Here is a 72,089-nt window from a genome sequence, read left to right on the forward strand (position 1 = left end):
ACATGTGTTATGACTGTAGCTTTGCTAAATGAGTTAAATAGAGGAAAATTACAGACAATCTAACAAGTTTACTTTGTGTTTTCCAAGATAATTAATTTTAAAAGCATTCACCTATTGGGAAAAAACACTGCCAAATTGGAAAACACTTAACTCATTTTCAATTGGGAATGGGGACGAATTTCGGCCCCAGAGAAGGTACTGATAAATTCCTGAACTGTTTGAAAGTGTAGGTTGGTTTTTGAAAACAATGAAACCAATCCAACAATGTCCACCATTCTGCACATGTGTTTTTACATATCTGAATGATTTGGTATTATAAAACACGGGTTTGACACGAGCGGCTTGAAAAATTTCGATTTTTTTTTTTTTCAAAATGCAAATTTTTAGAGTCGGCGGATCCGTAAAACTAAAAATCAAATTATGGTCGCCTTATTTCCATTGTCATTTTCACGTGACTGTAATTGCACAAGCAAAGAAGACAGGCATTGGATCGGCAGGAGAGACCACTATCCATTTATCACAGAAGTGACTTCTGAAGATAGCTTTTAAGTGGGAGGGGCGCATCAGCACCCCCTTTCCTAAAAGGTGTAATTGTGCCCTTTCACTTATTACGCCTTTTTTGCGTTATATTAACGCCTTTTCAACTTTGTTAAGGTGAGCTAAAATTCCTTAGCCTAAGAATTTTCATGATAAGGGCATTGATATGACTCTTTTTAACTGGACTTCAAATATTTCTCAAATAGATATGTTTTGTCAAAAATGTGTATATTTAATGTATAGTAAGTCTATATACTCCATGTTTGTGTACACTGGAAAATGTACATTTGTGTTACATTTTCAAAAAAAAAAAAACACGGAGAGAAGACCCACTTATATAGAAAGATTGTGTTATAGAATGAAGAAATGATTTTTATAGTCTAATTTGATGACGTGTGCTTGCTATCTCACATATGAACAATTTCAATAATCATAGCAAATTGTGGAGATTTTACATAAAGTAAAATTATTGTTAATTAATAAAAATATCAAAGAATAACTTTTTAATAATTGAAATTCACTTTCTTAGTTTGTCAAACCATGGGCATATTTCTCGCCTCATTGGCTCATCTTCTTTTTCCCATGTTCTACTTTTTATACCTTGTTGTACAATATTCAACCAACACAAATGCATATATTTGTTCAATTTGATTTGACAAAATTAGACCTGTTGAAAGAATTTTCTTCATCATTTTCATATACATATACTATGTATTCATAACTTAAATTTAAGAGAGACTGTCATCAAAACCTGTGTTTAGCTGGTTTTAGTCTGCTAAACTAACTCAATGTTTTTTGTTTTGTTTGTTGTTTAACGTCCCTCTGAACTGTGAATTTTTCACTCATATGGAGACACCACCACTTGCCGGTGGAGGGCTGCAAATTTTGACCTATGCTCCGAACTCAGGGCCATTGAGCAGTGCCAGCACCTACTGAGACACGGGACCTCGATTTATACGGTCTCATCAGAAGGACCGGTCTCCATGTCCCATAGTGGGATTCGAATCCACGACGTAAGGATCAACTCCTTACACCGCGAGTCTAGAGCAAACGCTCTAACCACTGCGCCATGTGAGCAACCAAACTCAGTGTAGATGCTTGCAAAATATTTTGAGAAAATACATTATCTTTATGTACAATGTTTTCTTGATAAATAATTAATCCTTCTGTATACACAGTTGAACTTCAGTATCTCAAACACTGATATCTCGAATACCATGGATATGTCGAAATGATTTGGAAGTCCCAAACCTTATTCTTTAAGTATTTTACTCTGGATATCTTAAATCCTTACGTATCTCGAAGTTTTTTTCTCGGTCCCTTTAAGTTCAAGATAACGATGTTTGACTGTACATTCATAAAGAACGGTCAATTTTATTCCCTTATTGCACTAAAATCTTAAAATAGGCCTGACACAGATATGTAAATACTTATTTATTATATCATTTTCATGTAAATTGCACATTACACATTCAATGTGTATATCATATCAATAACAATAAATATAGTAAAATTAAGGTACATATAAAATCACAGATTACATGTACATTAAAATGCTAAAACAAAACTCCCCCATAATCCCTGTAAAATGATATCAGAATACATATGCTACCTTTTCTTTTTACTGCTTTTTGGACCTTTTTTCTCATTCTGAAAAACAATTAATATAACAGCCAAGTAGTACTTAAATTCCAGGAAAATCTACCAATTTCAATTTACATGTATCTGCTTATATTATCTTGCACTTTAAACCTTTGAAAGCCTTCTCAAAAGATACAAATTATAAAAGTATGTTTAGTTTATTATACATGTAAATTTACTCCTTTATGATATAATGCATAGCTCTCAAATCAGTAAGTAGGGATAGAACTGAATAAATTATACATTAATTTTTTATGTCAAAAATATTAATTACATGTACATGTAGTGTATATTGAACAGTGGTATTTTGAACACCAAATCTTGTATGCCACAGATTCTCAAAAATAGTCAATGTTCCCATATTTATTATGAAATTCAAATTCACTTTCTTGGATATCTCAAAATTTTCCTTAGTCTCCTTCAGTTCAAGATATCCAGGTTCAACAAAAATAACTACTATACAGACAAACTAACCTTTGACTTGATATAACCATGTTCATCCAAAAGTTGTCTGGCACAATTATTGATGTGTTTAAATCGATCTGGTCCGAGATGTATTCCTCCATACCAGCGAGTCACCACTACTATGACATTGCGGGCGTCCACTATCTACAGGTAAAAAATCACACAAATCATTTAAGTCCCAAATGAAAAGGTAAAATTACACTCCTGATTTCATCCACAATATCTACACTGATTTACTCTGCCCATTTTAATCATTTTTAAAATCCTTTTGATGAATTTTTTTGTTACTGTAAAATACAACAGTTCTCATAACATGGAGACTTAGTAACAATTGCTTCTGTTACTAATGTTTTTCACAGGAACTCTTTTATACATGTACACAGGAACTCTTTTATACATGTACACAGGAACTCTTTTATACATGTACACAGGAAATCTTTTATACATGTACACAGGAACTATTTTATACATGAACACAGGAAATCTTTTATACATGTACACAGGAACTCTTTTATACATGTACACAGGAACTCCTTTATACATGTACACAGGAACTCTTTTATACATGTACACAGGAACTCTTTTATACATGTACACAGGAACTCCTTTATACATGTACACAGGAACTCTTTTATACATGTACACAGGAACTCTTTTATACATGTACACAGGAACTCTTTTATTCATGTACACAGGAACTCTTTTATACACATACAGGTACCTATTATTAGACAAGGTTCTGTGGAAATAATGGTTTCAGAAACAGGAGTGGTGACCTAATTTTCAAAGCATACAGTGAATTGAGTTTGCTACAAATGGTGTCATTAATACACCTTCCTGGAAAACATGGACCTAATGATATAATATTTAGAATATGGTTTGAACCCCTCAGAGGCAAAAAATTCATAGAACTGATATAACACAAACATTAGCAGAGAAGTAGTTTCAAAATGGACAATTGTATAAGAGATTAACTGACATTTTCACATCAGTGCCATTTCTAACAATTAAAATACAAAACAGCCTACTCACCTGACAATTAGAGTACAATACAGCCTACTGCTCCTAACTACAAGGATACAACACAGCCCACTGCTCCTAACTATAAATATACAACTCAGCCTACTGACCTGACGATTAGAATACAACACAGCCCACTGCTCCTAACTATAAGGATACAACACAGCCTACTGCTCCTAAATATAAGGATACAACACAGCCTACTGCTCCTAACTATAAGGATACAACATAGCCTACTGTTCCTAAATATAAGGATACAACACAGCCATAAATATACAACACAGCCTACTGCTCCTAGATATAAGGATACAACACAGCCTACTGCTCCTGACAATTTCTGACAATTAAAATATATCACAACCTACTGCTACTGACCATTTGAATATAAAAATGCCTTCTGTTCCTGATTATAAAAATAAAACACAATCTACCTCCTCTGACAATAAGAATACAACACAGCCTACTGCTCCTGACTATTAGAATACAACACAGCCTACTGCTCCTGACTATTAGAATACAACACAGCCTACTGCTCCTGACTATTAGAATACAACACAGCCTACTGCTCCTGACTATTAGAATACAACATAGCTTAGTGCTTCTGAATATTAGAATACAACACAGCATACTGCTTCTGACTATTACAATACAACACAACCTACTGCTCCTGACTATTACAATACAACACAACATACTGCTCCAGACAATAAAAATACATCACAAACTACTGCTACTGACAACACAGCCTTTTGTTTATAACTATAAATATATAACACAGCCTATTGCTTTTGTCTATAAAAATACAACACAGCCTTTTGTTTATAACTTTAAATATGTATCACAGCCTACTGACCTGACAATTAGAATACAACACAGGCTACTGCTCCTTATTATTAGAATACAACACAACCTACTGCTCCCGACTATTACAACACAACCTACTGCTCCTGACTATTACAACACAACCTACTGCTCCTGACTATTACAATACAACACAACCTACTGCTCCTAACTATTACAATACAACACATCCTACTGCTCCTGACTATTATAATACAACACAGCTTATGGTTCCTCACAAAAAGATATGCAACACATTCTAATATTAGAATAAAACACAGTCTACTGACCTGACCTGACTATTAGAATACAACACAACCTACTGCCCCTAACTATTAGAATATCAGCAGCCTATCACTCTTGACTATTAGAATACAACCTAGCCTACTCTGCTTAACAAATAGAATACAACACATCCTTCTGCTCCTAACTATTAGAATGCAGGCTATTGCTCCTGATATTTAGAATACAACATTACCTGCTCTTTTATATTCAAATACAATACAGTCTACTGCTCCTGACTGTTGGAATACATTTCAGCAATTATTCACAGCAGCATAATGCCCCTAACAGAATATTGTGCACTCTACTGGTCTTGTCTGTAACAATACCTGCATCAGATGTAACATTCTTGACCCTGCTTGAGTTTCCCCATCATCTTCACAGCCTTGGTAGAAGACCTCTGATTGGTCATCTTTACTTATCCGGTATGCATATATATTGTGTGTTGCAGAAGCAATCTTCTTACTTTGGTAAAGAGATTGTAGAACTAATTTAACCTAGGAAGAAAAAAAAATCAGTTATTTATTTTTACTTGTGCAATGAAAATATATACAAGTATTGTAATTTAAATTTACCTAAACACAATAAAAATATTACATGTTTTGCCGAGATCAGCATTGGTTTTCGCAGGATAACAATTTCACATTACCCTAAATAAACATGTAATATTATTTGTATTACTGAATGTATTTAGAATGCATTTAGAAGAAAAAGCCACAGTGAACCATATGCACAGACATTCTGTGGATTTAACAATTTTTATACTGTTACCCGTAGTCATGCATTTTCAACCCTTGATAATGTTACCTGGAGGGCGTGGTTTACGCACGTGGTAGGGTAACAATACTTTTTAACAAATGTTTTTAAACCAAATTTGACTATTTAACATGAAAGTATAACAAATGTATATATTATAATTTCATGTAAATTAGTTGAATCTGATTCGTCGTGAAACATTTGATAAAAAACACTATTACCCGCTGAATAATGAAGCCACACCCTCCAGCGTAGCAACAGTCAACATTGCTTGACGACGGGTGGTATTCCAAACAATAGTGACTGCGCAGAATTTATGTGTATTTGTATAAAACATTCAGTATAATATAATAAATATTGCATGTAGTTGAGTGTAGCATTGAAAATTTTCACCCCAAGAAAACCATTTTCAACCGAGGCGCAGCCGAGGTTGACAATGGTTTTCGAGGGGTGAAAATTTTCAATGTTACACTCAACTACATGCAATATTTATATAATATTAAATTCTGACAAAATCTGTAAACTATTGATAATTACAATAGATTAAATGAATGCATGGTCCTATTAATTAATAGGAACGTTGAATAAACGTTATAAATCAAATAAATAAAGTTAAAAACCATGATTAAAAGCAAACAATACCTGCTTTGTTTGAGATATTGAGGCTATGTGACCTTGAAAAACGCTTTTTCTGTCCATAAAACTCTCCCCATGGTGAATCTCTGGACACTCTACCTCTAAAACACATGTAATATATACATCTATATGTATAAAAAATTCTAACGCAATCTACTAAAGTTTAAACTTATCTTTAAAATTTTTTAGTCCCTTTCAGTAATTTTAAATGTTGTCTAACTTGGCCAATTTGTTGGAACAAGTGGTGTTAGGATTGGACAAGATCTACCGTATATATAATTCTATCGTACGTGGTCTACTTATGTGTAATCTTTCTGTAAATTAGCATGGCATGTATGCACTTGACTTTACTGTTCGAATCCTTCATAAATCAAGAAATCATTATAGCAGTAGTTCTGTAGTGGAGATCTACCCACCCTCTCTACTTTCCTCTTGCTCCTCTGAGGGGCACTTGTCAAGTTCTTCCTGTATTTTTGTAAAACTGTACTCTGAACAATCATCTTCCTCCTTTGAAATTTCATCTGAATCGTCATGTGAACTAGCTGGACTAACTGCCATTTGAATGCCATTTGAAAAATAATCAAATCATACAACTATATGAAGTATGATGGGTGTTCTAATAAATAAAAGATATGTATAGACATCATTTCTGTAAGAAAAATCTACAATGCCAACACAATCATCAATAGTGATATCACAAAACCTTTTTGTAAAGGTTGCTGAAAGACTCAGCGTGCCACAGGACAAGTACTATGTACCATAAATCTGGAAATTTTTACTGTTGATAAATTTTTAGCAATTTTGTGCATGCAATGCATTTGCAAAAATATTGGTCGTAAAAATAAAACAAGAAATAAATCTTCAGTCAATTAAATTCAAACAAATTTTAATTTATGCTTGAATATAAAACTCTTTTTATAATGTTTTGATCAATCATTTTTTAAAAGAAATTTTGATCTAAATTCATAGTTTTTCAACTTAAATGAACTTGAATGTTCTTATGTTTAATCAATAATTTTTATTTGAAGGTTTGTTTATTCAATTTAATCCTTTACGTACCATTATGACCTGACACTAATTAAGAGACAATAAGAGTAATGAGTGAGACTTTAATTGTTAAACAATTGGCCACAGCACCCCTCAAATTTACTAATTATCAATTCTCTGCAGCCCAGTATTGCCTTTGGCAGCTTTTGCCTAAATTGCCTACCTGAACTATGTGTGCACTAAAGCGATGCGAAATTCCTGCATCACACAAGCACTGACTAAAATAACAGAGTTTGTCTGAATACATGTAAACAAAAAGGCATGGGTGACTAAAGAAAAACCAGGACCTATTTTTACATGTTAATAGAAAAAAATATTTTCACCCACTTTGAATTTAGCATACATGTATATTTGATTATATGGGAAAAAAAATACTTAGAATTTTTTAGTTGGTTTTCCTTTATTTTCAGCAATGATGTGAATTTGCAAAATTCAGAAACTTAAAAATTAATATATACCGGGACCACTTTGACCCAAATTCGCCAAAATAAATCAGATGTAAAAATTTCCAGATTTACCATATGTGGATACTGAATAATTATCTAACACATTAACAGGTAAATGCATTGTTAGTTCACTCACTAGTTAGCTACTGCTATGAGAAATGGGATATTTGCTACCAAAGTATGACATGTATGTCTTCTGAGGGGTACAATGTAAAAGATCAGACATGTTCGTGTAAGTTCCATGCTTGACATTAGTATGAATCACAGAACATTATTTTTGTTGTAGAAAATTTAGTCTTAAAACATATTTTCATGTTATTTTTCTGGACAGACTTTGAAAAGTGATGTACAAAATTTCAGTCAAAAGTTTGGATGAAATGTACTCACTGGATTTAATGTAATTACCAAAGTCTATAATTTGTTCCTTCTATTTTATGCACTACGAACAGTATAGTGATGACTATTCTTTATCAGTTTTGTGATCCTAGATCTAAGAATGTCTGTATGTTACCTGGGTTTTCTTGTCTTTTCACACTGCTTTTCTCCTGCAAATATTCACGTATTCTTTCAACCCAAAGGAATATGACACTTTCTCCAATATTTGCACTAAAAATATATATGTAAATTCTTATTTTAGCTCAAAGCTCATCTAGTAAATGACATAAGGTACAGAAAACAAAAAAATATCTAGCTTTGTTCCCTTATGCATAAAATGATCCTGAAAAATTATACAGGTAACTCTCGAAACCTCGAAGTCGGCGGGACCGAGGAAAAATTTTGAGAGATCAAGAGTTCGAGTTTTCAAGAGTCCGGAATTTTCCGGGTTTGTTGACAGGTTTTAAAATTAGTCTTACCGGATGTAATGATTTTCATGCAGTGCTAACCTTTTACATGTGGTTTTTACAAAACAACGATATTTTTTCGTAATTCAGATGAATATTTCATTAAACTGAGTAAAGTAAAAAATGTATATCATCATATCATGTATATTTATTTATTCTTTGTAATACGGACATCATACTACACATTCGTTACATGAAAACGACATTTTACAGCATTGTACATAGCATTGACTATTCCAAACATGATCATTGAACGCAGTTCTGTAAGTATTTGTCCAATAATAGTCGTCATATTGACATTGAGGCTGTTTCTGCTTTTTTCATATTTCGTTTAACTTTGACACAGACTCGAAATAAAAATTAAATTAGTGTTTTGTCTTTTAATAAATTACTACTTTTCAATGACACTGCATCTCTTAATAATCGTAAGACAGTCGATGATAATTATTTTAATAGCATATAGGCAAAATATGATTCATTATAAATCAATTATCACCTTGCAGCATAAGTGTCACCTGAATAAACATCCTGTTCCTCGAGACCCGCGTCTTCTGCCTGGGGCCATTTAAATGTCCAGGTAAAGGTGCTAATTATATAATCTTGTATACACATAGCCACTTCGAGGTATCGAGGGTAAATTCTAATAGAATATGAATAGCGGGACTGCATTTTGACTTCGAGGGATCAAGGGTTTCGAGAGATCAAGAGTTCGAGAAATCAAGAGTAAATTTGCTTAGTTATATAGTGGAAATATTCGGGACCGGAGACTCACTTCGAGCGATCAAGAACTTCGAGAGATCGAAGTTCGAGCCATCAAGAGTTACCTGTATATCTGTGTGTTATTAATTTACCAGTATATATCTGCTAATGCATCTTCTAGACTAATTTTTTCCTCTCTTCTTAACCATGGTGCACTAAAAATAAAAAATAGCTGGGTACTTTGTTAGTATTATACATTTAAATGTCCAACACAATAAAACCTACAGAGAACAGAAAAAGTATTTGCACAATAACTTGTTAGACTTAATTGTTACATGAGTGTTCTTTTGAACATTTACTGGATGTTTATGCCTGCATGCTTATCGAATTCCTAGTTCTATTATAATCTTAATATCATGAAATTGAAAGAGAAAAATTCTCTGACTTTGTAAAGTTTTCCCTGTCACTGAATGCCAGGATTGTAATATTCAATTCTGTTGACTCAATATCAATAGTGTTATTTCTGGTAGATTTTCCCCCTTTTTTAATTTGAGGACATTGTTATTTAACAATATTTTACTCACCCCTAGGGTCATTACTGGGACTTACCTTAACGTATACTGAGGTGGTGATGTCTTAGGATAATAAGGAGGAAACAAAACCTGAAATATATGTCATTCAAAATTAACATGCCACAAAACTTTCATCCCAGTAATTTTAATGGTTAAATAAACTGAAGAATGATTTTTGTATTGAAGTGTTGAAAGCCTCTTCTAATCAAGCAACTATAACTGCATGTATATGCCATAAGTTTAGAAAGAATTTTTTTGGCAGAATACAAACATGATCTGAGAATTTGAAAGACATCATACATAATTCATTAAATTATGCAGAAAAACAGACTTGAATTAGCTTAATATCATGAACAACTTATAATTTAACTGTTTTCTGTAACTGTTGACAATGACTGGATAATCATGATAATATACTAAAGTAAACTAGAGGTGTTTTAAAAATCACAACCAGTTTTTTTTTTTAATAACAAACCTCCATCAAAATAACATTTTCTGAATTTTCATCTTTGATTTTTATGCAGTAATTTCGTGATTCACTGTCGATGGTAACCCAGTCATCCCCATAAATTGCAGATAAGGCTTCAATTTCTTCATCCTAGAAAATGTATAGACCAATGAGCATCAACATTGTCTTAATAACAACTTATTCTGCAAAAGACTGGACCTGTTAAATGGCTCTTTCTTTCTAATGTACATACAAAACTGGGTTTAATAAAATAGAATAAAAGATGATTTGTACAAGTTAACTTAAATGTAATTTTATGGAGGGAACACCAGTGCTGTGGCATACAAATTTCATTGTAGGTTTACCCTGTTGCTCTTAAAATTATTCAATGTATCAAAGAATAAAGATAACAAGTTATAACAAGAGGCCCATGGGCCACAACCCTCACCTGAGTAACTTTGGCCCTGCTGTTCTTCACCAGGTTTTCCTCCTTGTAATACTTATTGTGGCCCAACCCTACCCCAGGGGTTCATGATTCGAAAAATGTAGAATCTACACTACTCCAAGATGCTTCCACATAAGTTTCAGCTTTTCTGGCCCAGTGGTTCTGGAGAAGATTTTTCCTATATATTTCAATGTAAAAATATGATTCCCTATTGTGGCCCCAACCTACCCCCTATGGCCATGATTTGAACAATTTGGAATCTACATTACCTCAGGAAGCATCCACGTAAGTTTCAGCTTTTCTGGCTTAGTGGTTCTTGAGAAAAAAGATTTTTTAATAACCTCACCCTATTTTGTCCTTTCTTGATTATCTCCCCTTGTAAGGGGAATTGGCCCTTCATTTTAATAATTTAAACTCCCCTTCACCCAAGGATGCTTTGTATTAACTTTGGTTAAAATGGGCCCAGTTATTCTAGAGAAGAAGTTGAAAATGTGAAAAGTTTACAAATGGACAGATGACTGACATCAGGTGATCAGAAAACTTCACTTGAGCTTTCAGCTCAGGTGAGCTAACAAGTCATAAGCACCAGTGACAGATAATCTAATGGCGAGAGCAGTGAGCGGCGATGAACGCCGCTTGCACTGTGAGCTCTAGCGACAAAAAGCCTGGGTGAAAAGAAAATGGACTGTGCACATTCATCCAAACAAATTTTTTTCCGCAGTAACCTCTGGACCCACAATACAATTGCCACAAACTGTTCTCGTGGTAACAACAAAAATTCAACAAGAAAAAAACTCACCTTGATTTAAAGAATATTGCAGATTGAATGCTCTTTTTTTAAAATTAGCATTGTTCAGGCTTTGGTTTGGTAATGCAACTTACATACAACGTCATGAGACATCAGAGTCTAGACGTACCAAATGTTACATGCGGATAGAAGAGATGGATCTAAATTAAATCTGAATAGGTATCTGCACTCGCCCAAACGGTCGCACCATCAACATATTACATGCCAACCTCCAAAGACTTGAAAGGGGGTGATTTGTTTGGGAAAAAAGGGGTCTACATGTATTGTGCACTGTGTGATACAGGTATGTCACAATTTGCACCAGAATTGTTTTCTTATCATTTTTTTTTTGGTCTACTTTCTTTTTCGTTTTACTTTCTTAGAAAAGATTAATTTAATTTCTCCTTTTACAATTATCATTATTTAAAAATTTAGCATGTTACCTGGATTGTTTTATTGTCATCAGTAGACATACTCTACACGGTGAAAAAATATTAAAGGATTCGCTCAAAGACAATATAAACTATGAAACGTTTCCATCTTCTGCCTAAAAACACAAATCGGAAATCAAGATCAGCAGGAAAAATTCAAACTTCCAAATTCGTAATAGAAAGTTTCCGCAAAAAAATATTTCACTAAAAATTTCATTCAATTCATTTGTATTGAAAACAACATAACATTTTTCCGTTGTTATATTATATTTATAAATTATATCAAATAAAGGCCGTTTTTTTTTTTTTTTTTTTTTTTTTTTTTTTTTTTTTTTTGGATTTTTGTTTTGCTTGACCATGATGTATCAGGTTTTCATATTATAATTATTGTTTTACTTCCTGTTCAATCACGCGACCAATGTTTGGATTTTGGGATGACTTGAGAAATGAAAATGGTATGTATTGTGATTAAACTTTGTTATAGGCCCAGTGCAAAATTTGCATCATTTTGTGAAACTGAGTTGCTTGCCTGACTTCCAAGTTAGTCCCAAGGCCGGGATAATGTTTTGCAATGGATTGTAAAGTGAAAGTAGATCTAGAGATGTTTTATATTTCTTCTTAAAATGTTCCAGTATAGGATATACAAAACCGAAAGCTTCTCTACCTCATCTTTGGCAAGCCTTTAAATTTGGTTAATACATGGTATTCTCTCCTCTCCATCTCCTCTAGATAGAATAATCTAACTGTGTCTCGGGACAGGCCCTCACCACAGTTAGAATGCCTCCCATAAACCCGTAATGTAGCAGAAAATTGCAGAATGGCTCCGAAACGATTTTGGAGAAAATTAATGAAGTTGCATTGAAAATAACAGTCATATTAATCATAAGAAACCTTTTTGAGACTGTAAATACCTATCATCTAAAAATTTAATCCATATAATGGAAGAATTCAACACTTTTTCACCAAATTTACACACCATGTTGACATTCGGAACTCTCGGGATTTTTCATAGTAAATGCACTGAGTTAGAGTTATCTCTCGTGTTTTCTTTGCTACATAGACAATACACGGAACGCATTCTATCGTTAAACCAGGTCCGTAGGACATTTATCATTTTAACGATAGAACATTCTATCTACATCTCCTCTTTCGCCAGATGTTCGTTGGGCTCCCCCAAAGTTGTTTCCTTTGTGTGTTCTACTGGAGTGCCTGTCCAGTGATTGAACTAATCCTGGCTTTCATAATTTAAGGCCAAGGCGATAATAATGAAAATTGAGGCAGGCTTGCAGAATCATTTTATTTTATATTTTTTATTTCTTCCATTGTACAGATTTTCTTGTTGACCTGATCAAGTGGTGCAGATTTATCTATTATGCCAAAATAAAAGTCATAAGCAGAGGTCCATTTAAATATATGTATCTCCTACTACACATCCTCGCCCATTTTTTATAACCAAAGAGTCAATGGTGGGGAGGGGATGTTACTTTTTTACAAGTTATATTTTACTGTTAATTTAGTATGACAATGTTCATTGAAAGGCCAGTTGCCCTCTTCCCACTTTTTGTCAAAGTATAGTGAAATTCTCCCATGTTAACTAATTTTCCCTCATTTTATGAAAGAGTTGGGACATTAAATCTCAGCCATCAGTCTGTCAAAATAAATTCAACCTTAATCATTACTTTTGAATGAGTAAAGTCAAGGATTTCATACTGTATTTCACATATGCATTATCTATGACAAAACCTTTCCAAATGAACCATGATTTTTGACCCTGTGACCTTTAACTTGAATTTTGACAGATTTATTAAAAATTTTTTTACATTTCTAATAACTTTTAAATGAGAGAAGAAAAGGGTTTCATTTTTCACATGAGCATAACCTGTGACCTTCCCAAATGTCTAATAATTTTTCACACTGTGACCTTGACATTGAGGTTTGACCTATCTTGTAAAAATTTTGAACATTGGTAATAATTTTCCTATTTTTTATAACTTTCATATTTGTCATGTGCATAACCTGTGAGAAGATCTTTCCAAATATACTATAATTTTTTAGCCAAAGACCATGACCTTGATTTTGACCTACTTTTCAAAATTTCTTTTTGTCACAAAGACTTAAACCTTGTTCAAAACTTTTGAATGACTAAGGATAGCCTTTCTTATTTTAAATGTGCATTACCTGTGACAAGTTCTTTCCAATTGTACCATGACTTTGGCCCCAAGACCTTGGCCTTGAAGTTTGTCCTTCTTTTCAAATATTCTAACATTGGTTTTAACTTTTGAATGCAACAAGACCATCCTGGAATGTACATTGACCTTAAAATTTCACTTTTCAAAAAACGTATCATTGTAATACTAATAGTTTTTGATTAAAAGAGGATTGAGCTTTCATATTTCACATGACATCACCTGTGACAACATCTTTCAAGGAGTACAATCATTTTTGACCTAATGCCATTGACCTTGAAGTTTGACCTCCTTTTCAAGACAAATGAAATTTAGTTGTAGCTTTTGCACCTGAAGAGACAGAACTTTTAAATTTTTACATGTGCAAGCATTACCTTGACAAGGCCATTTCCAATATATGATGAATTTTTTACATCATGACCCAGAATGTTGACCTACTTTTCAAAAAATTAGTTATGGCCTGTTATATTCTTTCTCAGGTGCATTACTTGTGTCAGGACATTTACAAAATCCTTAACTTAACCTTGCCAGTTATCATTGATTACTTCTTGTTCTTAAATTACTGCAGATCTTCTTTAGCAAACCAATGGATCAGCCTTTTTAGAAGACTTGAAACAAATTGTATGTGGCCACATTTCTATGGCACTTTTTAATTTTTGTAGAACATGGCACATTTATTATTTCTGCAATTTAATGATTGTTTTCCTGGTCATTTCAGATCACAGTTCTGCTCACTATTGCCCTTGTTGGGTTTGTAAATTGTGAAGATATTAAGCATGTCCACCTAGTATTCATGAATCACTTAGGTATGTATATATATATATATATATATATATATATATATATATATATATATATATATATATATATATATATATATATATATATATATATATATATATATATATATATATATACACACATCAGTGGATATTTCATTGGCCAGTATTTTGAGAGAGACAAATTCTATTTTAACCATAAATATTTTGTACATCTAACATACATTTTTTTTACATTTCTTTAAATGCACTAAATGAAACTTTGAATTTTCAAATGAAAGAAAGCAGTAGTTAATTAAAGCTGATTATTAAATTATTCCTTGTACCTCATGGTATATACAAATTAACCTTACAATGACCACAAATACCATACATTTGACATTGCAGATGTAGGATATGATGGCTTGCTTCCAGAGGAACTTGGATTTATTAACAATGTTTTAAACAAGTACTTTATGGAGTACTTCCCTCGCTCCATCAACACCTCAGCCACACTGAGAGAACTGGGTTTCTATGAGAAACAAATCTATACAACCCACCCATGGCTTGTCAGGCTGTACTTACACTGTCCCCCAAATCTTGTTCTCTCAGGGATTAAACTACAGGTAAGTTCTCTTAGTGTCTGGGAATTCATGTCATTAAATTCCTAGTAGCAGAAATGTTCTAGTAGATATTAATGCTGGGTTGCCAGAAAAGCCACAATCCCAGTCTTAGCATTGTTTATTGGTCACATTTTTAGCTTACCTGAGCCGAATGCTCAAATGAGCTTTTCTAATCAAAATTTGTCTATTGTTTGTCGGCATTTTCGTAAACCTCTCACATTTTTAGCTCCCTCAACAAAGTTGGGGGGAGCTTATTGATACCGTTGGCATCTACATCAGCATCCCAGGTTAAAGTTTTTGGATCAGTTTTCTTTTCAAGTACTTCTATGCCCTACATTAATCAGATATGCATGGAAAATTCTTCTAGTGTGTTTCATTGTACCAGTCAGGGTTTCAGATGCTGCAATTTCAGCGAAAGAATGACCAGTTAATGTTTTTGGAGCAGGTCTAAGTTTTTAGTGTAGATTAAAGTTTTTGGAGCAGGTTCATTCTTAAGTAACTATAAGTCCTATGTTGACCAAACTTGCATGGATGATACATCTAAGGATGCACACTACTAGGCTTGCTTCGGATACTATCTGACCTGCACTTTCAGGATGAGTGACCAGGTTAATGTTTTTGGAGCAGTTTTTTTCTAAAGTGACTATTTGCCATACCTTGACCAAAATTTCGTGGATGATACAACTAATTCTGATGAATAACATATTATAAAATTAATAATTACCATGCAGTGCCCTAATGAGACAGAGAAGGCAGAGTTTATAGCAGCAGCCAGACGAGGAGACATCACATGGCACGCTGGTCCCATGAATATGTATATGGAGACTATGGACCCACTGATGGTGAGATTTGGTGTACAGCTTAGCATAGACTTAGACAAGGAGCTGGGAATCAAGAGAAAACACCGAACACTCAGTCAGAGAGATGTACCAGGTGAGGCTGTTCAGATGTGAAGCTAGTCTCACTACTCAATCATTTACTGAATATCCATTGATTTGAAAGAGATTGTTTTAAACAATGGATTTTAACTTGATTACCCCATTCCTACATTTCCATGTCAGGATGTGTTTGAATAAGGCAGTTAATCATTGTTCTTTATAAGACATGAAATCACTATTTCAGAGTTTAAAAAAAAAAAGATTGGAAAGCCTATTAGATTAAACAGCTTTTAATTACATGCAATTTTGATAAAGTTCTCTTTACTTTTATTTTTGTTTGCAGCTATGACCCAAGCAGTATTGCCAATCTTGACAGATTTAGGTGTAGAAGCCATAAGTGTTGGGGTGAATACTGTAACAGCCCCTCCCGCAGTTCCTCCCATCTTTAACTGGCAGTTTAAAAACAGCTCTGTAATTGGAATCTGGCACCCAGGTAATTCAGCACAGAGCTGTAATAACTGTACATTAATTGTATGATATAATTCAATATTACCACATAGCCTAGTCAGTAGTTAAAGTCTTTCAAAATACTGTAAACCAATTATTATTTGCTTCATCTTTTATTTGTGATTCGTCCGTTTGAAATCAATCCACAACAATTAATTTTTGCAACTGAGGAAACATTTTCTCTAAATACAAAGCAAAATAAATGATTCGCAGCAATTAATATTCGTGAGTTAGAGTAGGTCGTGAAACTTGCGTATATTTCTCGCACGCAAATAATAGTTGGTTTACAGTAATACAGTAAGAAATACAAATACAAAAAGTGCTACTATCTCTCTATTAGTCCAGATTTGCTGAAACATATGAATAACTTTAGATTGCTATTTCAGGGGGTTACCCAGACAACCCAGGCCCTGTGCCGTCAAAGCCTTATGGTCTTTCTAGAAGGGACTGTGCCACATTCCCAGGGTTTGATCATGCTCTCTGCTTTGCATTCAGAACAGATAATTCTGGACCACCAATGGATTACAAAGTTAGCATTTTTCTTGAGAGTCAGATTTAAGTGTTTTTTTTTTTTAATTTTGTTGGAAATTTAAGTGGTTTCATTTTCAGATTATTTGATTATGGGGAAGCATTTTTGATCAGAATAATTGGTGATCAGTTCTAGCAGCCAACAATTACCAGAAAAAAAAGAAGAGTATGTGACATCTGACCTTTCTGATACTGATCTAACACTGCTTATTGTGATATTGTAGGAGGTCCTTGACACTGCTTATTGTGATATTGTAGGAGGTGCTTGACTCTGCTTATTGTGATATTGTAGGAGGTACTTGACACTGCTTATTGTGATATTGTAGGAGGTACTTGACACTGCTTATTGTGATATTGTAGGAGGTGCTTGACACTGCTTATTATGATATTGTAGGAGGTACTTGACTCTGCTTATTGTGATATTGTAGGAGGTACTTGACACTGCTTATTGTGATATTGTAGGAGGTACTTGACACTACTTTTTGTGATATTGTAGGAGGTACTTGACTATTATGAAATTGTCAGATCCCAGTTCCCAGGAGCTGATGTCCAGTCTTCATCTCTGGAGAACTTTGTACAAGCAGTACAGCCATATAAGTCCAAGCTGCCTGTCATCACTAAAGAGTTTGGGGATACATGGATCCAGGGGTCAGCTTCAGATCCTCGTAAAGTTGCCGAGATGAGGGCAGTATTTAGAGCCAGAAGCACATGTCTACAAACTGAATCAGGTTTGCTTCTTGAACTGAATATGCCATGGTGATATAAGATATGATGCAAAAGCTTTTAGGTGTTTCTTTTTCACTTGCGTTTGAAATTTTTACATTTCTCTTCACAGTTTGCTCATTGTCAGATCCCAGATTTTACAATGCCAGTGTTTTCTTCTTAAAACATGGAGAACACACATGGGGATTAAGTAGTGTGTTTGACAGTCATCATTGGACTAATGAGGAATTCTACCCAATCATGAATAATCTATGTAAGTAAAATTGGCTTATTCAGTAGAAATATATGAAGTACTTACCTTAAATACATTCATTAACAACGAACATGCAAAATGTCTTTATTATACTCTTATTAAATTATATGGGATCATCTATGGGAAGATGTATTTACACACCCCCAACTTTATATTAAATAGCCTTCGGATTTATGAATGGCACCTTGTCTTGGCAAGAGCAGAGAAATTTTACAAACCTTGGACTGGATGCTCTTGGAAATCACACATTGTCCTCAAAGATTGTCCAGCAACTAAATCAGATCCAGGCCAAGAGACCAGATATGTCAGGTCAGAAGAAGCACAGTTACAGCATGACATAAAACTCAGATATGTCAGTCTGAAACATACACATTATCAGCATGACATAAAGCTCACTATGTCAAGTCATTAACAGCATGACATAAAACTCACTATGTCAAGTCAGAATCAAACACATTAACATAGTGACTTGAAACTTGGATATGTCAAGTCCTTTCAAACACATCAACAGCACAACATAAAACTCAGATATGTCAGGTCAGAAACACACACATTGACAGCATGACATTTAACAAAAATATGTCAATTCATTGCAAACATGTTAACAACATGACATAAAATTCAGACATGTCAATATTAGAACAAAAATGTTAATGGCATAACATAAAACTCAGGTATGTCAAGTCCGAACAGACATTAAAAGCATGATGTAAAACTTAGAAATGTCATGTTAAAACAAACATGTTAACAGCATGACCTAAAACTTAGATATGTCATGTTAAAACAAACATGTTAACAGCATGACCTAAAACTTAGAAATGTCATTTAAGAGGGCTGGGTGGTTGTGGCCATTTTCAGACTATATTGATCTCCTTTAGAAGAAGAGCTCCATATAAAGATAAACAAAAATGATCAAATTTTAAAACTAAAATTTATGAAATTTTTGTTTGCCAAATGATAGTTGACAGCTTAAGATATCATATCTAAAAAATTAAGTTATATATGATGGTTAATTTGTTGACCCCCCAGCCTCCTTAAAACAAACTCATTAACAGCATGACATTAAACTCATTTGTCAGATCAAAACAAACATCTTAACCAGTTAACAGGACAGCATGAAACTTAAGTATATCAGGTCAGAAAGTGTAGCATAAAAAAAAAAAAAAATATCTGTCCCATTTGGTTATTTTTAAGAACATGATCTGTTGTCAAATTATATAATGATTCTGTACATTTTGAAAAAAAAAATAGTAGACATAAATGCTTGAAATAGAAGCAGCTATATTTCTAAATTCCACAAAATTCACTATATACGGTAGTTTTATAAAGATATATCTAGCAGGAATATAATTGAAAATACATCGCAAAGTTTCCTTAACTTGCAAATATTGTATTTATGCTACAGTTTCAGATATAAAAGAGCAATTTTGTATTTAATTACCAGTACATTGAAGAAATTAGGTATTGTTGTATATTTTTTTTAAGATTTGGTGTTTCCATCAGGTGATGAAATTCACTTATTCCTGTTGAATGATATTTACAGAATACGTCAACATTGGCGCGTCCTTGGAGGTACAGAAATGTTCTAATGGATTTGAATTTGGATTTGATAGTCAGGGTTCTCTCATACATATGAAAGATCCTGCCAGTCAGGTGAGACTTTGTTTTAAACCCATCAAGTGTGTAAGTGATCCCATGATGCAAGTGCAAGTTATAGAAAAATGTTTACCGGGTAAACATTGTTTATGCTTTAAATGTAAGCTTTTAAATTCACATTCCTATTTGCCATTTGATGCTTAGAGGAGAGTACTAGAATGGTTTTTTTTTTTAAGGCTGTATGGGCAGATAGCACCCACCCATTAGGAAAGTTTGTGTACCAGACTTTGAATCAGTCGGACTTTGATTACTTCAATGAAAACTATCCCTACTCTCCTCGATTTCAATTAGGAATTGGAAAACCAAACATATCAGAATCTAATGCCACTAGTGGATACTGGAGTGTAACCATGGAAGATTTGTTTAAGAGTAAAGGTAAAAAAGATATATATATATTAGGGATGTCAATTTTGTTAATAATTCATATTCGAATATTCAATGAAAGTATTCGAATATATTCGATAAAATAAATAAAATTTGTTTTATTTTAAATATGCATCACCCTACTCTCATGAAGGGTTTAGCATAGGTGTACTTATATTGGAAGTAAAATTGTATGAAAACTTTTGTAGGTGTACAATAAGAAATTCCATTTGATATTTGTCAATGCTTGAAATTAATAACTGATTTAAATGTAGAAAAGAGTCATTTTAACAAACAAAACCTGCGTATTTATAGTAGCTTCAACTGAGGAACCAGTCGTCTTACCAAAGGCAAGATAGTCGTTACAGTATACTGTTTAGAATTCAATACTTGTAATAAATTACAATTATCTGCCTAATAAGAGATATCATAATAATCTTTGATACAATGTTTTTTTAAAATATGAACAAATATTTCCATAGACAATTTTCATAGATAATTAACTAATTTCCCGATAATGAATAAAAAATTCAGGATTATGTACAACCTGAGATAATCAAGTAATTTACACATTTATTCTGAAATTGAGCCCCTTACATTAATTACAGACTAATTCTATCAGACATTCATTCAATGATCAATTAAATTCATTTTGATAAGTATACTCTTCACGTCTTTTAGACATTCTAAGAAGGATTTCCTTTTGTTGTTCTCGATTCTAGATCCAATCGTATCTAACTAATAAAACTATGAAAGTAATTTTTGTATTATACATAAAGCATTATTGTATAATTCTTTAACACCTTACTCAAAACAAAATAATTTAGTAAATCTATAAGATTAGAAAGTGGTGAAAGAAATCAGGCGAAATCGAATTGATCGCTAGTAAATTAAACAGGGATAATTCCAGCACTGTTCTAATCAAAATTTATTTAATCACAGTACTTCTTTTTATGAAATCTGAAAAACACCGAATTTTCGAATCTTAAATTCATATTCGAATATCAACTCATCGAATGAATATTCCAATGTTCGAATATTCGTTGCCATCCCTAATATATATATATATTGGTATTTTTTTTTTGAAACTAAAAAGTATTCCATATTGAAAAAAGATCTGAATTTATCTATGTGTACCAATATGGCTGTTTTACAGAGGGTTGCAGTTTTATTGTACATCTTCAAATGACTGATGTTATGAGTATGTCTAAGTATGGTGCTCCGACTGTGATCTATATTAAGTATACAGGGGTTGCTGCATCCAAACAATTATCAAGTAAGTAGATGTACTGAAAACTAGCATAGATATAACAACATGAAGTTATGCATACAATGGCCTCAATTTTTTTTTAATGTATCCATACATCATGGTCTACATGTTTGTCAGATAAAATGAGGACTAAATGCTATATTTAGGGTTGAAAAGTGTTTTAGTATTAGAGCACTGCAATCAAGTATGGGTGTCCTGTAGTAAGGCCTAAGAAAAAAATGTTTGTTTACAGTTACCAGACCAACCCAATTTTTTTGCACAGACCCAATAATTTTTTTTTTTTTGGTAAAATCCAGAAAATGCATATATGTCTATACTTCCTCCTTCAAATGTGATGGTTCAGAGGTCCTAAAGTCATTTTTAAGTAGCAATTTTTATAGCTGTCGAGTACATTGTAAAACAGAAGATATTTTATGGCTAGAAGAAGTTTTAACTGTCTTAAAGGACCCTCTATATACCAGTGCAAATTGTTTTTAGACTTGAGAAAATTCAGTTGTATAAAGGTGTAACTGAGCTTATCTATTGAATTTTCAACATAAGGTACCTGGCATTTATCCCTAGGAAAATGTTCAAAGAACGAAAGTATCAATAATCAGAAATCACTGTTGCTTACTTCAGTGGCAAATACATGTAAATAAGGAGTTAAGAATACTTGAATTGTGTACAAATTGAGCAATACAAGGTAGATTTCAATTTATTTGAATTTAGTTCTAAGGGCAGATCACTCAACTGCAGATAAAAACCCACACAGAATTAGAACTCTGTAGTGTGCAGTGTATAGAGGGTTCTTGAAAATTCTATTTCAAAGCTAATGCTTTTATATTAAAAAAATTAACTAAAAAAATACAAACAAAATATTTTCTACTGGCCCTATTTTAAAATTGGTATGTAAAAGTAAACAAACATATTTTGTTCATAGGCCTTATCACTGAGGCTGTCAACACTTTATATATAAGCAATAATTACAAGCTCCTTGTGTTTTTAAGAGGTGGATAATGCCTTGGAAAGGGGACCCTTATAGATCTTACAATCTCAGTCAAAGGTCAACATCAAATCTAAAGATTATTTTTTGATTAACACCAAAGCTTCAAGACTATTGATATGATTATTGCTGATGCATTCATAAACTTTGTATACTAGTATATGTACATAAGGTATAAACTTTGTATACTAATATATGTACATAAGGTATAAACTTTGTACATAAGGTATAAACTTTGTATACTAGTACATGTATATGTACACTAAGTTGAAAGAGGAAGATGCTGGTATATTTTGTATTCATGAAAATGTCAAGATTAGAATGGTATATTTTCATATGAATTTATTTACACACTTCTTTGTGGTACAAAAGGTTGAGCACTGGACGTCTATTTCAACATGTACTACACATTAAAAGATATCTCTATAGATTCCGAGTCCAACTGCTCAAAGTCAAGGTAAAAAAGGTCAGTGCATTGTTCTAGCTAGGTAATTATAAGATTTTGAAATGTTTTATACATGGTTTAATTATCCTTGTTATGTTCTAGGTATTGATGTTGAGGTCCAGTGGTTCCAGAAGCCTCCGACACGGATGCCTGAGTCCATTTATTTTATGTTCCGACCAATCAGTTATCCAAAACTGTCCTGGAAAATTCATAAAGTAGGACAGTTTATTGATCCACTGAACGTCATTCTGAATGGAAGCCAAATTCTACATGGTGAGTTTTCTAGACAGTCTAGGCTTAGTTAGAGAAATGATGGGTTGAAAATTAAAATTTCATAAATCCCATATCCTAATTAAGATTTTTATGAATGCTGTCTTTAATATGAGATGAAAGATTTAAAGTTTACATATTTAAAATGTAATCCTTAATTACAGAAATACTGTTAAAAAAATATAAATTTCAAAGTTTTTAGTGGTTGAAATTATTATCTCCTTGCAGCTGTAGACAAGGGTGTATATTATACAGACAGCAGGAACTCTGGCTTCTCCATCGAGTCACCAGATGTCGCTGTTGTCAATGTACTGACACCTGGTAGCAAGCCAAGTGTCATACCTGTACCATTAAAACCAATCAAAGCTGTAGATGGAGTGGCTTTCAACTTGTTCAATAATGTCTGGGATGTGAACTTCATCTTCTGGTATCCATTTGAAAAACGAGATAAGGACCAAAAGTTCCGTTTTAAACTCAATATATCCCCGTCTTAATTTCTGTTGCCACGGTATTCTGGAATCTGTGATATTTATGTTTTACATTCCCATTGATTATATATAACTACAGTATAGAAATAATATCAGTGTTAAAGCAAGTTGCCTCAATTAAATTTTAATGATTCTATATTTGTATAATATATATTAATGTGATTTTCATCTTGTTGATTAATTTTCAGATTTCTTTGATTAGTGCATTAATAGCAACAACAAAAAGAAAACTGAAAAGATAGATAGTTAGCATGTACATGTATATCGTTTGCATTAAGACTGTGTTCATTTGACTCATGAATTAGTTATTTTCACTATTGTGGTTAGTTACCGGACCTTAGGAGTATGTTGATTGTTCATTGATGGCTGATCTCTTTATTAAACAACAAGTGATTTGTATATCTTTCTTATGTTTGAATTCTGTTCATAAGTTTTTCATATATTTCATATACAAATATGTGTTATTCATGCATATAGTGTTGATTTAAATCATTGATTGATTATCCTTCATACCTTTGTAATGATTTTGTGTTTATACACTAGCTCCTTTACATATTGAAATTGTCTCTTTGACAAAACCATCATGTACTTACTAGGAAATAGGATAGATATAAAGGTACTTTTTTTTCATCAAATATCACCAGTTACTTTTAACTTTTAACTGTTGTAACTCAATACTTGTAATATTCACATGGAAATTGGAGTGTGTTAATTTTGTTCGTGTTTTTATTGTGCAAATATCCGACACATAGTAAGCATGTGTTCAGAGCTGAAATCCTATTCCTACAAAATTAATAAAAATTTTAAGTTATAAATACATATTTTCATAATAAATGAATCTGTGAATCCACGTTGAATGTGTTGATGTTATTTAATGAGCTAATGTTTACATCACCCCACCCCACCCCCACTTTTTTTTTTTCTAAAGATTAACGAAATCATTTTTATTAAAAAACAACTTAATGAAAATAATTTTGATGAAAAAAAAATCTAAGAAAAGGTACACTTTCAAATAACAATATATCATATATAGAAAATGATTTTTTTTTTTCTGGCATCATTTAATCATGCCATTAGGATGTTCATAATACTAATAGTAAAATTTCTTTGTTTAAATTTAAGTAGTCACCACACTTTTTAGATGTGTGTACTTTTTATGGAAAATTAATGCTAAAAGTTTTCTTTGACTCCAAAGAAAGAATTATCTTGTATAACGTTAGAGTGCCACAGTGTCAGTCTGTTCATTCATCTCTCTAGGTTTTTTTTATTTCCCAGTATCAAGATGCAGGTGTCCAATTGTAATCACAGCGTCAATCCATCCATCCAACCATAGAATGAAAAAAAGTTGACCAAGCACAGATCTGAAGGCCAAAAGGTATTAGGGTTTTGGTTTTTTTTACATATATAAAAATAAATTGTTCAATTTTTTCTTGTTTGGAATTTACTATTTTTATTAAAACTAATAAAAACACAGTTTTTATCAACCATTTAAGAAATCTGAATTTATTTAACTCATTGGTTCAAATTTATACCAAGTTTGTAATTATAATTCAATTAGTTTATTGACCAATTAACCTCATCACACGCACTTGTTTCGGTAATAATTTATATGGGTTAAAAATGTCATGGGGCAAAAAAGAAAGTACATTGTAAATACTTACATGTAATACAGTGTAAATACACATTATAAGAATTATTACATAATTACTATAAAAAAGATGAATTATTATATTATGAATATACATTGTATGAATAAATTATCGTACGACTTGCCTCATCGCCCACAGTCTGCTACTTTCTTTTTTGGATAGATCGAAGTATCATGGCTGGAACTATTACGTATCGACTTTTACGGGGTTCAAGATCAGTGAAAGTAACAACTTCAGATAATTTGTTGTGTTTAGTTTGCTTACATAACAATTATAGACGATTTTCTAGTGAGAATGGCGCATTAAAATTTCTCAAGGTAGCGAAGAAAGACAGAATAACTGAAAGGAGAGAGCGAAGCGTTTCTCTCGTTTCCAGCATCTCAAGTGCTGACAAATCCACTCGATACGGTATTATTTACAAGTTACCCCTGTTCTGAAAATTACAATCTACTTAAGTATTTTTTTAACACTAAATAACATTAGCATTTCAAGAGTGCGAGGCTTGGGATATTTGTGGATACTAGTACAGTATTATACAATTTATAGCACAGACACTTGTTTCTGTAATAAAAGTTTTCACCCTTAATAACTAGAGGCACTGTGAGCACTAAGCTCACAACTTGATACATGTACCCCAGGCCGCTCCCATATGAGTATAATGGCAAAGTCCTTATTTTGCTATGGGAAAGCCCAAATGTCTGTACGATCAAAACAATAAGTAGGAGGTCACAATGGCACCATTTTGTGAGTGTATAGTGCTCGCAGTACCTCTAGTTTGTTATTGACACATCAAACATTTTTATTTTGCATGTAAAGAGAACCTGTAAAGAGAAATGAGTATATATGGTATGTTACTTTCTTTTACAGAATTTCAGAGAGCTTACTGTACAACCAAACCTCCTGATGTATCGGAGATTAGGAATATTAACCCAATGGGAAACATACAGTCAAAAGTGTATTATTTTGACACTTTGGCAGTTGTGCAGAAACTTGTGGCAGAGGGTAAGTTAGGCTCAAAGTAATATTATTTTAGAACGTTCTTTGATTGTGTAATATTACATGAAGTGTACGTATCATTTATAAGAATTATTATGCAGTTTCTGGTCAGTAAAAAGCATGTTTATTACTCCAAGTAGTGTGTTGATTGAAAAGAATAACTCCTAGTTTTAAAGTCCAGTATTCTGATCAAATTCATTTCTGAATGATAGAATTTATTTTTTAAACTCATCTGAGATAATACGAGATTTTCTGATTCATAGGAGTGAGTCTCGCTTCTGTCTGTCTTCCGTCCATTTGTTTGTTCAGATCTAGGAGAAATGAGACTGGGAGACTGTTGCACACAAAGACTTTGTTTAAAGATAGATTTTCATCTGTCTAAAGTGTAAATCTATGTTTGGGAGATTTACATGTACAACTTCATTCAGTTAATAGTCTGGTATCCTTGGTGGCAAAGACTTTTAGTAGGAATGTACATGTAGTAAAACTGTCATAAAATTTAGGTTTTAAATGTACTACATTCACCCTAAAAAGTCTGCCACCAGGGATACCAGCTAGACTCTTCCTTAAGTGGTTTTTAAGCCTGTCAGTTGACTTGAATTAATGAGAAAAATAAAAACAAAACAAAAAAAGCCATCTGAGAGTGGAATTTGAACCCTCTGTGCATGTTAGATGCTCAACCCATTTAGGTAGCAGCCGATTCATCTCAAGTGCAATTGTTTTATGCAATAATGAAGTTCTGTATTCTTTTTTTTTTTTTTTTTGAATGAAAAAGGCTTTACAGAGAGCCAGGCAATAGCAATAAAAGATATTGTACAGGAAGTCCTGCATTCCTCCATAGACCACCAGACAAAGGTTCTAGTTACTAAGGCACAAATGGTACGTAATCGCAACAAAACATTCAGCAGAGGTGAATAATTTGATTATTTCATAAATGCATAGATGGAGTTATTCTCATTGGAACCACAAAGAGTTTTTAAAAAACACAACTTTTTGATGAAAACCAGGTCCAACCACAAACCTTGGAGATCCTACACTTATGCAGCAATGTTATTATTTTTTAGATTTATAAGACCTTTTGTCTGTGCTATGGTTAAAAAAAAATGATTTGTATATTTTAGGAAATAACAACCCAGCAAATGATGACCCATATAAACTCAGTAAAAAAGGACATGGTAATACTAGAGAAGAGCGAGTTTTCAATGCTGAGAAGTGAAACAGAAGTAAGTCTTACAAGTTGATAGTGAAATAGATGCATCATTTAGATCATCATTTTGTTTAATGTTGATAAGAACATATGTTCTAACAAATGTTATCAATTTTCATTATTATCTTGTACAAAGAGTGGCTATAACTATTTTCTGAATGACATTTAATAATTTTTTAGAAGCAGACAATGGAAATACAACAGCTAAAGAAAGCCTTAGAAAATGAACTGGATAAACTTAAGGGACATGTGAGACTGGACATTAATCTGGAGAAAAGTCGAGCAACTGAAGCAGTACGAAAAATGTTTTCTTCAAGCTAAGCCTGTATTTCAAGGAAAAAAACATGTTATTTTTTTTCTTTTCTAGCTTAACTCAGTCATATTCCTCAAAATGAGAATTTGTTACATAGATACAAGAATCCTTGTGTAGTGTAGTTAAATACAATTTCTTCATATTCTTTTGGTGAAATTTTACAGAAGTAGGTCAGACTCCAAGGTCAAGAGGTCAAATTTGTTGGTACCCAGTGAAAGGTTTTGTCACAAGAAATACACATTTGAAATATGAAAGTCCTAGAACCAACCATTCAAAAGTTATGGGCAAGGTTAAAGTTTTTGCAGACGAACAGATTAACAGACAGATGGACAGAGAGACAAGAACTATACCTCGCCCCCCAAATTTTTTTCCATTATGAGTACGAGGGAATAAAAAGAATTTTTAAATTCAATTCAATTCACTTTATTGACAATTACCATGTCGGCATACAGTCATGACATAAAACGAATTAACAAGAATAATACATACATATACAAAGTGACAAATGTGAGTTGAACAAAACAATGTAGAGTATATTCACATATTTCTAAGTATTCATTGCTGACTTTCTTTTCTGGTGTCAAAGCACTTTTTCAAAAAACAACATATCCTTCTAGCAGTTGTAATATTTGTAGGATTGACAATTTTTCTAATGGGATTATCACTAGTATATGTGTTTACATTAAATATATCAGTATAATTGCATCTAAATTGGTCATACTTTGAACAGTATAGAACAAAATGTTTTTCATCTTCAATAAATAATTTACATGAATAGCATAAACGTTTTTCTCTAGGAATAGGGGGTTTACAGTATCTGCCCGTTTCAATATACAATGGATGGGCACTGATCCTTAATTTTGTTAATACAGATCTAAAACTTTTCTTTAAAGGCAGCTTTAAATAACTTTGCAATTTGTATTCATTTTGAATTACAATTTTACTATAAAAAGCTAACTTTCCAGAGTTTGATTTGCTTATATTTTTCAGTTGTTCATGTATCTTGTTTTGGTAATGCTCTTGTAATTTGTTTTTCAAGGTTGTGTGAGAAATATCCAAAGAAGTGATATTTAATTTTTGTAGTAATGAAGACAGTTTTCTTTGCCAAGATATTCTAGATACAAGTTTTTTGTCTTCTTTAAATGCAGAAATCACTAAATAATTATTATAATCATGTTTGTTATAATAATTATTTAGTGATTTCTGCATTTAAAGAAGACAAAAATTTTTTTTTTGCATGTGTAGTTAAACAGGGTCAATAAGGGGAGGGGGGCATTTTTTAGGAATATTAAAATGGAAATGAAAAATGTGGTTCATAAGGCTGAAGGTGTTTTTCTACATAGTGGTAGTTGATTGTTCTCAGAATTTTAAAATTTGTTTGTCTTTTTTCTACATTAATTTGGTGATACAATAAAAACTTAATAATCTCTTACTAGAAAGTTTGTGTTTCATTCAAGCTAAATCCAGGAGGCTTTAATTTTTTTTATAAACCAAAGTAACATTGTGTTTCTCCAAATTAAAATTACTTGAACAGAATATTGAAATTTATTTTTTGAAAATTCCTTTAACATATATATTCAATTTTGAATTTTCGAAGAATATTTTTGTTTAATGGTGATTTTTTTTTCTTAAAGCATGCTCAAAATGAGAAGAACCTTCAGATGCTCCACAACAAAATAGAGACAGATGTGGCAAATGTCAGAACATTATTTGAATCCTATAGAAATGATGTTATCAAGTACTCAATAGGTAAGAATCCTTAGAAAAGGGTATGATAAGCAAACTTTAAAACAAATGAAAAAGATTAAAATTATGTCATTTGGTAAGTTGGTGACAGAAACAGATTAAATTCCTGTATTCTTCTACTCTGAACCTCAGTTTTCATCCTATCCACACTTCTACTCTGTACCTCAGTTTTCATCCTATCCACACCTACTCTGTACCTCAAATATTCTGCCATCCACACTTCTACTCTGTACCTCAAATATCCTGCCATCCACACTTCTCCTCTGTACCTCAGATCTCCTGCCATCCACACTTCTACTCTGTACCTCAGTTTTCATCCTATCCACACCTACTCTGTACCTCAAATATCCTGCCATCCACACTTCTACTCTGTACCTCAAATATCCTGCCATCCACACTTCTCCTCTGTACCTCAGATCTCCTGCCATCCACACTTCTACTCTGTACCTCAGATTTTGTCCTCTCCACACTTCTACTCTGTACCTCAAATATCCTGCCATCCACAGACTTCTACTCTGTACCTCAAATCTCCTGCCATCCACAGACTTCTACTCTGTACATCAAATCTCCTGTCATCTACACATCTATTCACTTTCAGTTATCTCAAATTTCCTGCCATCCATACTTTTATTCTGTTTCCCAAATCTCCCCATATCCACACTGCTATTCTGTACCTTAAATATCCAAACTTCTACTCTGTACCTCAGATCTCCTCCTTTGAACACCAGTATTTTTGTTTATTCAAATTTAATACATTAATGGCAGGTTTGCATAAATTTCCAATCATAATACATGTACAACTTGTTAGCAATTCTTTTGGTATTGTTAACTTTATTCACTTTATTTTATAAGGGAAATGTTTGAATTGTTCACTGCCCTATATTAATATCTCTGTAGCCTCATTATGACATCACCTTAGCGTGAGTTTCTCTGTGTATATTCCTATGTGTAAGTATGTACATGAAAAGGGCATTCAAATCAATTTCACAGTTGACTTGCTTAAAAAAAAACAGCAAATGTAAATATGTGTATGTGTTGTGCAGGAATTGTAAGGAAGTTGTTATCTTTCAGGGACTGCTTTGACAGCTGGAGCCACAGTCTTAGCAGTAATGCGCCTGTTGATTTAATGACCAGATATTGTTAACCTCTCCACCCTAATAATAAGTGACCAATGGAAATGCTGGATAATACCAATGTATCAACTATAAATAAATAAGGAGAATAAATCTATGAAAACTTAAAATGTCTGATTTTATTCACATGTACTTCAGTTTTACAATTATTTTTTTCTAAGAGAAATTCTTGTTGGGCATATGCTCCAAAACAAATTCATGATATTAACCAGTATTCGTATTATTTACAATACAAGCAGAGTGATCCAGTACCTCATTCTTCTAAGTGTCAAGCATGTTATATTTAAAGTTGTTAGTTCTGGAGAGGGATAGCAAGAGGGAATGTTTTTAAGAAAGGGAGCAGAAGACTACACAGTAAATATAAAATAAATACTCCTCATTCACACATCATGTACATTCCTCCTAAACTTCTGTACAAAACACCCACACTAACACAAATGATTTAAATGTACAGTCACCTGATTTTCATTCTTCTGTATAATATTAAAATCTAAATGTTGTCATCATAAAATGTTATTTTCTACTTTTACCATTTATCCTCTCATCTATTACAAAATTAGAGAAATTCTAAGTAACGCATATATGTATGTATGTGATATAAAAAGCATGAATATTGTTCTGAACTTGTGCATGTCTCTGACACGCTGTATGTGGATATTGCACTGGAAAGTCTCTGTGGTCTGTCTAATTAAGACTGTTTACTACGGACATCTTTGTCATATTTCTCCAGGAGGACAGACTTGTATGTTTCTTGGTTTTGCCACAGGGCAGCAGCATCAGCGTTGAGAGGACTGTCATTGTTTGGCTCTGTGAAAGTAAAAATAGGAAATGTAACAAGTTTTGCTCTGTGAAAACATGAAAACTTTCAATGTTACACTCAACTACATGCAATATTTGTATAATAACAATCCAAAGAGTTCCAAAGGTCAATTTGGCATGTAAATACTAAGCAAGTTAAAAATTGAAAAAAGAGGCCAATGGGCCACAATGCTCACCTGAGTAACTTTGGCCTTGCTGTTTTTCACCTGATCCCCCCTTGTAGTACTTATTGCCCCCCCCCCCCCCCCCCCCCCCCCGGTCATGATTTGAACAATTTAGAATCTACACTACCCCATGATGCTTCCACATAAGTTTCAGCTTTTCTGGCCCACTGGTTCTTGAGAAGAAGATTTTTACTACATATTTCAATGTAAAACTTGGATTCCCTATTGTGGCCCCGCCCTACCCCCAGGGGTCATGATTTAAACAATTTAGAATCTACACTACCCCAGGATGCTTCCCTATAAGTTTCAGCTTTTCTGGCCCACTGGTTCTTGAGAAGACGATTTTTAAAGATTTTTACTACATATTTCAATGCAAAACTTGGATTCCCTATTGTGTGGCCCCGCCCTACCCCTGGGGGTCATAATTTGAACAAGTTAGAATCGACACTACCCCTGAATGCTTCCACATAAATTTCAGCTTTTCTAGCCCAGTGGTTCTTGAGACGAAGTTTTTTTTAAAAGATTTTTACTACATATTTCAATGTAAAACTTGGATTCTCTATTATGGCCCCGCCCTACCCCCCGGGTCATGATTTGAACAATTTAGAATCTACACTACCCCAAGATGCTTCCACATAAGTTTCAGCTTTTCTGGTTCTTGAGAAGAAGATTTTTTAATGACCTCAACCTATTTTTGTCTTTTCTTGATTATCTCCCCTTTGAAGTGGACGTGGCTCTTCAATATTTTAACAATTTAAACTCCCCTTCACCCAAGGATGCTTTGTACCAAGTATGGTTAAAATTGGCCCAGTGGTTCTTGAGAAGAAGTTGAACAAGAGGCCCATGGGCCACAGTGCTCACCTGAGTAACTTTGGTCTTGCTGTTTTTCACCTGATTCCCCCCCCCCCCCCCTCCCCGGTAGTACTTATTGTGGCCCCATCCTACCCTCGGGGGTCATGATTTGAACAATTTAGAATCTACACTACCCCAGGATGTTTCCACATAAGTTTCAGCTTTTCTGGCTCAGTGGTTCTTGAGAAGAAGATTTTTAAAGATTTTTACTACATATTTCAATGTAAAACTTGGATTCCCTATTGTGGCCCCGCCCTACCCCTGGGGGTCATGATTTGAATAATTTAGAATCTACACTACCCCTGAATGCTTCCACATAGGTTTCAGCTTCTCTGGCCCACTGGTTCTTGAGAAGATTTTTAAAGATTTTTATTACATATTTCAATGTAAAACTTGGACTCCCTAGTGTGGCCCCGCCCTACCCCCAGGGGTCATGATTTGAACAGTTTAGAATCTACACTACCCCAGGATGCTTCCACATAAGTTTAAGCATTTCTGGTCCAGTGGTTCTTGAGAAGAAAATTTTTAAAGATTTTTACTACATATTTCAATGTAAAATGTGGACTCCCTAGTGTGGCCCCACCCTACCCCTGGGGGTCATGAACAATTTAGAATCTACACTACCCCAAGATGCTTCCACATAAGTTTCAGCTTTTCTGGTTCTTGAGAAGAAGATTTTTTTATGACCCCACCCAATTTTTGTCTTTTCTTGATTATCTCCCCTTTGAAGTGGACGTGGCTCTTCAATATTTTAACAATTTAAACTCCCCTTCACCCAAGGATGCTTTATACCAAGTTTGTTTAAAATTGGCCCAGTGGTTCTTGAGAAGAAGTTGAAAATGTGAAAAGTTTACAGACAGATGGACGGACAGACGACGGACAACGGGTGATCAGAAAAGCTCACTTGAGCTTTCAGCTCAGGTGAGCTAAAAAGTGAAAAGTTTACAGACGGACGGACAGAAGAGGGACAACCGGGTGATCAGAAAAGCTCACTTGAGCTTTCAGCTCAGGTTAGCTAAAAATGAGTTGAATTTTCAATTTATGGATTTTTATTTAGGTTAAAAGGCCTATACAAGCTCAAAAAGGTTTATAATAATTTGGTAATAATTTTATAGTTATTTTCAGTGCAACTCCTTTTGTATTTCTTCAAAATCATTTCCAGGCGGAACCGCTCGGATTTGCTACATTGCAATTATATGGGACGTATTCAAACTGTGGTGAGGGCTCGTCCCCAGACACAGTTGGATTATTCTAACTAACTGGAAGATAACTATTTTTGCTGGTGACTTGAAAGAAATAAGAAAACATGGACCTTTTTTTCCATATTTCTGAAATACAGGTAAACTTCGATATCTTGAACTTGGCGGGACTGAGGAAAAACTTCGAGATACCCGAGTGTTCGAGATATTGAAGTTGATGAATTTGGTACCAATATTGTTATGTTACATGTTCTGTTAACAGGAAATTACCCCCCCCTCCACCACGTGCATAATTTAAGCGGTAAATGTTTCAGTTCGTACTTAGTGATATCTTTTTAAAAATACATTTACATATACAATTATAATGCATATATTATTTTATTCAATACTGCAACACTTATATTTAAATTTTACAAATTTCAATCGCTTTTAATTAATAGCGATAATCATGCTGGTTTCAGGATTTCTGATACCCGGATATGTGTTATGCTTTGTAAATGATAAACCGATCACTGTAGTATGGATTAAGACGGAAATAGGAATTATCGTTCTACAATAATTTATTGAAATTGCCAATATGCATAAACAAAAGCAAACTTTGTTTCGATTGTATGAACTTTAAGTTTTCTTTTTTACACCATGGTCAGATAATCTACCTATCCCCCGGGTTGGCTATCGGGTACTTCATTAGATTGCCTAATCAGACATGATGTGTACTGAAGATTTAGATTTTTGGTTACTCAAAATAATGTCTTTAATTGTTTAATTTCTTGAGTTCAATATCACTTTGATGTGTTCAGTGTTTACTTTGATATGTAATAATGTGTATAAGCGTGTATTTTCGATAAATTTTAATTCCTATTACAGTAATCGTCCCGAAGCTGCTGTTTCATTATCATGTCATCATATCTCTGAGTGTGCATTTTATTAACACCTAGAAATCACCTGGCCTGCGTAATTAAATTTAACTACCAAAAACAACAGCTTGGGGCTAATACGGTGTGATTATCAGCAAAGGTCCCATGAAGCCTGTGCTAGACCTAACAGAAAGGTTCAACAGACCGTAAAATTAGCATAATCGGATTATTGTGTACTAAGGTGTGAATTCAGCGGAGCAAGAAATTTGTTGGACTTCGAGATAACGCATGTGTTTATATAGCACTTGAGACTGTAAATCTACTTCAAGATAAGCGAGGTATTCGAGATTTCCGTGTTCGAGATACTGTTTTTTTTTTAAAATCACAAATATAATAAAAACGGCCGGGACCATCGATTCACTTCGAGATATCCGTGGTATTCGACATATCGGTATTTGAGATACCGAAGTTTACCTGTATATTCCTGAACCAAATGGAAATCTAGAGGAAAAAATCTTTTTCTCTAGAAATTCCAGGCCACATACACAACGAGATCTTCAAAAACACATTTTACACCATCCTGAAACCGAGTCCCTATGCTCCTCACAATACAGCTATATTAAATATTACCTCCTAAAAGGCTCTGAATGGACAGAAGTATTGTTCGGACATCGTACAGGGCTGACCATTTCTCTTTGAGAATGTCTAGACAGATATTGCCACTCTGATCAACATTTGGGTGATAGCAGGGAGTGTCGAACTTCACTGTAGGGGCCTGGTAAGGGTAGCTACTAGGAAACTCCAATGTCAGTTTGTATGTTAGTCCTTCATAAACCTGGAAAAATACAATATTCAGGTTGTGTCATCAAATACAGATTGTGTCATTTCACTATAAAGCTATCAAAGATACTCTCTTTCACATGTTTCCAGTTTTTTTGTTTTTTTTTGGGGGGGGGGGGGGGGGGGGGGAGGGGCAAGTTATGAATTCAATACAAAGACAATCCTTACAAAAACAAATTCAGTACTGGTAGAGTTTGTGATATGTAATATAAATGGGTCACCCAAAACTAAGCTGTATCATAGACATTTGATGGTACTGCTAGTTAAGTAGGGTTTTGTGATATGTATTAAATATAAACTGAGCTATATCGTTTGAAGGTACTGCTGGTGGGGCTTGCTTACCGTTCCAGTGGCTCCTGTCAGAGTTGCAATCCATTTGAACAAATTATCTCCATCTGGAAAAGCTGAAATACCTGGATCCCCTTTAGTCTGTAAAATATAAAAGTTATCTCTTTTATCAAAACCCATAATTACCAACCTGCAGATTCTTTTTAAAACTTAATTAAGTTTTGACTGCATATTGTGTGGGGTTAATAACTGACTTGTTTTAATGATACAGTTTAGAATCTCTATTTGTCCAGTCATTGTACGAGATCTGAGTGACAGTACATCAACCCATTTATTACAACCTATACTCATTCAAAATATTAAGTTACATATGTCCACTTCAATAGTTACTCACCCTGCATGTCTATCCAACTACATCTGTATCACAAATCTTTCCAAATCAATAATAACATAATACTAGAGACTTTGCAAGAGTCAGATAGCATATTGGACTATGATTTAATGCAAGAGTTTGTATTCAGAGGATGCATTGTCTAAGGTGTCTTTCAAAAGATTTTTAAGGGTTTTTAGTTCACTATTGGATATTTAAACTACTTTTTACAGATCTGTCCACCCTTTTTACTTCATACAGAGCTGGTGTAATCTAAATCCTCATTTTGGTGGTATTTTAGAGACATAGGCATTGTTTTTCATATTTACTTATTTTGATATTTCACTTGGATTCTACATTATCTTTACCAGACTCTGTGTTGTATATCAAATATATTTATATCATATTATTTTCAAATCATTTATTGACATGTGCTGTGTGTTACAGTTCTGAAAGCCATCTTATGATAATTAATTTTCTGTATTGCACTCTGAAAGAACTATAGTATAGCCCATAGTTTAAACATACTGTCTCTACATATTAGTAGATCAACTTAACCTCAAAATAACAACATTTTTAACATGTTTAAGAAACATTTTATAAGCGCTAAATTAATATTTATGGCGTACTAGCATAATTTGTTCATAAAAAACAGAAGAAATGTACAAACAGTGGAAGGGTAGGCAAGATCTGTTAATACAGCATGCAAGTATACTGTATGTGTACAAAATTTAGTGAATCATTGGATCTGGAGTTGTTGGAGAAATCATGAATTAGCGCTTTACATATCCCTGCCGTATATTGTATTTATAAATGATTTCTTAGTGGCATTCATGAATTAGCACATCGTTGTCTGCACAAAGCCGCTAAAATATGAAACCCGCTTTTTTTTAAGTACACATACAGTATGTCAAATATGAAGTGCAGTATTTCATACTCATATATTTGTTAACTTACCAAAAGGGTCATCAGCTCTTGTTGAAGTCTGAAATTATACAAAGAATTTTTAATCATGTAATCACACCAGACAAACGAAGATCATAGTACACATCACAATGCTGAACACGAGGGCAGTCTATAAACTTCCTACTGATAATGTATAAATGTCAAGTATGTGTTACTTTTAAATCATGATTAAATATCATTGTTAAATTTAATATATTTGCAGTTAAACCATTTCATACATACTATCAGAGCCATAAATTAAAGGTGCTTAGACACAGATTTGAACTTAATATTTTCTCAAATTTTCTGTATAATATCACGACATATATTGCAATAGCATTTCACACGAAAATATAATTAAAAACTTATTTTATCTGGAAATTATTGGAACTATGAATTCTGGGTCGTGTTTGATTAACACATCTTTGCACTTACACAAATTTTAACTTTATCCTTAATATTTAAGTTTGTTATGTATTAAAGAAAAATATTACATCTATAATCCAGAAAATTCAGAGTAGAAATGTTCAAAATCAAAACCAACTCACCAGTATTGTCAGTCCGTGCTCTGTGATGTGTACAGAGTTTAACAAATTGAACACACCCGTGAAACGTAAACTGTTTTTGTAAACAGGGCACGAGCTCTGTTATTGTTAATGTCTACGATTCACCGGGTGTGTTCAATTGTTAAACTCTGCACACACCACTGAGCACGGACTTGCAATACTGTGAGCGGGTTTTGCTTTCGAACATTTCTACTCTGAATTTTTTGGATTATAGTTTTAATATTTTTCATTAATACACAACAAAATGCCACTTTTCTTAAGTATTAAGAATAAAATTAAAATATGTGAAAGCGCAAGGATGTGTCAATCCAACACGTCTAGAAATTCGAAGTTTTAATAACTTCGAGATGAAATAAGATTTTTATTATATTTTAGTATGAAATGCTATAGCAACATATAAGTCATGAAATTATACAGAGAATTTGAGAAAATATTAACTTCAAATCTGTGTCCAAGTATCTTTAATGTCAGTTCACAGTTAAAAAAAAAACAAAATAAAAAAACATATAAATGGTCATATGGACTAAAGGGACTCGTCTTGAACTATCTGTGTTTTTACATTTTGACCATATATTGTGGGATGGTTAAAATAAAAAGTAAGGACACAAATAAATCTTGACGAACTAAGATCAGCTGAAGACAGACAGCAAGCAAAATTGCACGCATACAAACCGTTTGCTAACTGAGTGGTTGTCTCGTGCTTGTCCTGAGCTGCTAGAAACATCTTTATTTCTTGTTGTTGTTGAGGCAGAAGGGTTTGTATTCTGTGTAGCCATTTCAGTTTTGATAAAATATTCTCAAATTATTTGCAAGATGTCCTGACTTGCTTTCGGTTTAAAATTTGCGTCAAATGTGTACAGCCAATGAGATGTTGCAAGAATACTGCGATGAACCAATCGTATTCAATGTTTTATATCATCGGAAGTTCTCGTGGAACATCATAGGACACCTGTCATATTGTTTCCCGATGGGCGGATCTAAGAATTATTTGAACGATGGTATTCTATGATATCGTTACTGTGGAAAAATTATCGATAAATTGTCAAACCGTTGACATGGTTGAATTAAGTAGGAACAAAGCCAAAATGTTGAAGAATAAAACTAATCAATGTAGAATTACATTTTTTTTTTGATAATTTCAATCCCATTTTTTGACAACACCATCATACATTGGCATATAGTCATGAATACAACAAACAATAACATACATAAAATCAATTATTAAATGTTCAATGTTACATGAATTAAACCCCCTCCCCCCTTTCTGAGTAAAGTATTTGCTCAGAAACATATATATTATATGTCTCTGATCTGCAACAGTAAATTTTCATTTATCGAAGCTGCACCCCCACCCCCCGAAATAGGATTTTCGAGTTTGGACATTTTTTTTTTTAGATCCGTTTTAAAACCGTTGCTTCGTACGTGCCTGTGACATTATCAACCCTCTATATCTCTACTTCTAATTACCAGAAGAGTATGTAACTTTCTAAAGAAGTGCTAAGTGCTATGATATCAGAAAGGAGATCGAAAGACTTCAAAATAACTGATTTGCACACCTGTAAGACTGCACACGTGGCAGTAAGTGCATATTTGTTAATTGGATAACTTGATGTATGTTTATTATTTGTTGTCTTCACGACTATATGCCAAATGCCAATGCCATCCTCAGAACGTCAGGGGCCCTGAGTTAACTTGTTGCCATCCAACGGCAACGAGTTGACTCAGGACCCCTGGCGTCTCGACTGTGCCACGAGTTAACTCAGGACCCCTGACGTTGTGAGGATGTGCCAATGTATGATGGTGTTGTCAATAATTAAATGAATTGAATTGAAATACATAAAAGTTTTTACCAACAATTAACCTAATAAATTATAATTTTTTTTTTTTTGAAAATATCAAGTCTCTTTTTAATCGAGCAAAATTTTTTGTTAATGCAGGGCTCCCGGGAACTTTATTTTTTCTCAAAGATTAATTTGAACAAAAATCGTAAAATGGCACATATTTTTATCCATTCTCTATTTCTGACACCGATTTTATTTTTCATTAAGTATTAATTAAATTTATTGATTTTATTCATAACTTTCTAAAAATTCCAAAAGGCTGAATTCAACATGCAACCCCTCCCTCCATTTTTTTCCCCCTGAACCGAATCTCCTTGAGAAGAAATTATCCTGTATAACCATGTTTTTTTTTTTTTTTTTTTTGTTTTTTGATAAACAATACATTTGCAACAGAAGGGAATAAAGTACATGTAATGTTTAATAAGTGGACGAATGTGTAAAGCCTAAGGTCTGTTTTTTTGTTCCTTCACTTTTAAAATAGGAAATTAAATAGGTAATTTTTATTCCAATTAAAAAATCCGCCCTTGGATTTTAGTCAACCTTTTTTCTATTTTTAATAGGTTTTTCCCTGTCATCGGTCAAATTATGCCTCATGTGTACCCCTCTTCACCATGCTGCCAAATTTTGAGATAAAATTTGATACGCTTATGTACTAGTGCGTGTCATAGAGTTATGGTTCAAGTTTAAGTTTTCATTTTTGCAACCTTTTTGTATGGTAATACATGTAACACAGGCACTTTTTTCTGTAATAAATTTGTTAACCCATAGTATATCATAATACTATGGGTTAAAAAATTTATTACAGAAACAAGTGCCTGTGGGCAATAATCAGTGATAATGACCTCAGGGTTTCAAATAAGCTGGGGTTAGGAGTTTTGTTTCGAACTGAAAAAGTTAGATTTTTACCATTTCTTTTTTTGTTTTCAGTGTATGTTGGCATGACCCCCCCCCCCCCCCCCCACACACACACACACCGGTTCTTACAAGTCTGTTTTGGATGTTTTAAAGATCTCGTATTATGATACAGAGATCTCTTCATCCAAAAATGTTTAAACTAGTAAACTGATAAGGTTTGGTGTTCCTAGGACTCACAGTATGCAACAAATGATCTCCTTTCAAAATGAGGCGTGAACAAAAATTGGTTGGACCCCACCCCCTCCCCTCTTCAATTTTCCCGAATCTCTGTTGGTGTTCATTAATATGGAAATTGTCATTGACAGGCCGGTTGTCACTTTTTATTGCAAGGAACTTGGACCCCCCCCCCATCAAACATTTATGTAACTGCCCCCCCCCCCCCAACCATACAACGAAATAATTGTTTCGAGTTGGGGCATTTTTTTTTTTTTTTGCTTGTCAATTTTTTTTCTGCTATCTTGTCAATTTTGCACCCCCCCCCTCTTTTTTTGTTTTGAAAAAAAAAAGGATGTGTCTGCGCTGCACACCGATGTTATGTGCAAGTTCTGTCAAAATCATTCCGATTTCTTAAAAGAATTAACACCCTCGCCATTCAGTTAACAAATTTCACATACCCTTCCCAAAAGTCACTGGTAAACCAGAGGCACTGTGCAAAATTAGAACAAAGGTAGATTTTGGGTCGGAATCCCTTGGCTAGAATGACATGTACCTGGCATATAGCTCCCCCGGTTTATGGAGGAGACTTGAAACATGACATTTAAGATAATTAACTCTGAAAAAAAAAAAGAAAATTACAAAGGGAAAATATATGATTAGGAAAGCCGCTGGCCCCTGAATGTTGATTAAATCAGAACAAGAGTGGTTTGTGGCAACACAATTAAAAAAAAATTAAGCACTTTGAAAATTTTTTTCAAAGTGCGTTAAAATTGGGACAAAATCAACACACTTTGAAAATTTCTTTCAAAGTACGTTAAGAGTGTACATCAACATTTTTTACAATGGATACACTTAACGCACTTTCAAAAAAAAATCTGTACTTAGATTTTAGTAATAGACAGCATTATTTTGTTATATTTCTTTCAAAAAACTTAGGAATTGATCTACCCTCATCGAGTAACGAGAAGACAAGTAGAAGGTCCCTAGCTCAACCCAACTCTTTATCTTTCCTACCCAAATATATGCATTTACATAACTGGTATGACATTGATATACATGTGGTTATGAACCATTTTTTTTCTTCAATTATTATTCACTCTAAACAGGCAGCATATTAAAAGAAATAAAAACAGTAGAACAATAGTACATGTATTTATTCAGTAATCCAATCCTTTGGTATCCAACTAAGGATTAAATTATAACTCTGATGCTCATGTAAAAATAAAGGTATAAAACTGAAACATAATTTGTGCAAGAGATCAAACAAGTAAAGAACATGAAGATATAAACAAATTATTGACTTTGTTGTGGCCAGATCACAAAGGAAAAATACACCAATCACACATTAAAACATGATCATTGCATCACATGTAGAAAATGTCATCTTCCAGTCATTAGCAATTATTTTATCTTCACAGTGAATTCAGATATGTGAACATATAAGGACAACATTTGTTTAAATTCTGGCAAATCTAATCACTACGACTCTTGAAAAAGTGAGTAGCTTTAAATGACCGTAACCATATGAATATATGTCACAATTATTTCACAAAGTAATTTAAACATTAAAGTGGTTGACGCAAAATCTACTTGCAAATGCACAAGCAATAAAATTGTTCAAGAAAAATTTAAATCACAGTCAAAGAGTTGAAATCTACCACATGATTGTTTTCCTACTACATGTAGACAAATAGACTTAAAGACTCAATTTCAAAATTACTTAAATGTTACACACAAAAAAATGTACAGGTGAAAATGTATAAAATTCTGTAAACAAACTTTCCTGTATGTGCATGTAATATTGGAAAAATTCATGAGGACAGGAACATTTCTTTTCTTTTCTTTTTGTAATATGAAAAAGTCAATCATGTCTACATTTTGAAATCAAAAATACATCTTGGATATTAAGACTTGCAACAGCAAATTGCAACATATATTTTCAAATGTGACCAAATAATGAAACAAAATAGAAATTTAATTAATTTCATTTCAATTTTAAGAAAAGTTAGTTTACAGTATTAAAAGAATGAACTTAATCCTCTTCTAAATGCCTTTCCATGTGTAGAACTATGTCAGAATTAATGCTCATCCCAAGGCCTAAAATAAAATATTCTTTGTTAGCAGATGCCCTCCAACTCACTAAAATGCACCTTGGCACCCCAATTTTATTGTATGGAGATAAATTTTTTAATGTTTCAAGTTTTCCAGATAACAAAACTAAATTTCATTTTCTATTTTGGAGTTTTATTTTTAGGTGTGTCATTAGGAAGAACCTGCTATGTATCTACCACGACTGCTACCACACAACACTAAAATTTGATACAATGGAATTTTACATATTGCACGTTAGACTAAAATTAGGTAATTAAGTGTAGCATGCAGGTACATACACTTTTCAGTATCTTCATGAAAATTCTTAATCGTATACCTATGACCCTTAATCCATGAAATGTGAAAAGAAAAATTGATTTATTTTCATATTTTAAAAAATTATATCGAGGCAATCTTTAAAAAATTGTTTGTTTGTCCTCTGCCGACTGTTTCCTGACTCATAACTTTTTTTGACCTCCAAGAAGCAATTATTTTTTTATTCATTGATAACTATTTTTAACTTCACGTTTGCAGGTGATTTTGAATTTTAAAAAAATTGTCCCTATCTACCCACCCAATTTTTTTTTAATCCTGAGTCAGGAGATAACAAGCAAACATTTTTTTAAAGATGGCCCTACCTACCCACTCTAGAAATTGTGGGACAGCAACTGCAAACAAAGAATTTTTTATGCTTGTCCAAAAGAACAGGACAACCCCTCACATATACAATGGTGTTAAATTTTTTTGCACTATGGTTATCTGGAATTGTAGTTAAGATTTTTCACATAGAATACATGTATAATTAAAATATCTCTATACTATTAAATAAATAATCAATGAAGATTAACAAAAGCACCCTCTGCATCCTCAGTTTTGCTCACCATACCCACCCTCCCCCACCAGAGAAGCAGATTATGAAATAAAGGGTGCAGTTCCATCACAGACTCTAAGGCTTTAAGAATCACAGTGTACAATATACTTGTAGTATCACTTATCCTCTTCTGCTTCAGTATTTGCACTGTTTTCTGGGTTAGTGTTTTCTTGCTCTGGTTCTGGGCTGGGGTCTGGATTAGGTTCTATCACATCTTCTTCTCCTTGCCTTCCATCAGCTCTCCCTTTCATTTCCACATCCTCTTCATGAAATCCATCATCCTCACCATTTGTGATTTGGTCTGCATTGTCTATGACACTATTTTCCTCCTCTAATGGGGGTTTCTCTTGTGTGTCGTCATGTAGTGACAAACGACTAAGGGTTTCTTTCTGGTCTGTGTCTGGTTCCACTGCAGGATTATCAGTCAGTGACCAGCCTGCTAACGGACTCTTCTGTCCACTGCTGTCAAAGTTCTGAAAAAACATTTTTAAAACAACAATTCAACATAAATATATAGTCTTTTATATAAAATCATGTTCACACCACTACTAAATGTACTCTAAAAGTACACTTTTAGTAATAAAATTGCATGTATACTTACTTCTCTAGAATTTTCATGTCCTATAAAAAAAGGAAAATATTCATCACCATAACTGGATTAAGTTTCAAATAATATGAAATTAAAATCATGACTTCATTATTCTTACCATCATTTCCATTTGAATCAATGTTTCCATTTCCTTCTTTCACAGTCAGCGCCTACAGGAGAACAATATTGGAGTGAACAACCATAAAAAAAAGAGACCCATGGGCCACAGTGCTCACCAGAGTCACTGTAACGTTGATCACATATTGTGGCCCCACCCTACCTCCAAAGTCATTATAATTTGAATAAACCTACATCTACACTACTTAAGGATGCTTCCATATAAATATGACTAATCTCGCTTTTCTGTTCTTGAGAAAGATTTTTAAAAGATTTTTCCTACATATTCTTAGTATGTATTTGATCATTCATTGTGGCCCTGCCCTAGCTCCAGGGGTCATGATTTGAACAAATATGAATATACACTATGTAATGAAGCTTTCATCTTTTCACAAATTAAAATGGTTTACTAACTTCATGAAAAATCACTTACAGTGACTATGATACATGTATAAATTTTGTAGAACTGCTTTCAATACCTTTAGATCGTCCTCTAACTGAGAGTGGTGTCCTTGCTTTGACTGCCGGCTGTTGCTAGGAGGTGGCAAGGGAGCCAGAAGTTATGGAAACACAAGGAGTAAGACAGACAGAAGAAAAAAGATAAAGCAGGAAAAAAGAATAGGAGAACACATTAATTTATGTATTTTAATATACACCATTCAATGAAATGTAAATCTGTTATACGCTTAAAACTTTATTATAGTATCTTAAAATTAATAGACATGAATGTACCTATATTGCAATTCACTGATATTCAACATGATATCATTACTAAGATTATATAACAATGTACAGCAAGCAAAACAGACAAAAACTCATGAGGATACCAACCAATAGGCAAACTGAAGCTCAAACATTTGAAATGATTAATAGTAACAAGTATTTATTAAATAGAATAGGCATGAATGTTGAATGAATGTTGAATCCAAATCCAGTCACCATTTTTTTGCAAAGCAATGTACCAACTTTTTAATAAAAGACAAAGACTCTTTATACTACCAGTAAGTTGACTGACTTCAAGTTGCAAGTTGGTAAAACAAGAGGCCCAGGGGCCACATCGCTCACCTGAGCACTCTGGCTAGGAAAAAGCAGAAATCAGTTCAGTCTTGAAAAGTTTTGATATAAAAGTGGTTCGAGGGGGGGGGGGGGGGTTAATTTGAACTTGAATCTATACTTCAAAGGGATGCTTTTGAATTAATATGACAACTAATGCTGTTCTTAGGAAGACAATTCTTATCGATAAATCATTTGTATTCCTTTGTATAACTATGATCCCCTGTTATGGCCCCTCTATTCTCCTGGGGGGTTATGATTTGAACAAAATTTGAATCTACATTACCTGAGGATGCTTCCATATAAATATGACCAATCATGGCTTTGCTGTTCTTGAGAAGAAGATTTTAAAAGGCTTGCTTTTTCCTATGTATTCCTATGTAAAACTTTGATCGCCTATTGTGGCCCCACCCTACCCCTGGGGGGTCATGATTTAAACAAACTTGAATCTACACTACCTGAAGATGCACCCATTAAAAAAAAAACAAACATGGCTTTGCTGTTCTTGAGAAAAAGATTTTTACAAATTTTTCCTATGTATTTTACGTAAAACATTGATCACCCATTGTGGCCCCACCCTACCCCTGGGGGTCATGATTGGAACAAACTTGAATCTTCACTACCTGAGGATGCTTCCATGTAAATATGACCAATCATGGCTTTGTTGTTCTTGTGAAGAAGATTTTTACAGATTTTTCCTATGTATTCTTATTTAAAACTTGGATCGCCCATTGTGGCTCCACCCTACCCTGGGGGTCATGATTGGAACAAACTTGAATCTATACTACCTGAGGATGCTTCCATATAAATATAACCATTCATGGCTTTGCTGTTCTTGAGAATAAGATTTTTAAAGAGTTTTCCTATATATTCCTATTTAAAACTTTGATCATCCATTGTGGCCCCACCCTACCCCTGGGGGTCATGATTTGAAGAAACTTGAATCTTCACTACCTGAGGATGCTTCCATATAAATATGACCAATCATGGCTTTGCTGTTCTTGAGAAGAAGATTTTTAAAGAGTTTTCCTATATATTCCTATATAAAACTTTGATCGCTCATTGTGGCCCCACCCTACCCCCAGGGGTCATGATTTGAACAAACTTGAATCTACACTACCTGAGGATGCTTCCATATAAGTTTCATATTTTCAAGCACAGTGCTTCTTGAGAAGAAGATTTTTAAATGATGGCATTAATTTTTTCATGAATTCATGATTATCTCCCCTTGGAAGAAGGCGTGGCCCTTCATTTGAACAAACTTGAATCCCCTTCATCCAAGGATACTCTGTGCCAAGTTTGGTTGAAATTGGCCCAGTGGTTCTGGAGAAGAAGATGAAATTGTGAAAAGTTTACAACGACAACAACGCCAACGACGACGACAGACAACGGACAAATTTTGATCAGAAAAGCTCACTTGAGCTTTCGGCTCAGGTGAGCTAAACAAGAGGCCCATGGGCCACATCGCTCACCTGAGTAACTTTGGCCATGCTGTTCTTTACCAGATTTCCCCCTTTTAATATACCTATTGTGGCCCCGCCCTACCCCTGGGGGTCATGATTTGAACAATTTAGAATTTACACTACCTCAGGATGCTTCCAAATAAGTTTCAGCTTTTCTGGCAGAGTGGTTCTTGAGAAAAAGATTTTTAAAGATTTTTCTTATGTATTTCAATATAAAACTTGGATTCCCTATTATTGCCCCGCCCTACCCCCGGGGGTCATGATTAGAATCTACACTACGCCAGGAAACTTCCATATAAATTTCAGTATTTCTGGCCCAGTGGTTCTTGAGAAGAAGATTTTTAAAGATTTTTCCTATATATTTCAATGTTAAACTTGGATTCCCTATTGTGGCCCCGCCCTACCCCCGGGTGTCATGATTAGAACAATTTAGAATCTACACTACCCCAGAATGCTTCCATATAAGTTTCAGTATTTCTGGCCCAGTGGTTCTTGAGAAGAAGATTTTTTAAGATTTTTCTTATGTATTTCAACGTAAAACTTGGATTCCCTATTGTGGCCCCGCCCTACCCCCGGGGGTCATGATTTGAACAATATAGATTCTACACTACCCCAGGATGCTTCCATAAAAGTTTCAGCTTTTCTGGCCCAGTGGTTCTTGAGAAGAAGATTTTTTAAGATTTTTCCTATATATTTCAATGTAAAACTTGGATTCCCTATTGTGGCCCTGCCCTACCCCTGAGTGTCATAATTTGAACAATTTAGAATTTACACTACCTCAGGATGCTTCCAAATAAGTTTCAGCTTTTCTGGCCCAGTGGTTCTTGAGAAAAAGATTTTTATAGATTTTTCCTATGCATTTCAATGTAAAACTTGGATTCCCTATTGTGGTCCTGCCCTACCCCTGAGTGTCATGATTTGAACAATTTAGATTCTACACTACCTCAGGATGCTTCCATAAAAGTTTCAGTATTTCTGGCCCAGTGGTTCTTGAGAAGAAGAATTTTTAAGATTTTTCCTATATATTTCAATGTAAAACTTGGATTCCCTATTGTGGCCCCGCCCTACCCCCGGGGGTCATGAATTTAACAATTTAAAATCTACACTATCCCAGGATGCTTCCACATAAGTTTCAGCTTTTCTGGCCCAGTGGTTCTTGAGAAGATTTTTTAATGACCCCACCATATTTTTGTCTTTTCTTGATTATCTCCCCTTGTAAGGGGACTTGGCCCTTTATTTTAACAATTTACACTCCCCTTCACCCAAGGATACTTTGTACTAAGTTTGGTTAAAATTGGCCTTGTGGTCCTTGAGAAGAAGTTGAAAATGTGAAAAGTTTATAGACGGACGGACAGACGGACGGATGACGGACAACGGGTGATCAGAAAAGCTCACTTGAGCTTTCAGCTCAGGTGAGCTAAAAATGGATCATATGTTATGAAATGGTAGATAAATCAATAGGGCTGGGTATCGGCTGGAAATCTCGTATTGCAATATATTGCGATATTTTTATCTGTATTGCGATAAGTATTGCAATATTTTCAATAACAGTTAAAATGCTTCTTCTAATTTTGTTTTAATCCTCCATTTGTAAGCAGAATGCATGTAACTATTATAAACATGTTGTCACAAGAAAGTTCTTGTTGATTTCACTACAGTTTTGCAACAAAATGCAACCATACAACAACCTTATACTGTTTGGCACGATTGAAAACATTTCTTACGTATTAAATTTTACATTTTACTTTAAAAATCTTAAACCCAAACATTTTGCAGGAATATCGGTACTGAAAAATGTATTGCAATATGATATTTTTGTTAACGAATCACAATATACCGGAATATCGATATTATTCCGCAGCCCTTTAAATCAAGGTAACACCTCATAAGGTTTGAACTCTATTCTCCTAAAAATCAGCATTATCATCATATGAGCTACTGGTATACCTAACTGACAGATTAATCAATTGTAATTTTACCAATATATTTAATAAGCAAAGTAGTACATGTTATAGCTTTATTAGGAAAGGATTGCTATAGAAGTATCATATGAAACATCTACTCAATACTTTAAATATGATTAGAGTCATATAAATCAATAGGTATAAACACATATACCAGAATGGGTTTTGTAATGTAACTAAATATCAGCCCTTCCCCAGGCAGAGTTTGGATACAGGTTACAGGGTAATGTCACAGAAATGATAGGTACTCACCACATAGGCATATGAATGACCCTAATACACACAGACAGAAAACAGTTCAATTCTCAATAAACTTTATAAATAAATTGGTAAAATTGCAAAATATATTACTTAGTAATAAATTTTATGAAAAACCATTTTTACAAGTAATGAAGCTTGAATTCTTCCATTGTATCATCAACTAACTTATAGATAGGAACAGGGGTCCCTTCAATAAACAAATCACTGTTCAGATTTCCTTTGTTCTCCCTACACCCACATTTTACTGGCATCTGATGGAGTCTGTTGTAGCCATGATGACTGGCTTTCCTGTTTGGGAACTTCTTAAAATATGTCCCCTCTTTACATGCTACTGGTGTTTCTATACATGGTCCTTTCTCCTTGTTCTTGCATATTTTAGGTTTCTTTACAACTTTCTTTTTTAGATTTTGTTGAAATTGAATTCCTGTTTTGTATTCAAACCTAGGTTTCTTCACACCAGCATAGAAATCCTTCAGAAGTGTTGTCATACATTCACCAATGATATTCTTTTCTCCGTGAGCCAACAGATCAGCCACAGACACATCATCAAAATCTACAATCCAGTGAGTAAACTTGATCCTGTCTTCCCATTCGTGCTCCTTTTCAGAATCTCTTGGTTCCGAAGGCTCCTGTGATGGTAGTTCTTCATTAAATTCTTGATCTATTTGAATTCCTGACTCCTTACTAATATGACTAAGATTTGGAGATAATGGTTTTAATTTCAGGTCTGTAGTATCATTAGACTCTACAAATTCTGATGATGGGTCTTTCAACAAATTCTCATCTACCTCGTCTGCATTGTTTCTCATGCTCTTTGAGCTTCCATCATAAACAACATCCTGGTCAGTTTCCTTCTCTTGCTCAATCACTTCTCCTTCCTCTGGACTCACAATCTTCATGTCTCCAGATTGCTGCCCACATTCAGGGTCACCAGAACTGCTCACCACTGAGCCTGTATTTCTCTGTAATAAGTTAGGAGTCCTCATATTATATCCTCCTTCATCTTCAACATTATCTGGGACTTCTTCATATTGATTCTGTGATGCTTTCTGTATTTCTAAATCTTTTTCTGAAGTGCCCTCCAGAACCATAGACTGAACAGAATGATTTTTGCTGTGGTTGATATTGGGTGCTATTTGATTCAACTCATCTTCAGAACCCATGGTTTCTTCTTCCTCTATTACACTAGGCTCTGGACACACAGATTCCTCTTCAACACAGGGTTCCATGAAATGAGCACACCTTATATGGGAGGGGAAAGTGAGAGGATGGAGAAAGAGAGAAAGTCAGAAAGGTCACAGGTACTTACATAGAAAGATCAGAAACAATTAGAACAATGAATGATAAGATGTACATGAAACCAGTTATTACGTGATAGAATGAAGTTGTTGCTGTATAATGAAAGTCTGAATGAAATCACAAATGAAAAAATAAACCACATTACAGCAAACAATAAAATGAAATATTAAATAGGTCCAGTGACTGTCAGCTTACCGGTTTTGCCGCCGTGAGGACTGTCTGGATTTGGAGAGTTCTCGAAGCTGTTTCAGTTCCTCATCATCCACGTGATACTTGGGCTTGATGTTAATGGAGTTACCAGTCATAAAATACATCCTGTCAACTCTGTGTGATACTATCTATAAATCGTAAAACACAGAGCAGTAAAGTTTATATATATGTATCAAAAAATTAATTTTTATAATATTCACAACCATGTATAAATATAAATAAGTCAAATCTTTATATATTGTACAGGAATATATCAAAATTTCTATTCCTAAATTACCATGAGTTTAAATTGTTAATCTATATTAACAATAAAAATAATCTTTTATGCAAAATTCTGTCTATGAGAATGTTTCAAAATAATACTACACTTTTAAATGGGGTCAAAATTCCACGTTCTACATCTGATGCATTAGAGATTATGCATTTAAATATCACAGAAAGTTTAGGATTCTTTTTAAAATAATTCATGCACAAACCTCTGAATTCCTTTTAAGAGATCTAGAGTTGGCCAGATCTGTCCATTCTTTCTCTAGTCTGAGTCCCTGACTGCTTGTATTCCAGCGAGAACTCTGAGAGCTGCTGGCTGACTGTAGATATCTCTTCTCATCAGCTACACTACTCTACAAAGCAATCAGAATATACTGGCATTAACAAGGAATATCTAATATGCCTGAAGTATGAAACTAGACATAATTTATTAACAGTGAACATGGCTTACAAAATGACATCCCCCTTTCTGAATTACTACATCTCAAATCTTTTCTACCTTGTAGCCTTGTTAGAATATAATCACACTGTGTAACATCAGAGATGCCAACATCATTGAATAAAAAATCATAAGGAGGGGGTTCAGGGCTGCCTAGGCCCCTGACTGCATGAGAATTTTTCATTTCGTTTACTTTAAAATGATTTAAATCACAAGTTAGTAGAAATGGACAATGACAATAAAAGCAAGCGCTATAAGGATTATGACTTTTTTTCTTATAAAATATAATGAAAACTGAAAGTGGACATCTATAAAAATTCTGGTATTTCAAATTATTGATGGAGAGAAACAGAAATGGAAAGAATAAATAGAGAAATCTAAGGTATTTTTTACACTTTAAAACCATAAGACTTGCGCAAAATTTGCAAGGGTTGTCAGCTCTGGAACACCCATAGGGTAATACCAATCTTTGAAGAAGAAGCTTTGTTTCTCTGTTAAACAGTTATGGACTGGACACAGATTTTCATTTTTTTCTGCAAGTGACCCTCAATTTACCATAATATCCTTGGGTAAAAATTAAGATAAAGCCTCAGGTCAGGCAACCTTTTCTATAAAGTCAATGCACAGATAGACAGACAGACAGCTACAAAAACAGATGGATAGATATACAAATGCCAAACTTTGTGGGGATATATATAATAATATATGAGGGCTGTTTGAAAATTATTGAGACAATTACTTTTACTCCACAAAGGACGGGAATAAATTCATGAAATTTCATCAACATATTATATTAAGAACAAATAAAACAATTGTGCAACATTTCTAATTTATAGGATAATTAAACAAGTTCTGGTGAAATTATAAACAAGCATATGTCTATTGACCTGGAGCAGCATCACTATGTCATTTTAACGACACGCCAGCCGATATTTTCTCATTGTGAAATGATCAGGAAGTGTTCAATCTACTTTCTCTATCATTACATATAGCATTCCAGAATTCAAACTGTCTCTTATACTATTAATTCTTAAACGATTCTTTAAAATAATTAAAATAAAGTGTGCTGTTGCTATCCCAGTGTAAAATATACACGAAGTGTCATATACAGGTTGACAAAGTATTATGCAGTACCGAGTTATGCAACACGAGTCAATGTTATTTAGTCCGTAATAATTGATGGTCGTTTTTACTCTGGTTGAAGTATCTGTAAGAAAAAATATACCAATGAAAAATAAACCCTTAGACATGTTTTATTGCATTGTTATTGTTTTAGCAGGTTGTTTAGTCTGGACAACAGTTCTCAATACCGCTACACAAAATCTTAGGTATGCTTGCTGCTCCGCCTTGACGTCAAAATCTGTTTTGTCGTCGTTATCAGATTGCTATACCGTGCTTAAATTTTTTAATGATCTCCATATTTCTGATCGAAATTCTAACAAACTTGCACAAAATGATGTAAAAATTAAATTGAAAAATTATATACATAATTGGAATTATTTTCGCTCTTACTATGGGTCCACCAGGAGTTTGGTCGTTGGTGTTACATATTTTCAATATCTGATTTCGTGACTGCGCTGGGTACCCCCTACCATTGACACATAAATATACCATTGAAAAGAAGAAATAAAATATTTTAAAAATATTTCTTGCTTTTATTAATTCTTAGTGTTTGTCAAACGTATATGCAAATTTTCATCAAAAAACGTTCATTAGAAAGAAGAATATACACAATGTCTCAATAATTTCTGAACAGCCCTCGTATATCAAATTGATTAAAAGCTACAACCAGTTTGAAAGTAAATGTTGTCAACACACATAACAGTCTGACTATAAATAATATGCCCTTTGATCTTGAGGCATGAACATTTTACCAGGTACATTTTATTCAATATAATCAAATGGCATTTAGTTCATTACCATCATTTTTAAGTTAATAACATGCATTTGAATTCTCAAAACCACTCAAGTCAAATAAGTACCTTACCTGGCTTTTTAACGATAATTAAAACACCATACTCTCTTGAGTTTCATATCAATGAACCACAATAGATATTTAATCCTTAACTTTTCTAAAGACATGTAATTAAGTGTAATCCCAGCCCTTTGGTCCTTAATGAACAGACAGATTGGTGCACTATTTAATCCGCTATTTCCCTAATCAACTGGATTCCAAGGTCCTGAACTGGAGAAAAGTAGCTTAACTTCTAAACTTGTAAACTAGTGCTACTCTGTTAAGGGAGATAACTTATCCTGTCATTACTGGTGAACAAAGTGAAGTCTACATGATACAGCTCGATCTTTATGTCTAAATATATGTATGTGCAGTTTACATTTTCAGCAGATAGCTATGAGTAAACATGAAACTGTCTCAGTTTTAGCTTTATGTGATTTTGAATAATGCTTCCATTTTTACATGGTACATGTGTATTTGATTGAGGTGATCCATATCAATGAATACTTTGAAGATGAGAAAAATAAATGATATTAATAGGTATAATTGTTTACTCCAAGGTGTTGTAAGGTCTGATTTATCACCCCAAACACTGCTGAAAGACAGACATGTTCTTTCAAACAATCTGTACAATCCACATGTATATACAGGCAAAAACACTGAAAGGTTTCTTTGTAAGTGAGCTATTCATGCAAACACCTCATTAAAATTATTAAAGATTTTTCCGATGTCAGAGTTACAGGTAGCTGACACAATTTATGACAGTCCGAGCAAAGCAAACACATCAACATCCATGGACTGGTAAATAGCCTGATGGGCATGTTAAATTTCTAATTATAGTAAACTATAGTGACTAAAACTTTTGTAATAAATTAAATAAATGTAACTTTCTACAGCTAGGTTCTCAAATGATAAATATGACAACTTATGTTATGATAATCATGATTATGTTATAAATTGCTCAATGGATAGACTGGTTGATCAAAAATTGACAGGTTTAAAAATTTAATAAATCGATCCAGTCGCAAAAAAAGTGGTATTGGAAAAAAAAGATTATCATAGACCGTTGCCTATCCAATAGTGATCAATGTATTATAATGCAGAACATTGATTCCCAAAGCAGATTAAAAAAAAAAGAATTACTGAAATAATTTTCCCCTTAATGATAATATACATACCAGGTATACTGGTACCATTATAAGGAAAGGTGGCCAAAAAAAGATATCAATCAAAGCATATTAATTTTTCAGCTTTCCTTATTTATATTAAAACACTAACAAGCTGTATATAGTTTTACCTGACAGATAGGACATTACACTGATTGCCTGCTGGGTTTGTTTGTATGTCAATAATCCCTTTCTGTCAAACACTTCCCTCAAACTGTTACCCAGCATACAGACTCTAAAGCCTTGTGGGGTGTTTAAAACTCTCAGACATCAAGAAATAAGTATGTTTATACAAACTGACAAATAGTGTATTATCTAAGGCAGTTATCAGAAAGTTGATAGAAGGAAAACACTTTTACCAATGAAAGTGACAATTTAGAGAGGAGTTTTTTTTCCTTTTTCTTTTTTCTTCCTCAAGAGCAGCTCTTTAATCACACAGAGCACTCATGAGAACATGTCTTAGACATGATATTAAATTTCTACAGATAGAATTTTTCAATAGGTTAATTTACGTTCATGATTATAGCAATATAAAAGACCTTGTTCTCTATTCTTCCTTTACAACTGGTATATCAATTAAAGGCCTCAATCTTTGTAGGGAGAGAGTGAAAATAGGCTGTGCCTTACTCATGCACAATCCCATTCACTTCGTGAATAAAGAATTGTTGTTTAAATTAAAGGCATTTCAATTAAAAAAGTAGAGATATAGGCTATACATGTATATAGAATCCATAAAAATAATATCTTTATGAATTAAACTGTAAATGCACATTATCATTTACTGAAAACTTTGGTTGGCATTAGCTACCACGAGGTGGTTATAATTAAATGGAGACCAGTACCTTGTTGAGTGCGTCAATAATGGCTGAAAGGGCTCTTGAAAAAAAATACATACCGTCTAAGCAAAATTTTAGCTAGGAATCAATTTTGGCATTATTAGCAAGGATTTTGAGATCACTAAAATTGAATATCGCTTACAATTTATTCCGTATCGGTTTTTATAGCTATCTTTCTTGACATTATAAACTAGAAATATGTCCATAGGACATGAATGCCCCGCCGAGGGTTTATTAGTAATGCAACATGAAAATTTGTATTAGTGTATGAAATTTAATGAGAATATCTTGAATAGTTTCTTTAAAATTGAAATTGAAATCTAAAAAGTTTGATATAGATGATAAATTCTCGCCAAATTATATAAGTGCATAAACTTACATAAATATATCTTAAATGGTTTCTTTAAAATTAAGCAAAATGCAAATCTAAGAAAAGTGAGGTCAAAGTCACAGGAAAGTTCAAGGTCAAATGTTTTTGATGCAGTTGAATACTTCTCAAAAATACATATCAGCATATTTAAGTTTGATAAAAACATTTTGAATGGTTTATTTAAAACTGAGCTAAACACTAATTTAAAATAAATTAAGTTAAGGTCAAAGGAAAGGTCAAGATCAAAATTGTTGATGCAGTTGAAAAGGTTACATCAGGATGTATTAGCATATGAAGTTTGATAAAAAATATTATGAACAAGGAATTATTTTATCTTGGAATAATTATTTTCCCTGGAATTCACCTTTTTCCTGTTGATAAATTGTAAGGTGTCCTAATACCCTTAGTTACTTGAAAAATTTTCATTTGGTAGCCTTGTGACATTTAAATGTAAGTGATCATCTATGACTTAAAAGGAGAAAAAAATTATGTTTATATGACTTTCATTATGTTCTGTATTTTCTATTTTATCAATGTTTTTATCTATCTTTATTTTTTTTTTTAATATTTGTATAACTTTATTATTGTTATTCAATCTCATAATATAAGTCCAAGATTTACTTCCGGTAGAAGGGGGGGGGGGGGTTAGCTTTTCAGTGAAAAGCTAACCCACCTTAGTTTTTCAGTGAAAAGCTAACCCCCCTTAGCTTTTCACTGAAAAACTAACCCCCAACGTAAAATCCAAGTTTTCTTCCATCGCTGGCAGAAAATGAAATTGCAATCCGTAATTCCTCTCCGTAAACGGTAAATTAAATCATTAGAAACATCATAGAAGCGGTATTCAACAAAGGTGTGCTTAAAAATAAAACGGAGTGAAGCCTCAGGTAGGGCACTGCAAGTTACCGAATTCATCGCGAAAATACACAGGGATTACGAACGAGACGTACAGAATCCTGACTGCTGTCGCGGCAGTTTATAAATTCCCTGATAAGCAAGTTACAGTAAGACATATATCTATACTGTGAAGCGTTATTTACATGACAAATTCCAACAAAACGACATCCATTACCCCTGAAGGTGGCGTCTCCGCGTCACTTCCGTGTTTGTGACGTCATGTTCTCTGTGTGCACTGAGAGTGAAAATTGATCGGCGGATCATGAATTAATCTCTATATAAATTTGCAAAAGCTGCTCTGCTGAGTAAAAAAATATATATGCATGCATTGCTTTATAAATAAATTGTTCAAGATCACACTAGGCCTAGTTAATATCGGTAGAAGTATTTTGCAGGTACTGCACAATGATGTAGATCTAGATCTATGATATAACAGGTAATGAGGTGTAATGAAGTTGAATAAGTTGTATTTGTTTAATTTGATTTTTTGTTGTTGCCATTTTTACAGGTTTTTGTTGTTGTTGAAATTTTGAACTGTTTTATCCGGTGGTAGATTGCACATATATGCATGATTTTTTTTTTTAATAATTGGTTGGGCGCTTGCTTCTTTACCATCTAAATGTAATAAAGTAACCTTTTTTTAAATAAATGATACATATGTAACTAAGATATACTACAAGATTTTCAAGAAATTCCAAAGGGTTGAACAATAAAACCGACTTAAATTTCTGAAGTTCTTAGATCCACCCACATGTTTCGTCACCGTTTAAAGACTCCTATTTAGTGTTCAAATCTTTCAAGTACATCCAAAAAAATGACGTTAACATTACTGTTACGTCATACAGCTTTCAAGGTCCAGAGGACGCAGCTAGTCGATAGGTGATGGAAAGCCAAAGAAGGGGGGTTTGCAATATTTTACTATTTTCCTGATATCTCTATTTCTGAAGATTTGACATGTACCGGTTAAAATCGTCTGTCTGTATATGCCACGATGTAAAATAAAATGTACATGCAGATAGGCGCATAACAAGAAAAATATTATTTTAAAATCTAGATAAAATTGGAGCATATTTTAAAGGCGAATTAACCCCCCCCCCCCCAGCTTTGATTTTTTTTTTTCGATTGTTAATTTTGTTTGTTTAACTTTTTAACTTGTATATTCTCTCAGTTTATTCCATAGGTAATTTTGACATAATTTTTTTTACATATAAAGTAAAACAACTTCACACACAGATGTGAGAATATTTAATTTAGAAATAATTTGACGATAATATCTAGGATGAATGCTGGAGAAAAGTGGATTGAATAACATGATACTGTCTAAAATGCTGGAGACTATGATACATAAAAAAGTGGTATAAAAAATAATGCTTAACTTTGACCATTACAAGTATATATACAATACAGTTCTTCAGTATATTCACTAGAACCCCCCCCCCCCCTTTCGTGAAAAAAATGAAGTAATGTTGTTGGACCAGATTATAAAAAACAGGACGATCCCGGTAATCATTTCTAAGTATCAATTATTTCGATAAAAGAAGAATTTTACACTTCTAAATTGTGTAATTTCCGAAAGTTAATATTTTAAATGCAATTACATTTATCTGAGCCACGTAAAAAAATCAATTAGATGTCTCTTTGACTGTTTGTGTTCCATTCTAGTGACTTTTGATTGTTTTATAGTGAACTATGACATAGAAATCAACCAGAGAAATGTGTTTTGAGGTGAAATATGTTGTTACCGGGTAGGACGGGGGTCTGGGTCCCGAATGATATGAAGAGTTATTGACTTCATAAAGCTAAATACTTTCCCCTAGGAAACATGGAAGATTTCAAGGATTCCTTAGTAAGAAGCTTGTCAAAAAGTTTCGGAACTGCGCCCCCTTTTTTCCCGTTTCCGGATCAGCCACAGTATTTCACCAATTATGAAGTTTTGTGACTATATTTTTCATTGCTATTGCCACTTTAAAATTTTAACTTGAGTGCATTTCTTACCTAATTGCAATAAAGAAGGAAAAGTGGGTGAGGGACATTTGTCAGGTGTATGCATTTCTCTTGATATAAATATAAATAATTATCATTACCTACAGTGTGATTTATTTTTTTTGCATGAATCACACTATTTATTAGAAAAATAATTTATAACACAAAAAGAAGGGTAGACTTGCATTGTTTTAGTATATACCTGTATTTGGCTACGAAATGGGATGGAGGCGAGCATAAAAAAATTACGGTAACCCTACTAGCCCAAGTGTATTTGAATCGATCTCTCTTTTTTTCATGGTCACGCAGCTACATGTATGGTGTTGAAAATCAGGATTTCATACATATCTATTTACTTACCCCCCTTTTCTGTTTCACAAAAAACTTTTAGGTAAATCAGTCAATATGTTCAAGCAGTGTTGCAGTGCATGTCGGACATGTGTTTGATCATGCGGCCGGATTCCTTTGATGTGGTCATCTTGATAAGATGGAAGTTTTTGCGACCGTCTTCCTCCACGAGTCCAAGCCAAAACCCATCATATGAAGAAGTGAACAGGCAGTTATTATATTGATTGTTTATAATTTTATTTATGGACTTGCAAGTAAAAGAATATTTATATCCCATACTTTGGGTATGTATGTTTCTGGTTGTCAACGATATGGAAAAAAAATTACCTAATCAACGTTTACGGGGCATCTAACTTATTTTATATTTTCTATAAACGAGGGTTGTTAGAAAAGTTCGCGGACACATTGATTTACGGAAAATTTATTGTGTACTTTGAAGAATGATATATGTTTGATTAAATTCTTATCTTTTGTTTATTAGTCTGTAAAAAAAATCAGGTCCATTTACTAAAATTTTGAAAATTTTTCTTTGTGGTCATACGGTTCACGGAGCAATCACTTGACATTATTTTTGACGTTAGGTGACGCGACAACCTAATTCCAAAGCTGTCAATCTTTATCACAGTTTAAAATGTCTCATTCTATACAATTTCCATGTCTTTTTCCTACTCAAAAATTAAATAACTACATCAAGACATGTTACTTTTATTTTCTAAAACATCTTTTGTGGTGTGTCGGACATTAGTGAGATCTTAATGTCTGGGCGGCCTCCGTTTTTGGAGCGATCAGGTATGGAACAATTCAAAATCCATGGGCGCAACGTCCGTGCGATTATGAGGTTTTGGGGTATCACAGGGGTTGATCATCAAAAATGTCAATCTTTCCATTCTTATAAAGTTACAACCTTTTGAATACTTTGGTCCTAGGTACCCTTAGACAATCCCAAGAATCATTTTAAAACATTTTAGTCTCTTTTGGGCATTTCCCTGTCTGCACACATAATTTTTCAATAGTTTGATGCTCCAAGACGTTCAATGACGTTCCCATTCTTGACTTTGTTTTTATACATTGATCATCTATAATTAGCGATAAAACAGTCATATCCCCTCCAATTTAATTCAAATTTTCGCCAAATGACGTTTCATGAATATTGTAGCGATAGGTGAAATATTATAAATCTTTATGCGCTACAACAGTGCAACTTTTAATTTCAAAAAATGTCTATTCAATGTAAACGTGCGAAAAAAGTGACATGCTCTGTGAAGCATGTTTTATCTAAATAATATAGCTGTATATTTTTTTAAGGATCGTCGGAAAACACCGAATCTTTACATATTTGTTGGAAAATACGTATAGTTTTAATCTGCAGTTTTACTGGTTTCATACAAATAACGCGCTCACAATTATAGAACTTGTCCGCGAACTTCTCTTACAACCCTCGTATATACTGTGCGTATACAATGTTTGTTCTCTCTCTCTATTTTTTTTCTTTGACATGACCAACAGTTATCCCCTGCAAGCACTTGTCAATTATATTTCAGCTCATCCTGCATCATAGGTATGCATTTCTTAAAATATAAAAAAAAATCAGACGAACAAAGAACACAGGTAGATAAGGAGGGAGAAATGCCCTTACCATCGATTTTAATATAAAAATCACATTTAATTCTTGAACTACCAGTAAGTCTTTTGGTAAAAATTCTTATTATTAATAGGCAATGAATATGAAATACAGTGCAAAAGTATCTCTTAGCAAAATTTTGCTTTGATAAAGAAAGAAAAATGTGATTTCCATGGAAAAGTCAAGCAATAAAAACCCGAAGTACCATTTTGACTGACACGTTTACCATTCAAACACACAACTCATAACAGTAAATAGCACTAAAATTTTATTTGTGATACTGGACTTAAATATTTTTCAGAATTATTCGAAAATCTGTATTTTTACGCAGACTTAAAAGAAGTGGAGCTAAGACCCAGTCATTCAAAACAATGTTGGTTTAGTGTGGGGAAATGACCACTTTTGCCCTCTTTAATGCATGCCTGCCATTTCATAGACAAAAAATTAAATACTTTTATCAAATATTGTAGCAAATTGTTGAGATTTTTATTATTTCAAAGAAAATTGTACATGTATTGTACAATGTATTACGATCCGTATTGTACAATGTATTATGATCCATATTTAGTTTATATTTGTCGACCATTCTTCGGCTATTCACACACTTTCTTTGTCAATTGTATAATAGAGGGTTCAACCCCCCCACCCCCACCCACCCCCCCACCCCAACCCCCTTGTTTTTAGGATGGGAATGTCTGAGGAAAGTTGATATATGTCTAAACAATAGTTGATTTCAATATTTCAAATTCCATAATTTAGTTCGGATTTGCATGCAGGAACATTTCAACTGAATCTAAAAATTGAAATCTTTTGTCGGATAAATTTTAAAAAGGCGAAAAACTTTGTTTTCTGTTTGTGTTTAAATTCCTTCATTCTTACCTACTTATCCAACTGCGTTGATCTTTTATCGAACCACTGCAAAAGGAGCTGCGTTGTGACAACATCATTGGATAATTTTATTAGTCATCAAGTTTACATTTCTTTCTTTTAATGAGATTGTTACATATAGATGGATCACCATATACCTTATACCTGTGTATAACCAACATACACAATCACATTCTCTCGGGCCTTTCCGGTAGACCTCGGAAAAACACCTCGAATCTATATACATTATCTTGTATAGCTAGATTTTAATAAAATACTAGTACATTTACCAGCCGAGAGAGAAAAATGTACATGTATCTTATTTCGGTGAAAATGGTATTTCTAGCAGTCCATATATGAAAGATTTAGTTTATGCAAAAGTGTAAAATTCGAATATTTATTTACCGAGGGGCGTTCGGCACATCATCCTTTATGCAAAATGGAGACGGTCCCATTTATCATAGTACTGGATAGACATATAGTTTATTGTCTCTTCTGTAGTATATTTTAAGTAATATCATGACATTCAATGATGTTTAGTCCCAGACTCTACAGATAAGAGGTCTACCTGCATTTATTGCAATGTTTATGGAAAGGGTGGGGTTAAAATTGTCATGGAGGCTTCTTAACACCGGTTTTCGGAAAGGCCCCAGAAATAGAGATTGATCACATGCAATAATTATTTTTCGTTTTAAAATTTCACGCTAAGCTTAACCGCCTTATTTGAGAATGTATATGGAGACCTAGGCAATTAGAAAATATATTTTCAGTTTCTGTTACTAAAACCTGCTTCAGGAGGTTGTTGCAATAACGAGATTTTCGCTATAGGAAATTCCGACTGTAGTTTAATAGCTGTGACTTTTATTCCAATTTCTACCCTCTTCTCGCATTTAGAATTTCTGAACTTCTACGAAAACAAACCTATATACATGTATTTGATATGGAGAATTAGGTATAGTTTTAGAATGCACGAAATTTGTTGTTGAAAGCATTGTCTCTTTTTCTGCTTTTACCCTTTAAACATGTATGTAGATACTTGTAATCAAATTTCGTTATTCCTTCAAAAGCTGAAAAGATCACTATGCAGTACATACCAAATTATTATAACTCAAGTAATTGCAGTGTTGCATAGCCAAAACTTGCCTAAATTTACTCAGCATGACTTGCCAATGTAAAACAACATAAACAAAATTATGAATAACAGCTCTGGAAAATGTACTCCTTTTTGCCAGAAATACAATAGACTAGAATTGGTTAGAAATGCGCTCTCTGATTGGCCTCATTCAAGTTTGCATGAGCCAATCAAAAACATTGTTATTTTTTTAAACCTGAAACTAGATCGTAAATAGAAATACACCCCAGTTTTACGTCATTACCATTAAATAACTCAGTTAAAGGCTTGTCTCAGCTTTTTAGTTGAATTTATTACAGACTTCCAATAGTGTATAGTATTCTCTGTTTAATTCGCTTACTCTGATTGGTCAATAGCAGAGGTCAGTCCAGTTCAAAATGTGTAATCTTACTAGAAGGCGCGAATAGTAAACTCTGTCAAACTTGGTCTATTCGGTCAAGGGTTTATGTGGAGCGGAGTGGATCAGAAACCGTTGACTTGAGAAGATCGAGCGCTAGCAACTACGTTAGTCATTTTTACTAGAATACGCATGTACGACTTCACGGTAGGACATTCTTGGAATACTACTGTTGATACACATGTAAAACTGTACCATATCAATTTTGTTTCATCATCTATATATGATCTGAAGTTTTGCGTTATGTAGAAGCACAAAAATGAACACTAACTTAGGTCTTATGATGCCAAGACTGTAGAGATAAATTACACTGTATTTCTAAAATTATAACAAATAACTAACTTTTGTTTTACTACATGTACCTTCCTGGATCTTTCCGGCAAACTCGGAAAAAACCTCGGATACGTTTTCCGAGCTTGCCGGAAAGACCCGAGAAGATACGATTGCTACAAAACAGTACCATACTGGAATATTTTAAACTAGGTGCTCATTGTTTCTACTGATCTCTTATTTTCACCTCAAAATTGAAATTACAGTAAACTACAGAATGCTTAAAGCACAGTTAATGAGTTAATAAATGATGCAAATCTAAGGAAATACCTAGAAGGCAAACCATGTGACAATAGCATTTGATTTAATTATAATACTTAAGTCGCACTTCAGGCCGTAGGAAACTATTTCAGTTGGGGGGAGGGGGGAACCAAAAACATTCAGTTGCTATCAAGCAAACGATAAGCAAAAAAAAAAAAAAAAAAAAAAAAAAAAAAATCCTTACATGTGATTATTGACTTGGCACAAACATAAAGTAGCTATGTTTTCTATGATATATTGTGTATTGGCAGAATAATTTGGGGGGGGGGGGGGGCCTCCAGAACGTGTACGAAAGTACATAGGTACAGTACATATTGGGAATTAATTGATTGGTTGGCTAGAATAATTCCTTATTGATAACAAATAAAAGAACTGTCGTTTACTGATATTTATTTGAAAATGAAATGAGTACTCGACTATAGCCGTCCAAGGTAATTTTTTATGACTTTACATAGAAATTTAATTATAAAAATTCCCAGAGGAATACTACTGATATAGTACGCTGAAATGATTATTGAAACGCAAGATCCTGTTGGAATGTTAATAAGCAGTAACTGGTCCGGTATATGGTGTTATATTCGGAAAAAGTTGTGTAAGATCAGAAAAGTCAATTTCCAGTATTCCAGAGTTTCTACACTTCACGATCCATCTTTCAATTTCCTGCTCCAAATTATCAGAGTATATCTCATGCGTGCTATGCTTTGATTCCTCCAACTGTTTCATATGCAAGTTTCTCTTGAAAACATGGGACCAAGTAAAGGTCTCAAAATAAAAGATAGAGGAAACCGTGAAGTTTTTGTCCAGTCGATGAGAAATCAGAATATGGCACGGCAGTGCAGTAAGAAGAAAATCAAGCAAGTACAGTGAGGGGAATATAAATACATGTATTGAAGCCTATTTACCTCGAAAAAATCATACTCCCCGAATTTTTCTAAAAATTTTTTTTTTAATTGTTTTTAATTTTTTTATTGTTCAGAATCATACCGTGCCTTATATGCATGATTAAAGCTCTATTATGTTCTTATACCGTAAATGGGAAAAAAAATCCTTTAAAATGGGGGGAGGGGTCAGACCCCTCCCATTTTCCGTGCAGTATCACATACCATACGCTTTTTCTTAAAACACACACACACACACACAATTTTAATGCAGTACTTTCTTTGGATCGAATGATGACTTAGGAGGATCACTGAAACAAAATAGGATTTACATTTATTTTCAAGAGAAAAATGGACTGAAGAGAAACATCTTATTTACAAATAGAATTAGTATTAAATGAACGGTCCCAATCGTTGACAGCCACAAATCCTTTAAGATGGAAAAAGGAGATCCTTTGGTTGGACACCCATCCTCTTCATCCAGTTTTTATTAATAGAATAAATGCTATAACGTTAAGTACATATATCTGCATTTTCAATCATTAAGTATATTAATAATATTAAAAGAATTCCTATCAGTGAATTATACTTATTGATTCTTGTTATTGATTTTATAATATCTTTCACGGTTTCTAGATCTCTTGTCTTGATTCTTCCAAACTTTCAATTTGCTTTATCCGCCTCAGATCCCTCCCTTTGCTGTAGATTTATGAAGATGTCGAAAGCCTGCACTGCTCTATGACGTAACAGTAAAATCTACGTCATTTTTTTTATGTACTTGCAAGATTTGCACACTGAATTTGAGCTTTTTAACTGTGGCAAAACATCTAGGCGGATCCAGAAATTTTCCCAAAAAAATTTGCGTTTTAATGCATAACAAATTAATTTTTCTTGAACACCTTGAAGTATAATTTCACTTGGTAAGTGGAGAATTTCGTGGTCGGTAAATATTGAAATTATTTAAAGAATAAATGTAAAATAATTGACCTCAAAAGATTTTGATAAAAAAGGCGTGTATGACTGCAATCATTATCTACGAAGCAGACAAGTAATATTGTTTTTTGGAGGGGGTAGCCAGAAAAACATATTTGACAACTTAGCAGAAAAATCTTTGACAAGCAAAACAAAAAAAAAAAAAATTGTCCACACTCGAAAAACCAATTTCGGGGGAGGTAGAAAGTCGGGGGGGGGGGGGGGGTAGGTTCCAACTTTTTCAACAAAACCAAATTTTATTAATACATTACCATGGGACGATTTCACTACATCGTGATACTACAACAAAAAAAGGAGGGTCGGCAATGCTATGAACATTTTCAAAAGAAAAAGGCTATTAAGTTTGGTAAAAGTGGGGGAGTGACTGCACCCTACCCCATCCACCCCTCCCCGAAGCTACATGCCTGTAAAGTTAAACTGAACTACAGAAAAATTCCCAACTACCAATTTGAAAGAAAAATCATGCATGTACAACCCCCCTCCCCCCCCCCAAAAAAAAAAACACAACACAACAGCTGTAACAAAATCAAATCAACGAATGAATACAACTTGCTCAACATGATTATACCTGTATAGATCTATTATATAGATATAGATTTTATTGTTCATGTACCTGTAAAATTCAGAAAATACTAAATCTTTGACAAGCAAAACAAAAAAAAAAAATTGTCCACACTCGAAAAACCAATTTCGGGGGAGGTAGAAAGTCGGGGGGGGGGGGGGGGGTTAGGTTCCAACTTTTTCAACAAAACCAAATTTTATTAATACATTACCATGGGACGATTTCACTACATCGTGATACTACAACAAAAAAAGGAGGGTCGGCAATGCTATGAACATTTTCAAAAGAAAAAGGCTATTAAGTTTGGTAAAAGTGGGGGAGTGACTGCACCCTACCCCATCCACCCCTCCCCGAAGCTACATGCCTGTAAAGTTAAACTGAACTACAGAAAAATTCCCAACTACCAATTTGAAAGAAAAATCATGCATGTACACCCCCCCCCCAAAAAAAAAAAAAACACAACACAACAGCTGTAACAAAATCAAATCAACGAATGAATACAACTTGCTCAACATGATTATACCTGTATAGATCTATTATATAGATTTTATTGTTCATGTACCTGTAAAATTCAGAAAATACTAAATATATCGGATTTAAAAAAGTGTGTAATCATATACAACAATATATGTAATTTATGAATCATGCAGGGATGAATTTACTTTCCTCCCCTGATAAGATTTGCGGTTATAGACCTAACTAAATCATAGAATTATAGGACCTAATTCATGATCCGCCGATCAATTTTCACTCTCAGTGCACACAGAGAACATGACGTCACAAACACGGAAGTGACGCGGAGACGCCACCTTCAGGAGTAATGGATGTCGTTTTGTTGGAATTTGTCATGTAAATAACGCTTCACAGTATGGATATATGTCTTACTGTAACTTCCTTATCAGGGAATTTATAAACTGCCGCGACAGCAGTCAGGATTCTGTACGTCTCGATCGTAATCCCTGTGTATTTTCGCGATGAATTCGGTAACTCGCAGTGCCCTACCTGAGGCTTCACTCCGTTTTATTTTTAAGCATACCTTTGATGAATACCGCTTCTACGATGTTTCTAATGATTTAATTTACCGTTTACGGAGAGGAATTACGGATTGCAATTTCATTTTCTGCCAGCGATGGAAGAAAACTTGGATTTTACGTTGGGGGTTAGTTTTTCAGTGAAAAGCTAAGGGGGGTTAGCTTTTCACTGAAAAACTAAGGTGGGTTAGCTTTTCACTGAAAAGCTACCCCCCCCCTTCTACCGGAAGTAAATCTTGGACTTGTATTATGAGATTGAATAACAATAATAAAGTTATACAAATATTAAAAAAAAAAATAAAGATAGATAAAAACATTGATAAAATAGAAAATACAGAACATAATGAAAGTCATATAAACATAATTTTTTTTTCCTTTTAAGTCATAGATGATCACTTACATTTAAATGTCACAAGGCTACCAAATGAAATTTTTTCAAGTAACTAAGGGTATTAGGACACCTTACAATTTATCAACAGGAAAAAGGTGAATTCCAGGGAAAATAATTATTCCGAGATAAAATAATTCCTTGTTAATGAATGTTTTCTTTAAAACTGAGCTAAACACAAATTGAGAAAAGTAATGTCAGGGTCAAAGGAAAGGTCAAGGTAAAAAAAATAGTGATGCAGTTGAATAGATTACATCAGTATGTATCAGCATATAAAGTTTGACACTAATTTAAGAAAACTGAGGTCAAGGTCAAAGGAATGGTCAAGGTAAAAAAATGTTGATGCAGTTGAATAGCTCTCATCAGTATGTATTAACATATGAAGTTTGATAACACTGTATTGAATGGTATCTTTAAAACTGACCTAAACACTAATTTAAGAAAAGTGAGGTCAAGGTCAAAGGAAGGGTCAAGGTAAAAAATATTGATGCAGTTACAAAGCTCTTATCAGTATTTATCAGCATATGAAGTTTGATAAAAATATCTTGAATGATTTCATTAAAACTGAGCTAAACACTAATTTAAGAAAAGTGAGGTCAAGGTCAAAGGAATGGTCAAGGTCAAAAAATGTTAATGCAGTTGAATAGCTTACATCAGTATGTATCAACATATGAAGTTTGATTACACTACCTTGAATGGTATCTTTAAAACTAAGCTAAACACTAATTTAAGAAAAGTGAGGTCAAGGTCAAATGAAAGGTCAAGGTCAAAAAATGTTAATGCAGTTGCATAGCTCTCATCAACATCTATCAGCATATGAAGTTTGATAAAAATATCTTGGATAGTTTCTTTGAAACTGAGCTTTGAACAGAGCTAAACGCAAAGTGTGACGGAAGGACAGACGGAAGGATGGAAGACGGACATGACAAACACTATATGCCCTGGCCATATTCATGGCGGCGCATAAAAACGCTAATATTGCTTCTCGCAAAAAATATATACAATTACAATTTTTTGGGATAAATAGCTTAATTTGTGTCTCGCTTAAAATTACACTTTACACTTGTGTACAATTTTATGTCTACATGATTTTTTTTTTAAAACATTGTCTTCTTGTTAAAACATTCTTCTGGTACATACAGAAATCTAAGCTAATGTTGTATCACTGTCATCCGTGACACAATCTTAATTAATTGATGAAAACGAAGCACAGCTTGAAACAAGTGCCATTTTTATTATCACGTCAAAACTTATAATATTTTAGAACCCGGTCCTTTCCGGAATAACATACAAAGTAACAGTAGAACCACCTATGATATACAATCCGGATTGCCCTCTCGATGACCCAGTATACACAGATACACAACACTAAATATACAATCTGAACAATTAATACAGATATATATAGGGTAATAACATATTGGCAATGCTCAAATATTGTATCAATTTAAATAAGAACCTTTATCAGCATATTTATACAAAACCTTTATTTATATCTACCAAATTACTGGAAAAATAAATATGTACTCTTTATCTTTATGCAAGAGAAGCACTGAGTCTGTGGTATAGACTGCACATTAAAAACCAAATTAGAGCTTCATTTGATGGTGTATTTATTCTCAACATAACTAAAAATCCATTTCAAATAGTCACATCAAATTGTTACTGTATCTGACTTCTAATATCTGTCATAAACTTTGAGTTTATCTACCCCCCCCCCTTTTCTCCCAATCCCCTATGAAAACTGAGCAAATGTCAAATACTGTAAATCACTCTTTATTCATGATGATTTTATTTTCACATAATTATGTGAGACTGCAACAATGTCATTCTCACATATTTGTATTGTAAAGGTTCATATACCACAAAAACCACAGTTTGTGAAAATTTTGTTTCGCTTATAAATCCAAATCGCTATCTCACGAAAATAAGGTGTCGTGAAAATATAGTGATCTACAGTAGCAACAATCGTGTAGGGGTTGTTGACATCCACTGCAATAGATTCACCGTTGATTCAAGTTTTCATTACCTCTCTCTCACCAAACATACAGGTGCATGTAGTATATGCATAAAAATCCTTTTTTGAATTTACCCTTAACTTTTGGCTTTTTTCATAGAAAAAATCTTGAAATAAATCCTATATCTAATACAACAGAGATAATTTAGAGCTGGATCTTTCCAAATGAAGGGTTTGATCATTATTTGTGACTTCAATCTAATAACTGATAGTAATTCATGTTATGGGAGATGAACGTCTATTTCAAAGACACCAGCTATTCTTTATTTGGACATCTTCACATCTAACTTTAAGAAAGAACTGAACCTGCATATGAATAAGAGTCTACATCAGTACTTACTAAGTACCCTCGACTAGAAGCACTTTTTGCCTTGGCCATTTGTCGCCCCCCTCTGTTGTAGTTTGCACTCCTTTTGGAGCTATACGGAGAGACTGATTGGGTAGTCCTACAAATGAATTTAAATCAGTGTTAATATCACATCCAAACAAAACTCTGATATTTAACCTCTTTTAATACCATGTTCAAACACAGCACACAACTCTTCAAACAAGCCTATTTACAACAATAAATAGTTCTTTTTTTGACTATGAATGTACTTCATGTGGTAACTCAAGCTAAATTAATCAAAAGTTCTAGTAACTCAAGCTTTATTAATTCAGAACTACCTGTAATTGAAAAAAATATCCTGTTTAATAATCGTTGTATAAATCATTCTAAAATGAATAAATTCCAACAACAAAAAACATTAATGGTACACATTGTAAAGTAAATGAATATTAAACATACAAATTCTTTTTGCACTTACATGCTTAAATGTACCGGTACATCCATAGTTGTAATAAGAAAATCTAAAACTACTTGTCACCAGCACCCAAATACTGGGATCTTAATAGGTTTGTTTTAGCCTGGCATACACATTATATGTGCTTATATTGATATATTTCATTATTAGAAAGAAATATCAATATCTCCATGAATGTTTGCCTCCGACATTCAATTCCTATAGTTCATAATGCAGCAAGGGTATTATGCTATTGTGAAATTAAATACACAAGCTTATACACAACAGAACTTATTTAAATTGTCTGTCTATTTAACTGTACTTCTGGCAGGTAATGTACACAGCTAGGGGACGTCTGTCAGGCATTCACAGTGGGATGACTGATCCCGACACGTGTTAAAGTTTTAAAAGTATTGAATCACTTCCAAGTCTGGCCTGATACAATCAGTTCCTTCCATCGGACTGCTTATTGATGTTTACCAACAAATACATTCCATAGAATTGAAAATAACCAATTTATTGCACTGTTTAAACTATGCATACTGTCAAAGGGTATATACTTATCTCCAGTTTTATTGAATGCTTCCTTGGTCAAGATTAAGATATTCACTGGCTGGTAAACTTTCCTTTCTTCTGTATCTGACATCAATTGATCACAGACATTGAAATTGGACATGCATTTAAATATTTTGCAAGTATCTGTGCTGCACATATATGCATAGGGCTGACCACAATTAATTTGTAATTTCGAACATGTAACCTACAGGGTTGTATTACAGTTCTCAGACACAAGGTATTCTCCTATCTTCATTAGTGTACATTATTTGACACTGAAAAATAACATGCCATACCCCCACCACCACCCCAACACACACAAATTTCAAATTTAAAATGTCTAATAGAGCTTTGGTTGAATTAAAAAAAAGGAAAATTCAGCAAAATCTTTCTCTTTCTCTGTATGATAAACACGCACACACATACACACACAAAATTGAGAGGCCCATGGGCCACATTGCTAACCTAGGTAAAGTTCCTCTCCCTACTAAATAAACTTTTAGATATCATATAACTAGAGTGTGCAAGGAACATTTAACACCTGCAGATTTCTCCATATATGACATTTTATAATTAGGGTAAGAGGATTAAATCTAAAAATTACAACCTTTTAGATTTTACTGCATAAATGACTTTTTAACAAGAGGCAAATCTAGCAATCAATCTGTCCTAAATAAAAATAGTACTAACACAATTTTAACTATAGGTAAATTTATTGGCATTTCATAATGCCAAAAAAAGATGACAATTACTCTAATCAATTGAATGAATTGTTAGTAATGTTCAATTTTAGCAATCTTACAACTCTTCCTAATAATTTACAATGAGCACATTATCATATGCATAAATATTTATTTTGTGATGTGTGAAGCTTCATTCCATGTAATTTAATAGAAATTATGTTACTTAATTTTAAAATCAATTTTTTGTAAACACAGAGCACACTTAACAACATTGTAAGGTCAAAAACATAACACCATGAGTTTCTCAAAAATACTCTCATTATATAATACATTCCACATAGTCTGGCCCAGTACCCACTCAGTAAAATCTTTTCTCTATCACTTGAAAATTATTTTGCTACAGTTGTTCCAGTAGCATAATTTCTTTTGTCAATGTTATAATGAAAAAGGGTGACGATAATGAACAGTGATTGATTTCATAAAAACTACAAACAATACAAATATGTGAACAGGGCATAAACATGGACCCATGGAAATTCCAGAGGTGGGATCAGGTGCCTAGGAGGAGTAAGCATCCCTTGTTGACTGGTTACACTTGCCGTGGGTCTTATGTATTGATCAAGTAGATGGAAATTCCATAATCAAATTTAGTACAAAAAAAAAAAAAAGACTCAACAATTGGTGTGAAACAATTCAGCCAAAATACAACCCAGTGATAGGTTATATTTCCTAATAAG

At 33.5% G+C, this 72,089-nt stretch overlaps 5 protein-coding genes across 7 annotated transcripts in view; 2 read left to right on the top strand and 3 right to left on the bottom strand.

The window, feature by feature from the left end:
* Nucleotides 1-1,958: 1,958 nt before the first annotated feature.
* LOC133196679 (protein IMPACT-B-like) lies at nt 1,959-12,045 on the bottom strand. Its single transcript, XM_061332538.1, has 10 exons — nt 11,907-12,045; nt 10,259-10,381; nt 9,821-9,873; nt 9,364-9,426; nt 8,182-8,276; nt 6,594-6,728; nt 6,184-6,278; nt 5,115-5,282; nt 2,653-2,787; nt 1,959-2,187 (listed from the first exon to the last, which is right to left on the bottom strand). The coding sequence occupies exons 1-10, from the start codon at nt 11,934-11,936 to the stop codon at nt 2,146-2,148; spliced, it is 939 nt and encodes a 312-aa protein (XP_061188522.1). The 5' UTR covers nt 11,937-12,045; the 3' UTR covers nt 1,959-2,145.
* A 250-nt stretch (nt 12,046-12,295) lies between these two features.
* Nucleotides 12,296-24,675, top strand: LOC133197658 (uncharacterized). The gene is made up of 14 exons (XM_061333783.1): nt 12,296-12,349; nt 14,799-14,886; nt 15,247-15,464; nt 16,193-16,394; nt 16,683-16,832; nt 17,233-17,375; nt 17,871-18,102; nt 18,210-18,350; nt 18,513-18,659; nt 19,894-20,003; nt 20,183-20,381; nt 21,526-21,645; nt 23,169-23,339; nt 23,565-24,675. Exons 1-14 carry the CDS (start codon nt 12,341-12,343, stop codon nt 23,828-23,830), a joined length of 2,196 nt encoding a protein of 731 aa, XP_061189767.1. The 5' UTR covers nt 12,296-12,340; the 3' UTR covers nt 23,831-24,675.
* A 971-nt stretch (nt 24,676-25,646) lies between these two features.
* Nucleotides 25,647-30,979, top strand: LOC133197656 (mitochondrial calcium uniporter regulator 1-like). The gene is made up of 7 exons (XM_061333773.1): nt 25,647-25,881; nt 26,341-26,475; nt 27,245-27,348; nt 27,591-27,692; nt 27,857-27,970; nt 29,624-29,738; nt 30,807-30,979. The coding sequence occupies exons 1-7, from the start codon at nt 25,647-25,649 to the stop codon at nt 30,860-30,862; spliced, it is 861 nt and encodes a 286-aa protein (XP_061189757.1). The 3' UTR covers nt 30,863-30,979.
* LOC133197654 (ubiquitin-conjugating enzyme E2 C-like) lies at nt 30,973-38,583 on the bottom strand. Its single transcript, XM_061333772.1, has 5 exons — nt 38,441-38,583; nt 37,215-37,242; nt 35,942-36,028; nt 35,390-35,594; nt 30,973-31,675 (listed from the first exon to the last, which is right to left on the bottom strand). The coding sequence occupies exons 1-5, from the start codon at nt 38,542-38,544 to the stop codon at nt 31,557-31,559; spliced, it is 543 nt and encodes a 180-aa protein (XP_061189756.1). The 5' UTR covers nt 38,545-38,583; the 3' UTR covers nt 30,973-31,556.
* Nucleotides 38,584-49,151: 10,568 nt separating this feature from the next.
* LOC133197659 (uncharacterized) overlaps nt 49,152-72,089 on the bottom strand; it is a 29,621-nt gene continuing 6,683 nt past the window's right edge. Inside the window, exons 1-5 of one of the 3 annotated variants that reach the window (XM_061333786.1) lie at nt 70,139-70,641; nt 69,673-69,778; nt 51,075-51,218; nt 50,584-50,726; nt 49,154-50,331 (exon numbers count right to left, since the gene is read on the bottom strand). In XM_061333786.1, the coding sequence (XP_061189770.1) occupies nt 49,209-50,331; nt 50,584-50,726; nt 51,075-51,218; nt 69,673-69,778; nt 70,139-70,164 (1,542 nt within the window). In that variant the 5' untranslated portion in view covers nt 70,165-70,641 and the 3' untranslated portion in view covers nt 49,154-49,208. Of the gene's footprint in view, nt 50,332-50,583; nt 50,727-51,074; nt 51,219-69,672; nt 69,779-70,138; nt 70,642-72,089 lie in introns of those variants that run through there. The other 2 variants (XM_061333784.1, XM_061333785.1) reach the window with 2 other exon arrangements.

Source organism: Saccostrea echinata, unplaced genomic scaffold, assembly GCF_033153115.1.
Source record: "Saccostrea echinata isolate AGI-Se365-2 ecotype Australia unplaced genomic scaffold, CSIRO_AGI_Sech_v1 ptg000030l, whole genome shotgun sequence".
Taxonomy (NCBI): Eukaryota; Metazoa; Mollusca; class Bivalvia; order Ostreida; family Ostreidae; genus Saccostrea; species Saccostrea echinata.

Coding starts and splice junctions, on each gene's coding strand:
- LOC133196679 (XM_061332538.1), bottom strand. CDS start 11,936: ATGTCTACTGATGACAATAAAACAATCCAG. Junction 6,279..6,593: donor GCAAGAGGAAAGTAGAGAGG/GTGGGTAGATCT, acceptor CATGTGTTTTAG/AGGTAGAGTGTCCAGAGATT. Junction 2,188..2,652: donor ATGGTTATATCAAGTCAAAG/GTTAGTTTGTCT, acceptor ATTGTTTTTCAG/AATGAGAAAAAAGGTCCAAA.
- LOC133197658 (XM_061333783.1), top strand. Junction 18,103..18,209: donor ATGTCTACAAACTGAATCAG/GTTTGCTTCTTG, acceptor TTCTCTTCACAG/TTTGCTCATTGTCAGATCCC. Junction 20,004..20,182: donor TGAAAGATCCTGCCAGTCAG/GTGAGACTTTGT, acceptor TTTTTTTTTAAG/GCTGTATGGGCAGATAGCAC.
- LOC133197656 (XM_061333773.1), top strand. CDS start 25,647: ATGGCTGGAACTATTACGTATCGACTTTTACGGGGTTCAAGATCAGTG. Junction 27,693..27,856: donor TGCTGAGAAGTGAAACAGAA/GTAAGTCTTACA, acceptor ATAATTTTTTAG/AAGCAGACAATGGAAATACA. Junction 27,971..29,623: donor AAAGTCGAGCAACTGAAGCA/GTACGAAAAATG, acceptor TTTTTCTTAAAG/CATGCTCAAAATGAGAAGAA.
- LOC133197654 (XM_061333772.1), bottom strand. CDS start 38,544: ATGGCTACACAGAATACAAACCCTTCTGCCTCAACAACAACAAGAAAT. Junction 37,243..38,440: donor AACCACTCAGTTAGCAAACG/GTTTGTATGCGT, acceptor GTATAATTTCAG/ACTTCAACAAGAGCTGATGA. Junction 36,029..37,214: donor AAGAGCTGATGACCCTTTTG/GTAAGTTAACAA, acceptor TATATTTTACAG/ACTAAAGGGGATCCAGGTAT.